This window comes from Mesocricetus auratus, unplaced genomic scaffold (genome assembly GCF_017639785.1).
Source record: "Mesocricetus auratus isolate SY011 unplaced genomic scaffold, BCM_Maur_2.0 Super-Scaffold_100691, whole genome shotgun sequence".
Lineage (NCBI taxonomy): Eukaryota > Metazoa > Chordata > Mammalia > Rodentia > Cricetidae > Mesocricetus > Mesocricetus auratus.
The window spans coordinates 2,261,412-2,333,500 of NW_024429267.1; the positions used below are offsets into that span (position 1 = coordinate 2,261,412).

General features: G+C 46.2%; 1 long non-coding RNA gene across 1 annotated transcript; it reads left to right on the top strand.

Moving 5' to 3' along the window:
* Window positions 1-37,684: 37,684 nt before the first annotated feature.
* LOC110341897 lies at window positions 37,685-39,553 on the top strand. Its single transcript, XR_005874956.1, has 2 exons — window positions 37,685-37,842; window positions 38,510-39,553. It is a non-coding gene; the product is annotated as an uncharacterized LOC110341897 (long non-coding RNA).
* The last annotated feature ends 32,536 nt before the right edge of the window (window positions 39,554-72,089 follow it).

Here is a 72,089-nt window from a genome sequence, read left to right on the forward strand (position 1 = left end):
TACTCCCAGCATTCACCTTTCAACCACCACTGCCTCCTGTGTAGACCCAGCTCCTCTGGGTACCACACACTCTCAAGCTCCTCACATCTCTTTTCTCATTGGCAATAGACCATTTCCTCTGTAACCCACTGCAGTATGGCGCCCTGAAGATTGGACCTGTTTAGCATTCATTCCCCTTCCAGAATCCCTCTATCAGCTGGGGGACCATCTTCTGCTCCAGAGAACATAGGTTTGGTAGGACACTCCTGTCCAACAGGTGATATTGGGTCCCACCTCTTTAAGTCTGAAGTCTGGCAGACAGAAAAAAACTCCAGGTGGGAGTTTGGTCATCCCAGTGAAAGAACTCAGTTCCTGTCAATCAAAGCTTTCTTCTTTGAGTCCTTTCCCATCATGTGTCTTCAGCTTTTCTTTCCTTCCGGGTGTGCACTGCACTTCCCCATCAATACTTTACGATTTCTGATATATCGAGAGCTGGGTTTTTCTTGCTTGAAACCAGGGTTCTTTGGTGGGCTCTGACTGTCCCAACCATCCGTACAAACTGGTTGGGAACATCTCTGTTTTCTTATATGTATGGTGGGTGAACTTGAGATGCTTCCGGTCCTCTGTTTCTTGCCATATGAAGACAACATTGGCTCATTCCCAGTTACTGAGAACCACCCCTTCTCCCACTCCTCAGATGAGGCCAAGAGATGTGGTGATGCAGGCACAGCAGGTCCCACGGAGGTTGCTATAGGAACCCCAGCCACATGTGCAGCATCCCTGGGGATGCTCGGGAGGGGCTAGACAGCTGCTGGGGGCCTGGCTACAATGACTGCCTTTTGAAGCAGAAAGCCTCAGCTGTTCCGGTTCCCCAGATCACCACTCAGCTCAGCTCCAAGAACTCCAGACAGAGCAGCTGTTCAGCCGAGGAGACCTGGGGAGGGGCTACCCTGATCAGTTCCTGGCTGCCAGTCTCTGGGGGAAGCTGACAGAGAGGAAGAGCATTATTCAGCTCAGAAGCCTAAGAAGCCATTTAGTCGATCAATCCAGCTCTGGGAGCCAGTTCTGGAAGCCAAGCACAGAACTGAGGAGGCTGGGTCAGAGATGGAGAATTGGGAAACAGTAGAAGGTCTCCACTGAAAACAAAAATGGAAATGGAAACCACTAACCATGGGTACTGTTTGCACAGTGCCCACCATGTGTTTGCCACTCTGCTGAGTTCTTCACAGACATCTGCTGTGGGTCTTTTCCTGTGGAGACAAGAACAAACATCTCTTCACCCCACAGAGAGTATCAAAACAGACAAACAATTCCACCCAAGTCTAGGTTAGTGACCCAGTGAGTTAACTAGATACTTTAGGCAATGTGGATGAGGGGGACACATGAGTGACTGATGGCAAGTGACAGACAACACAACTTGGGAAAACTGTGTGCCTGGAGCTCCCTGGACTGCTTGCACACTTGAGTTCAGCTGGTCTGAGAGTCTTCTCTGTCTGACAGTTATAGCCTTGGGCATGTCCTGGTACCTGTAAAAGCCTAACAAAGGCAGTAAAGACAATGGGCAGTCAGTGGCAAGCCTTCAATGTCGGGGTGAAGTGGAGAGATACTGACTCCAGTGAGCCTTATAGGATAGATGAACAGTTACCCAGCAAAAGGAAAGGTGGAAAGGATGGAAGGACTTCTTGGTGTGGATACAGCAAGAACAGATGCATTAGGCTTCGTATGGCACCCTCATCCTGGGGACTCTTGGCTGTACAGGGACTGAGCCTGGTCAGGATCAGGAGCTTAACCTTATTTGGAAGGCCAAGTGCTTTCAACTTGGTCTATAGAAAAGGGGAGATGAAGAGTTTAGAGCAGGGGAGTGACGTCAGATTTGCCTGATACTCATGTGACACCACTGTGGCATGTAGGAGGAACTAAAGGGTGATCAGAACAGGGAAGGAATTCACCCTGAAACTATTGCCTGGTGGTCCAGGTAAGGGGTTAGAAAGATGGGGACTGTAGCCAGGGTGGAGACAAGGGACCATCAGGAGGGACATTTCAGAGATGGGTTCAGTAGACTGTGACTGGAAGGACACTGAGGACAAAACCCCGCTCCTTTCAGAGAAGCCACTGCCTCTTCAGGATGCGTGAACACGGGAGTGTCCCTCTACATGCATGTCACATTGGTGGTCATGTATGTGTCTGTGCATGTGGAGCTCTGTATACTCTTGGAGTCTTGTTCACTCACATAACTGCATTTCCATATCTGCCCACAGCCTGGGTGTGTCTCTACTCCCCCTGCAGCTGCACACACAGCTCCACCCTGCTGTGCTCTCCGCTTTGTGCAGAAGAAGTCTGTGTGCCAGGCACCCTCAGGGGCTTAAGCTGTTTTAGAAACTCCTGCTACTAGAGTGAGATGCCTCTTCCGTGCATTTGATGCTGCGACATGAACCCCGAGGCAATTCTTCAAAGGGAGCCACGGTGGGGGAGAGGGTGTGGAAGAAAGAGAGTAAACATTGGATTAAGCTGAGAACTAACCCTGCCGCTGGTGCCGACTTCATGTACAGCTCCTCCAGGCAGACTTTGAATTGACAACTGTGTTTCCTTCCAGCCAGGACCCCAGCTGGGAAAGGACACCCACTCCTTGCTTCCCAAGGCTAGGTGAGCCCTCTGTCCTGTGTGGAGCAGGTTGCCGGTGGGCCTCTTCTCAGACACGGAGCAGGGGGCCATCTCTGGTTTCCTTCCTCCCTTCTCCCCTTCCTTCCATCCCTTTCTCTGTCCTTGCACTTCCCTTTCTTCCTTCCCTTATAAATCCCCAGTCTCGGCTTCAAGAGGGCACTGGGGCTGGCTTCACGCTGACTCTGTCCTCCACCGACTCTGTGGTTCTGTGTTGTCTCCTCACAGGGCTGATTTATATTAAGAAAATCCAGGGCCAAGGATATGACTCAGTGGGTAGCACTGCCTATCGGGCACCCTGTGTTTGATCCCCTGCACCACATAAACAGGCTGTGGGTACAGCCCTGTCATCTCAGCCAGGAGGATCAGAAGTTTAAGAACAGCCTCAGCTACGTGGTGAGTTTGAAGTCAGTCTGGGTAATATGAGATCATGTCTCAAAGAAAAAATATCCAGGCAGGCAAGTGTTTAGCACCACACTAGGCCCACTAAAGGAACTGAATAAATTTAGTCAGCTGGGTCAGCTTTTTCTCACTGTGGTAAAATACACAAGATAATCAGTTTACAAACAGGACTGGTTTATTTTGGCTCATGGTTTTTGGACTTTCCAGTCCTACACCCTGCTTTTAAAATATTGGCCCTGTTGTTATAATAGAAAGAGAGAAACCTCAGACAAACTCATAGAATGCAAATCTCATCAGAGTAAACAAATCTGGGGTGAGGGGGGCCCAGATTAGCAGACAGAATGTTCCAGCACCCCAGAGTTCTTCCTGAAGATGGAGGTTCCTTTCCAGCCTGGTCCCTTAGCTGATTTGCCCCAAATAAGCACATGGACGCTATATTAATTATAAAACTGTTTGTCGATAGCTAGGGCTTCTTATTAGCTAGTCCTGTCTTAATTATTAACCCATTTCTATTAATGTAGGTATTTCCACATGGTCTTATCTTACTGGAGAAGGGTCTGGACCTGTTACTCTTTCCTCTGATACATGGCGTCCTCCTCTGCCTTCCTCTCCCCAGCCTTCTCCTGGTCTGGTAGCCCCGCCTATGCTTTCTGCCTGACTATTGGTCAAACAGTGTTTTATTCATCAACCAATAAGAGAAACATATATACAGAAGGATATGCCCCATCATCCTCCTTCCCCAGGGTTACAACCAGCTGACTTCTAATATCAAAGGCTCAAGGCCTGCCCACCTGTACAGTAGTAGAATTATTAAGCTGGCACCCAGAGCCTGGCCACTTAGACTCAATATCGTGTTTGTGAGATGCCCTCGTGTTGCTATATTCCTGATCCTTGCTGTACACAGTTGTGCTGCCTAAATTACACATTTCACTTGCCATCCATCACTGCTGAGTATTTGGATTGTTACCAGTTTCTGACTTCTACAAGGAGCCTGGTTATGAACATCCTTGCATGTGATTTTTGGCAGATAAACTAACAAGCTTGTTAGTGTACACCCAGTTCAGTTTATGAATATGACTGTATTTAGGTTTCAAGACACTTATGTTTTACAGAGGGACTGTATCCACTTACCATTTTACTGGCAGTATAGGAGAGTTTCAGTTGCTCCACAGCCTTTGATGGTGTCAGGCTATGATTTCAGCCATCCTATTTAGTACTAATCTGTTGGCGATAGGGTCAAGCATTCTTTCATGTGTTCATTTGCCAGTTGGACCCCATCGTTGGTAGAGTGGCTGTTCTGAATGTTTTTGCTTGTGTGTTTATTGGGTTTGTCTTGTTGATTTATATAAGCATATAAAAATCTTCCATCAGTTCCTTTTATGGCTTAGATATGAAATATTTCCTAGAAGTTCATGAGCTGACAGAAAATGCAAACTCCCAGTGAAGCCATTGAACTGAGAAAGTCAATCATTCCATAACGGAATCAACAAATGATGTTTTCAAAAAGTAAACAGATCTTGCTTTGCATTCAAGAAATCACTGAAATGGACAACAAATAATTGCCACTCATTAAAAGTCATTTTATTTGGAATACAAGCACGGTTAATTTGATAAAGAACAGTACACCCCTCAGCAATGTGAGATCTGCTTCAGATTAAAGTTCTTTTGGGGGAAAGGGGTTTCTCTGTGTAACACAGCTCTGATTATCCTGGAACTTGCTTTTTAGACCATGCTGGCCTCCAATTCACAGAGATTTGCTTGCCTGTGCCTCCCAAGCACTGGGATTAAAGGTGTGCACCACCCACACCTAGTTCAGAAAAATGTTCTTTTTTCCCTTTTTAAAACACTCTTTATTTTACATACCAATCCCAGTTCCCTCTCCCTCCCATCCTCTTACTACTCCCCCACCATCTTCCCATCCACACCCCATCCACTCCTCAGAGAGAGCAAGGCCTCCCATAGGGAATCATCAAAGTCTATCACACCATTTGGGACAGGACCAAGGTCCTAACCCCTGTATTTAGCTGAGCAGGGTACCCCTCCCTAGGGAATGGGCTCTACCTCAAGACCCAGCAATACCACTCTTAGGCATATATCCAAAGAATGCACACTCATACCATGAGGACATTTGTTCAACTATGTTCCTGGCAGTATTATTTGTAATAGCCAGAACCTGGAAGCAACATAGATGCCCCTCTACCGAAGAATGGATAAAGAAAATGTGACACATATACACAATGGAGTACTACTCAGCAGTAAAAAAAAAAAACCATAATATCTTGAAATTTTCAGGCAAATGGATGGAACTAGAAGAAAATATCCTGAGTGAGGTAACGCAGACACAGTAAGACAAACATGGTATGTACTCACTCATAAGTGGACATTAAACATAAAGCAAAGGGCAACCAGCCTATAATCCACAAGGGAACAAGGAGGACCCTAAGAGACTTCCCTCCTGAGAAGGGGAAATAGACAAGATCTCCTGAGCAAACCAGAAAAATGTTCTTAATGTTACCCTATTTTCCAAATATTGTATTGTGAAATTAATACCCTTTACAAAATGTCTTCTGAAAGCACTGTTATAGTTATAAGAAGATAATGTACAAATATTGGAGGTTGTCTACAGTTTATTTTTATTAGGATAGTTAAATTTTTAAAAAATTAAACATTTACATTTTGCTTAAAATTTTTATACATATGTACATACATACATACATATACATATTTATACATACACACACACACACACAAAGTTCATGTGCTGAAAACTTGGTTTTCAAAGCAGTGTTCAGAGATGGAGTTTGGGAAGAAGCAGTGAGCTCGCTGAGTTTGATCTAATCCATGGACCAGTCCCTTCATGAAGTCATGGGATGAGAGACAACTGGGAAGTAAAGGAAAGGAGGAAGCTGGGTCTAATGGAGGAAGTGGTATGCACTCTCCTACTTAGGGTTTCTATTGCAGCAACGAAGCACCATGACCAAAGCAACTTTGGGGAGAAAAGGGTTTATCTGGCTTACACTTCCACATCACTGTCCATCACTGAAGGAAGTTAGGACAGCACATCAAACTGGGCCGGATCCTGGAGGCAGGAGCTGATACAGAGGCCATTGAAAACGATGCTTACTGGCTGGCTCAATCAGCCTGCTTTCTTATAGCATTCTGGCTACCAGCCCAGGATGGTGACCCCACTCACAGTGAGCTAGGCCCTCCCCCATTATCACTAATTTAAAAAATGCCCTACAGGCTTGCCTACATTTTCTCAATTAAGGCTCCCTCTCCAGTGTCTCTAGCTTATGACAAGTTAACATAAAACTAGCCAGCACATGTATCTTGTCTTCAACTCCTCCTGTCTCTTTGCTTCTTGTCACCATGGGTGAGCAGCTTTGTTCTATCATTGTTATACCCTAAATTTATCTGTAAACCCACCTGCCCAAGGAGCAGGTAACTTCCTGGGATGCTGGGAGTTGTAGTTCTCGAAAAACAACAAAGCCTCCTGGGAAAGTATGGTGGCCTATGAGTTTTGTTCATAAAAGCCCTGATGATTCCTGTCTCGAGGCCATTCAGCTGGAAAGTTCCAGGAAGTGGTCCTGATCAAATTCCATCTTGGTCAGTATTTAACATTTTAATAAAGTTTGCTTTAATTTGGTCCAAAATGGTGCAACTGGGTTTTCTCCTGCAAATCTCAGAATTAACACCATGCCTGGTAATTGTAACATTCTGCCTTACTACAGCCCCAAAGCTGTGCGGCCTGAGTCCAAGCCCTGAAACCCTAGAGCTGTGAGCTAAAATGAGTTCTTGCTCCTCCTGTTTGTTTTCCTCCAGTGTGTTAGTCACAGCTCCCCCAGGAACGGTGAGGCTTGTCATCAGAGATGCTCAGTGGTACTGGGGACTTCCTCCTCCCTCTGGCCTGGGAAGCCTTCTGCATTTCCTTTCATCATCTTTCTACAAGCTCAAGTGGGAAGAAGCTGCAAGGTGAAATGGGAAACAGGAAAACAAGCCTTCACTGCCTCTCCCCCCCACCCTTTTCCTTCCTCTTTAAACACTGGCTGGGTACCTACTGTGTGTGCCAGGCTGCAGCCTGAAGTCAAAGTAAACAGAGTGAATACACGGCTCTGCCTCCCCAGAGTTGGAGCTCCATTGTTGTTCCTGCAGAAGGCTGTTGTTGATGACCGAAAGTGAGGTGGCAGAGCAGAGGGGCTGGCCTGGTGAGGCTTCTATGCCTGCACCCTGCTGTGGCAGACACTCCCTCCTCAGGTGGGCAGCTAGCTGTGGAGCTCTGTTCTCCAGGAGACACTGGGCCTGAAGGCTGCTGTTGCCAAGCACCCGCAAGTTGCCTCCTCCCCTCCTGGCTTTGGTTTTTGTGCAAACTCATTATGCTTGATTATCTGAGAGGGAGGCAGGGATGGAGGGGTAATAGAAATCTCTGGAGACAAGATGAAGAGATGAAGCTTCTCTCCACCAGAGAAGCCCACTGGAGGTAAGGACTGTGCCCCCAGGGGACCTAGGAGAGAAGTGGCCATCATTCTTAATGTGACAAGGCTCCAATGATTTACAAATTGCAAACACTACACACACACACACACACACACACACACAGAGAGAGAGAGAGAGAGAGAGAGACAGAGACAGAGACAGAGACAGAGACAGAGACAGAGACAGAGAGACAGAGAGTTGGTGGGGTTAAGTGTGGCCTGTGTCACGGAAGAAGGAGGACCTAGCCTGGATGACACAGCTCCTGGAAACCCTGAAACACTGGCTGGGGTTGGGAGAAGCCTGGACTCAGCTCAGATGTCACAGACCCCTTCCTAACCTGATCCTTCTATCTCTGAACCTCCCCTATTTGATCCTCTGTGCTCTGACCCCAGTGGCAGACCTCAACTCAAATGTGCCCTTACAAAATGTTTCCCCCAGCTTGAGCGTCTTAGACCAGAGGTGTATGTGGCTAACAACAGTACCGCCTAGAAGCTGAAAGGGAGAAGTGTGCAACATGGGAAAAAGCCAACAGACATTGGCTGAAGGCCTTGCCACACACAGGACCGGCTCGTGGGAAGGTAGCCGAAGCAGGAAGGTGACTCAGAATCTGGAACACCAGCACTGACAGTGATGTCCTCCTACCAGACGCTGGAAGAGTCACTGTTTTTTTGTTGTTTGTTGTTTGGGTTTTTTTGTTTTTTGTTTTCCTTGATGCAGGGTTTCCCTGTGTAGCTTTGTAGACCAGGCTGGCCTCGTACTCACATGGATAATCCTGCCTTTGCCTCGGGAGTGCTGGGATTAAAGACATGTGCCACCACTGCCCAGCCATTGCCCAGCATCTTAACAGCATTATTTTATGTACGTCTCTCAGAAACTCTGAAAACAAATATTGTCACCATCTCCATGTTTACGGAAGAGACAGAGGCTCAAGGAAGACCCCCCAACTTGGTCAAGGTCAAATGGATAACGACTGGCAGAAGTCAGAGCTGAATTCAAATCTGTTCTCCCCGCTGACATAGAGGTATGAGGCTGATGCCTCAGGCTTAGATCCTCAAGCCTTCATGACTCTAGGGAAAAGATGCCAGAGCACAGGAGCCTCGATTTATCTCACTCCTCTAAGCTCTGGCCCCATAAGGAGAAGACGGACAAAACATCCCTGTCTTCCCTTTTGTGAGAATTTAAATTTGTAGGTCCTAGAGAGATCTTGCCAGTTGTGCCCATGTGGCCTTTGATTGTGTTCCATTGCAGAGTGTGTGTGCAGGTTCATATGTGTGATATCACATGCACTTCTGCTGCCCGGTTCCACCACGGAGGACATGCTGTCAGATTTGGCAGCAAGTGCATTTAACCACTGAGCCATCTTGCTGCTCCCCTACAGCCCCCCACCTCTTAATCTGTCAATTGGAACCTTTACACACACACACACACACACACATAATTAAAATAAGTATTTTTAAAAATCTAAATGTAGCCATTTGGTGGGGGGCCTGCACAGCATATACAAGGCCCTGAGTCCCATCCCTAGCACCACATAAATCACGGTAATGCACATCTGTAATCCCAGCACTCAGCTGGAATCAGGAAGATGGGGAATTCCAAGTTGCCTTTGGCAACATTGTGAATGCAAGGCCAACCTATCTCAGTGAATAAATAAATATCTAAAAATAAGTTTAGAAAAAAATTTTTTTGGTTTTTACGTGACAGGGTTTCTCTGTATTGTTTTGGAGGCTGTCGGTCCAGCCTGGCCTCGAAATCACAGAGATCCACCTGCCTCTGCCTCCCGAGTGCTGGGATTAAAGGTGTGTGCCACCACTGCCGGGCAAGTTTAGAAAATTTAATCCCCAAGGAAACAGTCTTTACTAACGTGTGTGTGTGTGTGTGTGTGTGTGTGTGTGTGTGTGTGTGTGTGACACCTTCCTTATCAATGGGTGATGGCACCTAAAGGGATGTTACCCACCCACAAGCTGGTGTATTCTAGCAAAGTCTTGAAGGGACCATCTGTTTCATTTTCCATAAAGTCATGAATGTCCTACTTTCTGGAGTCTGGAAAGTAGGAAAGTCAAACTGCTTTTGAAATTCCATTCTGAGGGGCAGCTCTGACACAGTGGGATCAGATTCTGTGTCTTGTTCAGGTATGCCTCTCAGATATGCAGAGGGATGTACCAGATGACCTCTTAAAGCTTCATGAAGTCTGTGTTCATTACTATTGTGTTCCCAGCCCTGTCAATTGGCCTCCAGCAGTTTTTTCTGAAACCTCTAGCCTTACAGTCCCCTAAGTAGCTGACTATGGGGTGTTTTCCTCTTTGAGTGTAAAAAAGACTTTTAGCTTATTCCTATGCATTCAGAAAGCATCAATCAGTACTAAATTATGATGCTCACAAGGAACATGTAAAGACTACAGTTAACATGGTAGCTATTTCACTATTTCTGTCTGCTTTCTTTTTTGTTTGTTTGTTTTTGTTTTTGTTTTTTGAGACAGGGTTTCACTTCTATGTGATATGGCTATCTTAGAACTCACTCTGTAGATGAAGCTGGCCTTGAACTCACAGAGATCCACCTGCCTTTGAGTCTTTGAGTCCCGTCATTAAAGGCATGCTCCACCACCGCCCAGCTTCTCATCTTCTTTTCTAAGCATGTAAATTTGAAACTGGTGGGACAGGTTTTTCCTGGGAGCCCTCTGGGGAAGGTGAGCCAGATCTCCTTACTTCCTTCAGATTTTCACCTTAGGGGTGGTAGCCTCTTAGGCCTAGTGGCTTTCCATGAGGGTGCTCTATTCAGCCACAGAGACATCTGGAAAGCCTACAGTGACCTGTGACCTAAAGGGAGAGATGTTCTGTTGCTGTAACAAATATTCTGACCAAAAGAAACTTGGGAGAAAGAAGAGTTTATTTGCATGACAATTCCATGAGACCATCCATTCTCTCGGGAAAGTCAAGGCAGGAACTCAAGCAGGTAGTCCCATCTTATGCAAAGTCAAGAGCAGAGAGAAATGAATGCACCTCTTATGCCTGCTAGCTTTTTTCACTGGGCCCAACCTAGGGAATGGCACTGCCCACAGTGGACTGAGGTCAGTTAAGGAACCAGTCCCCTATAGACATGCCCAGAGGCCAACCTCATCTCAATAATTCCTCAATCATGTCTCTTCACAGGTGATTCCAGGTAGTAGCAAGTTGACATTTAAAGCTAGTCAGTACAGTTTTAGCCCTGCACCGAAGGAGATCTGAAGACTGATTTCACATGGAACTAAGCCAGGGTCCTATTTCACTCTTCCCCTCCCCCCTTCCTGGCTGTTCTCTGGCTCTTCACCTCTTTCTCCACCGCTTACCATCTTCTAGGAAACCACATAGCTTCCTAAAACTAGTGAGGGACTCCTGAAGCCATGTTCTTTCTTTCCTAGCTATGGGGTGGTCATGTTTCTCCTCCACCACTGCACTGCCCCGTACAGCAGCAGTCTTATCCAGGAAGGGACACGGGGACTGGGGAGTCGTTAGGGTGTAGAGTGGAGAGGTTTCTCTCTCTAAAATACAGCTTATTTTTTTGTCCAACAGTGTATCTGGAATAAAATATATGCCACCATCCAAAGACTAATTTGTTCCAGGAAAAATATAATTTCACAAATAACACTTGACCAAATAATAAATTAATAATCTCCTTTTAACCACACCCATAGCTCAGTTTCCTGTGAATGGGCACTCTGACCTTATGACCTCAAGAGAACATTTACCTCCTCAGTCAAGGGTTAGACGCCAAGATAGCCTTCATTTGCTTGATTACAAAAACATGTGGCTCTGGAGTTATTTGGAAGGGAAATAGGAGTGGATATGAGAGGGTTTGGGGGACAGGGCTGCCTCTTGCCCTCAGAATTTTGTCTTTTAGCATGAAATTATATAATTTTGTATCCTCTATTTTTTTTCTACAAGAGCATAAGCATCCTCCCAAGACTTTGCTGTTACTGACAATATTATTGTTATTTAAGACAGGGGCATATGTAGCCCTGGCTGGCCTCACACTCACTATGTAACTGAGGATGACCTTGAACTCCTGATCCTCCTACTTCTACCTCCCAGGTGCTGGGATTCCATGTGTATAATACCAAGGTAGGATTGTGGGATTGAACCCAGGGCTTTGTGCATGTTAGGCAAACACTCTACCCACTGAACTACACCCTCAGCTCCCTCCCAAGTGTTTAAAGTTCTCTAAATGTCTTGACTTACAAGAACATCATTTTAGGTTTTAATAGTTTTTTGAGGTGCTAGGATTCAAACCCAGGCCCTTTTTCATGCCTGGTAAGTATTCTAACATTGAGCCACACCCCAACCTTAGAAGCACCATTTTCAATGAAAACAGAACTTTTCATCGCAGAGTAGAATCACAGTTCTGGTATTTATTTTTAAACTTAAAATTACATTTATGTACTTTCTGTATTTTGTATAAGTGGGTGTGCACACACCATGGCAAGTGTGTGTGTGTGTGTGTGTGTGTGTGTGTGTGTGTGTGTGTGTGTAGGTCAGAGGACAACTTTTGAGAGTCAGTTCTTTCCACCACGTGGGCTCACGGGATCAAATCCAAGTTGTCACTCTCGGAAGCAATCACTTTTCCTTGCTAAGCTATCTTGCTGGCCCAGTGACTCTAGGAGGTTTTTTGTTTGTTTGTTTTTTGTTTGTTTGTTTATTTTATTTTTAAGCAGAAAGTCCTAAGGACTGGAGGATTTTAACGATATTCTTGTTGAAGTAAAATCCTAAGAGCTCGGCACTTTACAGTGTTGTTGGTAAGGAGCAGCTTACACTAGATGACTGTAAATGTTGCTGCCTTGGGTCCTCAGAGCTGTGTGTGGGAGGCACAGGGGAGGTGAGGCTGGAGCTGTTAAGTGAGTCAAGAAATAGGGCGTGGGAGGAAGCAAGGTGAAAAGAGAAAGTCTGGTTGGCGAGACCAGCATGTGACTGCTGTTCCCCTCAGTCAGGGCTGGGGACGAGAACCAAAGACACCACATCTAGCATACACATGGCTGCTGCGTCTGAGGGCATGAGTGGAAAGGCCTCAGTAGCCGATTCCTAACTTTGAAAGGTGGGAACAGCGTTATTCCACTGACCTTCCTAGCCGGGCTCCCTTGACCAAATGGGCGTGGCTTTGAAAATGACAGGAAGCTACAGACTGGAATAGGAAGCCCAGCTCCACGTGAAATCACAAGCCCCATCAGCAGCTAGCCCTGGAATATTCTATCCTCCCATCCCAGCCAATCTCATCCAACAGCATATTAAACCAGCCATATGCCTAAGGTACTTCAGTGTCATCCTTATACATGTTCAGGAGCCACCTCGTCCCTTTCTGCTCCAACGCCAACCTCCTAGTGCAGAAGCAACCTCTCCACAGGCCTATCTGCCTCTGGTCTTCCTGCCTATTTACTGCTCCATCCCCTCCCAAAGCCAATAACCGTATTTTTAATATGACAGCTAATTCGTAAATGGTACAAGATTATCAATCTCCTCTACCTCTTAATTTTTTTTTCTGGAAACAACCCCAAAGCAAGAAGAAACTGAAGAATTAAAACATATATTCCATTTCTCATGAAAAATACAACAGAGGTACAAACAGCAGAGCCACCAACACGAATAGGAACCCCTGGAGACAATAGTGAAAAGGGGAGCAAGAACACCGTGAAGGCCAGTGTCAGGGGCAGCCTGTAAAATACTCACCCGCAAGGGGTGGGCACATCTGAATGAGCAATGTTTGCAGCATCAGGTCATGTACTGGTGGTGAGAGCACACTGAGGACTAAATAAGATCTGTTTCTATGACAACAGGGGTTCCTAGGGACCAGAGAGAATCCAAGCCCATCAGCTCTGACTCACAAGAGAAATTCTGCCAATGTGGAAGACAATCTCTGTGTCTCTCATGTCAGAGGTTCACACCCAAGATCCATGAGAAAGGAAAAGAAAAACTTGCTTCAGGCCAGTGAGATGGCTCAGTGGATAAAGGCACTGCCAATGTGAGTTCGATTCCCAGGACCCACATGACAGAGGGAAAGAACCAGTCCTGCAGGTTTCTTCAACATCAGTCAAATGCCATGTTACCTACATGTGCCTGCACACTCTCTCACACACACAAATAAATAAATGCATATTCCTAAAGGAAATACTTGCCCATGTCACTTATTTTTAATAAACGTATTTATTATGTATACAGTGTGTTCTGGATGCCATGTATGCCTGCACCACAGAAGAGGATACCAGATCTCATTACAGATGGTTGTGAGTCACCATGTGGTTGCTGGGAATTGAACTCAGGACCTCCAGAAAGAGCAGCCACTGCTCTTAACCCCTGAGCCATCTCTCTAGCCTCTTGCTTTCTTTTAAAAAATGCTTTCTTAGGATAAAGTCCTGCTTAGACGGCTTCTGGTGATCTGCCTAGCTTCCCACTCCAGCCTCATCTCTCAAGTTGTAGTCCATAGCCCTCCCCCAGGGACCCTCAGTTCTAAACAGGAGCTTTTCTGTAGAATCTTAGCGCCTGCTGTTCCCTCCTACATTCTCCCCTCTGACTTATGCTGTGTCCCTCTTTCCTTTCCCATTTCTGTCATAGAATACCCTAACTAAAAGCAACCTAGGTGACTTGGGGTTTATTTTAGCTCACAATTCCAGGTTACAACCCATCAGCATATGACAGTCACGGCAGCAGCTGGAGACCGCTGGTCACATCACACTCACAGTTAAGAGCAGAGAGAAAATGAATACATGCATATTGTGGAATAGAATATTTGTTTAACTATGTAAAGATGTGTTGCATTTGTTTGTGCTGCAGAATAATTAACTATGCAAAGATTTGTTGATGCTGCATTTGTTCAACTATGCAAAAATGTGTTGCTGTTTCACCGTGCCTGATTGGCCTAATAAAAAGCTGCATAGCCAATAGCTAGGCAGAGGAGGGATAGGTGGGGCTGTTGGGCAGAGAGAAAAGAGGAGCCAGTCAGCCAGACACAGAGGAAGCAGCAAAGCAAGATGGACAATACATAGAAGAGGTAAACAAGCCTCTGGGCAACACATAGATTGATGGAAATGGGTTAATATAAGAAAAAAAGAGCTAGCTATAAACAAGCCTAAGCTAAGGCCAAGTTTTCATAATTAATAATAAGTCTTCGTGTCATGATTTGGGGGATGTCGGTCTAAGAAAGCTGGCTATACATGCATGCTGCTAGTACTCACTTCCTCCACTCTTCCACAGTGCACAATCCAGACCCAGGGAATGGTGCCCCTCATGGTAGACTGGGTCTTTCCATATCGATTAATGTCATCAAGACACTTTACAACAAATAGGCCCACAGGCCAATCTGGTCTTCCCAGATGATTCTAGATTGTTTCAAGTTGACAATTAAAACCAATAGTCACAATCTACATGTGCTTCCAGCCTGGAGTTCCATCTGCCTTGCATGTTTCATCCATTCTCAAATGTCTACACCTCAGGCAGGCAAGGGATCCCATTTGACTTTAGGTTATGCACACACCTCTTCTTGTAATGCACTTGGCAGTCAAGTTCCTTTTCTTACTCCTACTAGCACATCCACCTCTCTCCAAAGGACACACCCAGCAACATTTAGAACCCACTACCTGCATCAGGTTACACATACTTCTATCACTGAACAGTATGTGTTCCTATCTCTAGTAGCAATCAAATTTAGACACTTCCTTTTCAAGGTATCCTGGTATGAAAAATAGAAGAGCTGACCTGGCCGGAGTTGGGGTGCATGTACAGTAAGACTCAGCTGTGTCCTCTAAGTAGCCTTTTTAGGGAGAATCCTCAATTTACCATCTTATGCCTATGCCTAGTTGGATGTGCATATGTTTATAATCAGATGCAGCATGGGAAGGGACATGTGCAGTAGAGGAATAGTTATGATTCAAAATAAAGAACCATCCAAACTACGCCCCTTAACAACCAACGTTTTCTTCCTCTGAACACTATAAAAGGAAGCCCCAAACAATAATCAGGCCCTCGAGTACCTTCACTTGTGGCCCACTGTCACTTTGACAGTGTATCCTTCTTTATAGTGTCCCTGAGCTCCAAATGAAACATTCTTGTTTTTTTCAAATATGTGTGAGCCTGAGCCTTTGTTATCAATTCTTTGGCTATGAGGTCAAGAACCTGGAAATATTCAGCTAAACTCCTACCCACTGGTAACACCTCTCTCTCTCTCTCTCTCTCTCTCTCTCTCTCTCTCTCTCTCTCTCTCTCTCTCTCTCTCTCTCTCTCTCTGTGTGTGTGTGTGTGTGTGTGTGTGGGGTGGGCTGGGGGGTATGTGCCCATGCTTGAGTGTGTTTTAAGACAAAGCCTGGAATTTACTATGTATCTGAGAATAGAATTGAACTCCTAATCCCCCTACTTCTGTCACCCGAGTGCTAGGATTACAGGTGTATACCACCACATCTCATACATGCTAGGCCAGCACTCCACCAACTGAGCTACATCTCCACCCTGTACCCACCCCCCACGACAGTACATTTTTATAACACTGAAATTAGAAATTGTCTTATAACCCATCACGGTTCAGTTGGCAGCATTTTCCCCAGCAGAACATAAATTAATAGAACATCTTTCAGCAGCAGCATCTTAGAGCCAGTGTCCTTGTTATCACACTGTCCTGGACCTGCCCACTTCCACTGCCAGCCTTCACTAACTAGAATTACTTCCAAGGGAAGGACTGTTTTGCTATCTCTCGCTAAATTCCCCGGGGGTACTTGCTGGAAGCTGGTAGTCACACAGTAAATGTTTACTGACTGTGCACAAATAAAAGCAGCCAGCATCACCAACTTCTGTGTAAACACCTTGTGCAGGATTCTACCCAGGCCCAAGGCTGTTAGCTGTACAAGACTTGCAATAAAGCAGACATTGTCCAGGGCAGGGGAGTTTCTCCAGGATGTTTGTGGACACTCTCCCCATGAACAGTACTTATTATCTGTGTCGTTGAGTCTCCACAAATAAACTTGATGAGTGAATAAAGAAAGTCAAATTCCATACTCAATAAATATTTGTTTCCAACAATAGCATTGATCTGCAAGGAAAACAAAATAGAAGATGCAAGAACCTGTGTGTGTGCAAGAGCGCATGTGTGCATGTGAATTCATATACATATATATTTTCTTTTATTTTTTTACTGTGTTATGGGGGATGCATGCTATGACACTCATTGGAGGTCAGAGAATTTGTGGAGTTGGTCCTCTCCATCCATCATGTGGCACCTACCTACCAAGGGATCAAACTTGAGTCATCAGGCTTGGCAGCAAGCATCTTTACTTACTCTACAAACTGTCTTGCCAGCCCCCAAAGTTTTATCTCATCCTTAACTGGCTTTACAGGGTAGACGTGGGAAAATCAAAGAAACATGTTTATTTGTTCACTCAGCACTGCCCATGTATCAAATATTCGGTGTTTGCTCACATCTTTTCAATGCTGGAGACACCACAGAATACAGATCAAGGCCCCTTTCCTCTTTAAATTTACAACCTAATGATGGTCCCAATAGCAAAAACATAAACAAGGTCAGAGTAGGTCAGAGGACCATTGTCATCATGACGGCTTGAAAACAGAATATTTTTCTGTTCAAGCATACCTGGCCAGAACAACACCGAGGATGGCTTTAAAAACAGATTTTCAGAGCACTGGGGAGAGGGTTAGAGATAAATGCCTTGTGGAATAAGTACAATGACTAGAATTCAGATCCCCAGAAAACACATTAATGTGTTGGTCTGCCTGTAATTCCAGCCTTGAACGGTAGACAGGGATCCCAGAGCGAGCTGGCTGAAACTATCCCTAGACTAGCTTTGTTGGTGAGCTCTGGATTTGATTGAGAGACCTAATAGGTTTTCTGTATTGCAGTTATAGGTCTCTCCACCAATCAAGCCAAATTGAAAAAGTAGAAGAACAGGTTTATTTGCGGAAAAACAGCTCCTAGGTGAGTCTTCCAGCCCCAGAGATCAGGGTGGAAAAGCCATGTGCCTGAACTAAAGCAGGGACCTTATATACCTTGTAGGTGATGGGTGATGATGCATCCTCCACAAGTATGGTCAAAAGCTGACCACCTTAGGTGGAGACTTGGGCTACTGGCAACTTCAGATGTTAAGAGCACTTACTGCTTACTTCCCAGCAACTCAGTTCCCAGTATCAAGCAACTAACAACCACCTATTGTAGTGACCAGTCCCCCATTTTAGCAGCCATTACAGGCTAACAATGTGCTTGCATGACCTTGTCCTGGTCACTAAGATCAGATGCCTTCCTCGTGGCAAGGAACCAATCAGAAGTTAGCTGGCAGGGCTGTGCTTTATGACTCTGGGTGTGCTTTATGGACAGTGCACAGCAGTGATGTACAGAGCATAGCAACTGTCCTGGGAGGGCCTATGGGCCATAACAACCAGTTGACCAATCAACACAGGGCAGGTCACCCAAACCTGGAAGCACACCAATCCTGAGACTGTTCATACCCCTTAACACTCCCCTTACACTGTCCTTTTAGATCCCTGCTTCGAGGTTGCTTGGGGTCTTTTCTCCAGCCATTTGCCATGGTGACGGGATTAAGGGCCAGAGCTAATGGCGTTAGCTCGTTAAACCTCTACAATAAAAGACTCTTTGCTTTTGCATCGAAATGGGCCTCTTGGTGATTTTGGGGTTCAGAATTTTGGCACAACACTATAACTCCAGTTCCTCCAGGGCACCTTCATCAAGTGGTGTACTTAACCTCATGCATACATGTATACATATGAATGAATGAATAAATAAATAAATAAACCTCAAAGAAAGAAGTTCAAAATTGTTCTTGACTACATAGGGATGTCAAGACTAGACATAAGACCTCATCTAGAGAGAGAGAGAGAGACAGAGAGAGAGAGACAGAGAGAGACAGAGAGAGAGACAGAGAGAGAGACAGAGAGAGAGACAGAGAGAGAGAGAGATGCAAAAAGTACATAAATAAAATTCACCAGATGATGGTGATGTGCCATTAATCTTGGAACCCAGGGCTATACCATCTCAGGGATGGTTGGAGGTCATTATCTGAAACTCTGCAGCTGGCTGCTGCCAGGAACCAGGCAGTAAGCTCCTATAGACAGCAGCTTGCTCAGATCTAAGGTTAGATGTCTTAGGAGTGCCATGGTAGCTCAGTGGCCTGGTACTGTCTTAACATGGGAAAGGTCTGGAAGTTGATCCTCCATACTGACAAAACCGGTGTTCAGATCTTTAGATCTATGCCCCTGAGAGACTGGTGGCTGTCCTAGAGACTGTGTCCTTAGCATGCCATTTTATGCCTTCGCCCTGACTCCTAAGATCTGCAGACCCAAGGCTGAGAGCCGACCCCCGTCTAACATTTCACCTAGACTGGCCTCACTGCTTGTCTGCTCACAGCTGTGACACAGCTGTGACAACCTGCTGCAACACTCAGAAGCACCACGCACCAGCCATTCTCTTTCAGCAGTTTCTTTGGAAAGTCCCCAGTATGTCATTTCCATTAGTAACTTCAGTTGGAAATCCCATTAGGTCTGCCAGATGCTATGCAAGGAACTCGACAGAAGATACCCCAACAGCTCATCCATAAAAATAAAAGGCAGTACTTTCTTCCTTCAACTGAGAAATTTCCAGGATTGTGTATTGTGTCATTCCAGCTGGACATCAAGAGGAAGAGAAGAGCAGAGCTTCCGGGACTTTGTGTGTGTGTGTGTGACTTTTTTCTTGTGACTGACCCCCTCATAAGCTAAGATATTCAACCCCAGTGGGGCACAAGGCTGGTTTCCCAACAAGAAAATAGGGTATCATGGTGGTTCCTCTTTCTTATCAATGTGAAGGAATTTAGAATCACCATGGTCATGTCTGTGAGGTTAGGTTAACTGAGGTAGACAGACCTGTTGTAAATCTCTCTCTTTCTCTTTCCCTCTCTCCCTCCCTCCCTCCCTCCCTCCTCCCATCCCCCCTCTCTCTTTCTCCCTCGCCCTCCCTCTCTCTCCTCCCCCTGACTGTGGATACTATGTGATTAGTTGCCTCATTCTCCTGTTGCCACACCTTCCTTATCAAGATGGACTATGCTCTTGAACTGTAAACCAAAGTAAAATTTCCTCTCTCTCCCCTCCCCTCCCTTCCTTAATCCCCTCCTCTCCTTCCTTAAATTGCTGTCAGGTCACAGCATCAAGAAAAGTAGCTAACAGAGGTGCTGTAGAAGGTGTCTCCAGGCCAAGCCTCCAATGGAGCCCAGTGACTCCCAAGAGCCTTTGTCTCTCTGGTCTCTCCCATCTGGGTGTGTAGCCTGGAGGCAGTGTGAGCTGGAGGCAGTGTGAGCAGCTGGAGGCAGTGTGAGCCTGGAGGCAGTGTGAGCCTGGAGGCAGTGTGAGCCTGGAGGCAGTGTGAGTAGCTGGAGACTGTGAGCTGGAGGCAGTGTGAGCCTGGAGGCAGTGTGAGCCTGGAGGCAGTGTGTGCCTGGAGGCAGTGTGAGCTGGAGACAGTGTGTGCCTGGAGGCAGTGTGAACTGGAGGCAGTGTGAGCCTGGAGGCAGTGTGAGCAGCTAGAGGCAGTGTGAGCCTGGAGGCAGTGTGTGCCTGGAGGCAGTGTGAGCTGGAGGCAGTGTGAGCCTGGAGGCAGTGTGAGCCTGGAGGCAGTGTGAGCAGCTAGAGGCAGTGTGAGCTGGAGGCAGTGTGTGCCTGGAGGCAGTGTGAGCTGGAGGCAGTGTGAGCCTGGAGACAGTGTGAGCAGCTAGAGGCAGTGTGAGCCTGGAGGCAGTGTGAGCTGGAGGCAGTGTGAGTAGCTGGAGACTGTGAGCTGGAGGCAGTGTGAGCCTGGAGGCAGTGTGAGCCTGGAGGCAGTGTGAGCAGCTAGAGGCAGTGTGAGCTGGAGGCAGTGTGTGCCTGGAGGCAGTGTGAACCTGGAGGCAGTGTGAGCAGCTAGAGGCAGTGTGAGCCTGGAGGCAGTGTGTGCCTGGAGGCAGTGTGAGCTGGAGGCAGTGTGTGCCTGGAGGCAATGTGAGCCTGGAGGCAGTGTGTGCCTGGAGGCAGTGTGAGTAGCTGGAGGCAGTGTGAGCAGCTGGAGGCAGTGTGAGCCTGGAGGCAGTGTAAGCTGGAGGCAGTGTGAGCCTGGAGGCAGTGTGAGCTGGAGGCAGTGTGAGCCTGGAGGCAGGAAGCACCGAAGACTGTGTGCAGTTGGACTCTGTGATTGCTATTGTCTCTCCTCTGCCTTTTGGTATTTTTCTTCCAGAGAAGCAATTATGTGGGGACTTTTTAAAATGTCACTGCTCCATGAGCTGGAAAAGGCAGTCCTGCTGATTGGAACACTGGTTTGCAGGAGATGGAGTGGTGCTGTTGACATTTTCAGAGGCTTTCTAGCTAAACTTTAAAACACTTTGCAGAGATAATCCTGCTGGCACTGGCCACTGGTGATATTTCTATAGCGATCACAGACACCCAGGGAAAGGCCTCGATAATTGGTTTCCTTTATGGAGCCAGCAAAGTTGGGGGGGCAGGTTCATTTTAACACAGAACTTGGCTTTACCTATGTGGAGCACAGGAGGCACACTGCAAGCTTGCCCAGCTAGACTCCGTGGCACTGCAACGAATGAATCCTCTGCCTTTTACTTTGGTGCTCTCTGGTTTGCTGAGGATAATGGGTAATTTCAAACACTGATGCATTGACTTTGAGCGCAGTGACATGTTGGTCCCAGGGCCAGATTCTGAGGACAAACTTGTGAAGCAAAACAGACAAGGAACCTCTCTGCCCTTTGAGATCTTAGCACAGAGAAAAGAACAGAGCTGGTATGGGAACTCCATTCTACAGAGGAACAGGAATCAGCTCTGGGCTCTCATTCTTGGATCTGCACAGGTCACAGCCTGTGTATACAGAAAGCTGGGGAGGGTCTGTGGGAGTGAAAACCAATGGCTGGGGAACCAGCACCCTCAAGCCTCCAGGTAATGGAGAGGGAGGGCTGGGACTCAGAGGACCTAGAAAGAAGTGAGTAGAGTTTGTGCCTAGAGACAAGGGACAAGGCTGGATATGGGATAGCTAACAAGGAGGTACCTGCAGACTTTGCAGACCTTACTACATCATAGGTGGGTTAGAATGCTGAAAGAAAAGGCCAAATATGCTACTGAAGCACTTCCATAAACTCAGGAGGCAGAAGCAAGTGGATCTCTGTGTGTTTAAGCTCAGTCTGGTCTACATAGCAAGTTCCAGGTCTGCCAGAGCCACATAGTGAGACAAAGAAAGAAAGAAAGAAAGAAAGAAAGAAAGAAAGAAAGAAAGAAAGGAAGGAAGGAAGGAAGGAAGGAAGGAAGGAAGGAAGGAAGGAAGGAAGGAAGGAAGAAGGAAGAAAAAATGAACTCTTTGGTAAAGAGTACTCATTTCATTTAAACATCACACACATGAAAAAGCGGGAGCCTTTAAAGGTCTCCATGTGTCAGACTGTGAGCTCCTCATTGGTCCCAAAGAGCCACTCAGGGATTTGAGTCAGGTTTGGCAGAGTGCTTAAACCAGCTTAGCTCAGTTGTTAAGAATGCTAGCCTAGTATCAGGAAGCCCTAGACAGGAGGATCAGAAGTCGAAGTCAATCTGGGATACACAGTGAGTCCATGTGACCCTGTCTCAAAAAAAGAAAAACAAAAAACCAAAACAAACAAACACTTGGTTCAGTTCTTCCTCATGGGTATCGATTTCCCATGAGAAACTGGGTGTTAGGTCTCAAACTCAGGACAAATGGCTAACTGAGGTGCCTATTTAACATATCAGATCAGAAGCTGGCTGCCAGTTACCCGTCTCTCTCAGCATCACTAATATCTGTTACAGAGTCCTCTTAGAGATTCTTACCCTGTCCCTACCCTGAACCTCTCCAGTCTCCCCATTCTGAGCCTCACTTCCCTTTCCCCAGCTTCTCTCTGATTCCTATATAACCAAGCCAATTTTGGCTATACAATCTCTCTCTCTCTCTCTCTCTCTCTCTCTCTCTCTCTCTCTCTCTCTCTCTCTCTCTCTCTCTCTCTCTCTCTCTCTTCGTGAGTTTCACATCATGTACTGCAATCCCACTCCCCCTCCCTCCATATCTGTCCTCTGCCCTTGCAACCTCCCTACCAAAAGAAAACAAAAAAAATCGAAAAAATTAAAAGAATTGGGGAAAAAAAGTCTCACCATGGTAGCTTCGGTGTGTCACTGTGTGTCTCATGGTGTACCCTTTAGCTCAAAGAGCTTTACTTGCAAACGTTCATTGCAATGAGCTATTTGGTCTGGTTTGAGGTTTCAGGTTTCTGCTATATCACCAACACTGGATCCTCACTGGGGACTCATCTCAGACATCCTGTTGTTGCCCTGTGTCAGGGAGGTCCTGCAGCTTTGGTTCTGCAGAACCAGTTCCTTCGTGAGCTCCAGCAGTTCTAAGATGGGGTAGATCAGGGCCTGGGTGGCAACTGAATTAGTCAACCCACTCTCCTACAGTGAGCCACCAGGGCCAGCTCTCCTGAGGCAGCTGGCAGGGGGTGGCACCAGTTCTCCCCCTCATGGCTCATGCCAACAAGGCCAGCTTGGTGAGAGGCGGTGCCAGCTCTCCCACACTCAGACTCTTGGGCCTGCCTTACCCACACTCATGGCACCAGGCCAGCTCTACACTACAGCCAGGTGAGGTGCAGGGCGTGGCTATGCAGTCTCATTGTCTCTTAGTCTCCTGGTTTGCTCCTGGCCCACATATCTACAATAAACCCTTTTCTCAACCGAACCTAGGAGCAGCATAGCATTTTTTCCCCATTCAATTGGTTCCATGAATGCAAAGTTAGGTCAGTGGCTGCAGAGATGGAGGGTGCTGAGAAGAATGGGAACCAGGTTCTCTTGGTGTGGTCTGCCTTAGAGCCAGAGATCTACCCACCTGAGTCTGGGCCAGGGAAGACTCCCAGATCCCCAAGCCTAGGCAGGGTGGAGACAAGTGCCATGACCTGAGGTACCATTCCAGGGAAGAGGGCTTCTTCCCTCTCCACGCAGACATGCCTGGTAGGTACCAACGGACAGGATCCTCTCAGTGCCACCCTCTCTGGTCTCTCCTTTGTGCCCTGACATTGTCGAAACCAGGCCTTTAAGGTCTGCTGTTTCCAGACTGCTGTCTCTGCTGGCATGGCCTCCCTGCTTTAAGCTCATCTTTAGGCTTTCCCTTTCTCCCTGGAGTTCCCTGATCACTATATGAGGGTCTCATCCTTTGGATTGTAGGCACTGCTGTCTCCGCTCCATGTGCTTCGAAACCTAGCACAGCCTATGAGGAAAGGTAGGAACCAGGCAGGCAGTTTTCATCCTGAAGACCCAGAGCACAGATCATGCCCCACCAGAGAGGGCAGAGACAGGTGGCATAGCCACTGTGTTTTAAAGAGGGTACCTGTAGTCATTGGTTCACTAACTTTCAAACAGCCTCTCCCACTCACCGATTCCTTCCATCTATCTGCCTGTCTCTTTTAAGTCACATTGTCACTAAAAGGGAAATAATTTGTGAAATTACAAAACAGGGTGTGAACATCATATTGCCATGCTTCATTCTGACTCCACTTCCCTTCTTGTAGTTGTTGGGCTGTTGCTGTTTTTGTTTTGTTTTGTTTTTTACTCTTTGGTCTTTTGGGGGCCCACTACCCAGGTCCCAGATAATTACACAAAGGCTGATTCTTTCTTATGAATGCCCGGCCTTACCTTGGTTTGTTTATAGCCAACTCTTCTTAACTTAAATTATCCCATCTACCTTCTGCCTCTGGGCTCTTAATCTTTCTCTATCTTTCTTTACTTCTTATTGTGTCGGCTTGTTGTGCAGCTGGGTGGCTGGCCCCTGGAGTCCTCCTCTCCTCCTTCCACTGCTCCCTAATGTCCATTTCCCAAATTTCTCCTCCTATTTATTCTCTCTGCCTGCCAGTCCCGCCTATCCTTTCTCCTGCCTAGGTATTGGCCATTCAGCTCTTTATTAAACAAATCAGGTGTTTTAGGCAGGCAAAGTAACACAGCTTCACAGTGTTAAACAAATGCAACATAAAAGAATGCAACACATCTTTGCATCATTAAACAAATGTTCCACAGCATAAATGAATGTAACACAGCTTAAAATAATATTCCACATCCCTTCTCTAAGTGCAAACTCCACTAGTAGTTTAGCAAGCACACATTTGCATATTTGTCAATAGATAAATTTGGATAGATGCAAATGTGGATATATTACATATATTAATGTATATATACGTGTACACATTCACATAACTTCTTGTGTTTTATATAATTGGGATCATATTATAAGTATCGCTGCTTTATATATTACTATTTTGGGAAGCTGTCAGTGGCAGAACATACATGTCTTTTGCTCTGCAGTATTTTGTGAATTTACTATAGTTCATTCATCTTCCATGAGTGACATTTCTTGGCAGGGGTGCTATTAGAAACAATGACTACTACTGTATTTTTTGGTTAGGTTTGGTTTTGGTTTTTTGAGGCAGTGTTTCTCTGTGTAGCTCTGGCTGTTCTGGAACTCACTCTGCAGATCAGGCTGAACTTGAACTCCGAGATCTGCCTGCCTCTGCCTAATCCTCAGAGAATGCTTTCAATGAGTACAGATAGCATATTGCAATTTACCAAGATAATTTATACTACAATTGCTTGTAAATTTTGGCAGCTGGGAATCTGGGAACTGCTTGCCAGGGCAACTTCCCACACAGCATTTTTCACAAGGATGCAATTACATTTCTCTGTGGAGCTCTACCCATACTGAGATTTGACCAGGACTGGGCACCCAGTTCCTCACAAATCTGGCCAGTGGGTGCTGGCTGTTGGGGTGGGGATGGGTTGCTTCTTACTATGATCCAATGGAATGTCACCCATACTGCTGTAGGCAATTCTTTTAAGGGCTTCTAACAGGGCTTCACCACCATGCTTGAATATCCATTTCTCCTCCTCACCCACACTGGATCTTATAGTCTGGTGGGCTTCTCCTTCACTTAGGATTTTATAATTTCTTTTGTAATACTACTGAAGCAGACTGAGAAGATTGAAATGAAATTGTTAAAAGAAAAAAAATATTACAATCTGAATTACTAGAAAACAGCCAGCATAGGGTGTTGCTATGGAGAAAGATATGCTTCCAGCTGTGAACTCAACCAGAAGGCCCTGGTGTGTGTGTGGGTGTCACACCTGCCTCTGAAAGCATCCCAGCTTCCCCAGGGAGAGGACACATTGGAAGGAAAAACAGTGTACAGAGTGAATCAATTTGGTTGCCAGCTCGTGGGTCTCCTAGCTCGTGGTGATGCTAGCTCATGGTGATGCTAGCTCCTCATGGTGATGCTAGCTCATGGTGATGCTGGCTCATAGAGATGCTGGCTCATAGTGTTGCTATCTTGTGGTGATGCTGGTTCATGGTGATGCTGGTTCATGCTGATGCTAGCTATGGTTCTAACTCAGGAAGCAGAAGAGAAAGCTGGGCTGGAGGATACTTAGCTTCCCAAAGCCAGAGGTTTAGAAGTTTCCTGGGCTGCTCTGGAGAGCAGTGGGGAGAAGGGAGTGGGATATTTAGGAGCAGGTGCGAGTGAGACCACCTATACTCATGACCTCTCCTGGCCATTTCACTCTGTCAACTAGCATTCACTGTGTGCCAGGCATTGTTCTTAGGGCAGTGGATCTGTGAGAGACCTGATGGTCATATGGCTGAGAGCACACAAGTCTGGGCATCCATCCCCTCTCTGTAGAATGAAGACTCCTCAATGTGACTCCAGGCCTCTGTGTCAATGGTGTTGCCCCTATAGCCTCTGCCACACACCTAGATGCTGGTGGTACTCAGTAAAGGCAGTTGTCATAATAGGAAAATTGTGAAGAGGAATGGTGAAAAAAAATCTACACTTCTCTCTGCCCTCTTGCAACCTTTGTGTGTGTGTGTGTGTGTGTGTGTGTGTGTGTGTGTGTCTTGTTCATGTGTAAGATATTATCCTCAAGAGCCATCCACTTGTTTTCTGTTTTGGTTTGGGTTTTGTTTGTTTATTTGCTTGTTTCAAGCAGATTCTCTCCAAGTAGGCTAGGCTGGCTGGCTAGCAAGCCCCAGAGAGCTGCTTGTCTCCACCTTCCCTACTGGCATCACAAGCATGCACTCCATGGCTGGCCTTTTCATCCAGTTGTTGGGTACTAAACTAAATGAAACCCAAACTAAACTAAACTAAGTCAGGTTCTCATGCTTGCAAAGCAAGCCCTTTAGCAAATAAGCTATCTCCACAGGCCCTCTATGCCCTTTCCCCTTTGTTTAAATGCTTCCATGTCCTGAAAAAAATGAAAGGAGGGAAGGGAAGGGAGGGGGAAGGGAAGGGAGGGAGGGAGGGAGAAAACAATTTCATAAAGTATTTCCCAGGTCCTTTCTTGCTGAGATGACAATGATCGAGGAAGTCTAGTGATCTGCATCCCTCTGCTTTGGCACTCTGGGGATGGCACATGCTGCCTATGGTGAAGTCACAGGAGTGAGATCTAAGTATGAGATTTTAAGTACCAGCAAGGCTACGTGAAGGGCACATGGACCACTTGCCCATGTGCTTGATAGATACTACCAAAACCCTCACTGTCAGGAGCTGGCCTAAGCTATGCCTCCTGTCTCCTCTCCCCTCCCTTCTCCTCCTCTCCTCTCTCCTCCCTCCTCTGTGTTCTCTTCCTTCTTTTTCTGCTCTCCCCAACCCTCTCCCCTCTTCAGCTCTATTCTTTTCTGTTGCCCCTGTCTTTTCTTTGCCTGAATGGCCATCTGAGTCCCTGATGTATCAATATGACTGTTTCCATAGGCAGGTGTGTGTCTTGTTTAGTCACATTAAAAATAAATCGCTTGGCCACACACAGGCGATGCGTCAATCTGTTCCTTCCCTCTGCTTTCCAGGAACAGATTGCTCAAAACCAGACGACTGTTGTGTGAGACACCAGCAAGGAGAGGCATGCAGTGGAGGGAACAAACCCTACCGAGCAGCTCTTCAGGCCTCACATCCGCTTGGAAAGTGAGTCAGTCATGCCCGTCATGACTGTGTTCTTTAAGCCAAGATTAACAAGCTGTGGGAAGTTTGGAGGTTCACACTCAACGCACTCCTATTGTGTGTCATGTCCTGCACTTTCTTTTTGCATTTTTCTTCTATGGTGGAATTGGGGTCATGGCTGAGACAGATATCTTGTCAGGAACTTCGTCTTTGAGTATCAGTCTTTTGTTGTTGTTCATTTTTGAAGCAGGCTCTCTGGTAGCCCAGGCTGGCCTCGGAACTGGCTATGTAGTTGGGGATGGTCTTGAAATTCTGATCCTCCTGCCTCCAAGTCTTGAGGTGTTAGGGCTGCAGACCCATGCCACCACACTAGGTCAGTTTATGCAGTATTGTGCTGAACCCCAGGACTCTGTGTCTGCTAAGCAAGCCTTCCATCAGCTTAGCCACGTCCTCAGCCTAGGATCTTGGTTTCTGTAGAAAACACCTTCAGCCATTTTCTTATCATTCTTCTGGGTTAGATGAACTTCACCGCATTGGGCCAATTACTTAACTATTACAGTTTGGAGTCTCTTCACCTTCAAATGGAGTAGACAGAACTTGAGATCACCAGAGAGGATACCTGAGGTGGTTAGAAAGAAAATGGCCCCCAAAGGGAGTGGTACTATTAGGAGATGTGGCCTTGTTGAAGGAAGTGTGTCACTGTGGGGGCCGGCTTTGAGGTCTCTTTTTCTCATGCTTCCCTCAGTGTGACAGCCAGTCAACTTCCTGTTGCCTGCAAGATGTAGGACACTCAGCTATTACTCCAGCACCAGCTCTGCCTGCATGCCGCCATGCTGTCTGTCATGATAATAATGGACTGAACCTCTGAAACTGTAAGGGAGTCACTTCAATTAAATGTTACCTTTATTGAGAGTGACTGTGGTCATGGAGTCTTTCCACAGCAGTAGTAAACCCTAACTATGACAATATGTTTAAGCTAGACACCTTTTTAGGGGGCAACTGAAAACAGTTGTATGTGCTCTGCATCACACCACATAAACCACCTTCCTTCTCTTGAAAAGTGTGTGTGTGTGTCTGTGTGTATGTGTATCTGTGTGTGTGTGTGTATGTGTGTGATATATACATGTGTACATTCTCCCATGGAGTTGTTTCTCTACATTATTATTAATAACATACCTTTAATTATTTTTGTGTGAATGCACACATGCTGTGTTTTGTGTGTGTGTGTGTGTGTGTGTGTGTGTGTGTGTGTGTGTGTGTGTAAGTCAGAGGACAACTTGTGGGAGTTGGTTCTCTTCTTTCATTGTATGGATTCCAGGAACTGAACTAAGGTTGTCAGGCTCGGCTACCAGTACCCTTAGCTGCTAAGTCATCTTACTGGTCTCTCCTCCTTATTTTTTGAGACTGTTTCTCACTGAACCTGAAGTTCATAATTCAGCAGGACTGGCTGGCCACAGAGGCTCTAGACTCTTTCTGTCACTGTCTCCAACACTGGAGTTACAAGTACACACTTCTGCCCCCCGTTTTCTGTGGGTGCTAAGGATCTGAACTCAGGCTCTCCTGCTTACACAGCAAGCACATCCTTCCCTATGAGCCAGTTCCTCAGTCCTCAGTCTTAAATTTGAAAAGTCTTACAGGCAGGGGTGGCAGCATTCCAATGGTGTGTGTGTGTGTGTGTGTGTGTGTGTGTGTGTGTGTGCGTGTTCTTACTCTTGATAAAAATAGTCTAGGAGACAGCTTGGCTTTTGTAGAAATCTTGGCATTCTAGAAGCAAGACTGTAGCCTCCACAGAATGTGACTAAGCAATTGTGAGGAAAAGTAAGGGCTCTGTACTCTCTCTTGGTCAAGCCCCATCCCCACCCAGTCAAAGCCTTATCTACTCTCCCCAGCATCAAATCTGAGCAGTCTTGTGGCTTGATATTGCTGGAAAGAACTGATAGACGTGACTGTGGACCAGTTGTGAGCCTGCGCCATGATGCTCTGAAAGTTTCTGTGTGCACACTGGAGAGCCAAAAGCCAGTCTAGAAGAGGTTAGGTCTCTGGCCTGGACACCACACAGAAAGAAGCTCATGAAAATCAGAGATTGGAGAATGTATGAAGAGGAGAGAGTGGACCAGCCATCCTAGAGTCCCAGCTAAGTCAGTCGCCAAGCCCTCTCCAAAAACAAACCTATCATGCCAATAGTCCATCCTGGACACTCAGTGCCTCACATGACCTAGGTCCCAATTGAACCCTTACGAAAAGAACTACCCCTCAGATCTAAGCAAACTATATGCAGGGCATGGTGAGCCTGTGTTCGGTCACTCCCCTCTCTCAGGTCATGCTTGACTACATTCAGAGTTCAAAGCCAGCCTGATCTTGAGAAATTACTCAATGGTTAAGTGCACTTATTGCTCTTCCCAAGGACCTGAGTTCCGTTTTCAGCCTTCATAAAAGGCACCTTAAACATTCTATAACTCCAGATCCAGGGGGTCTGACATCTTCTCAGACACACACATATACATAATTAAAAATAATAAAAATAAAGTCATGTAAAAACATACAATGTACTTACTGAGATTTTTGGGGCAAATTGGGTTCCAGACCTGTAGTGTAACCTCAGAAAAGCTGGTTATTTCATGATCTTTTCCTTCATCACCCCATCTGGTAAAAATATAATTTGCTAGATGCTACATAATCCCTTTGTGACCGAGTGCTAAGTGACTATGAAAACAGAGTCTATTGGGAGTGAGTATCCTCTTAGCATCCACTGGTGGCAGGGCTTGGGTTCCAGCTGGGAAAGATGCAGGACCTGGTTGCAAAGAGCCCTTTTATACCTTTCCTTGAGCAACTTGGGATCCAGGAGCCCCATCTGGGTCCCTCCAGGACTGATGAAAGGCAGATGCAGAATCAACAGCCAAAATCAGAGCCAACTGGCAGGTGGTTAGATGGTTAATGGCTCAGTCCTGGACAACTGTAAGGCTGCGGCTATGGCAGGGAATGGCTTTCAAGTTTCCTCCTCTCTCCTCCTGGTGCTTGGTGGAGGTTTGAAACTCTCTGGCCTGGGGAGGATCTGGGTAACCGTGGATGCCTCAACCCAGGACTACAGAGCAAAGCCAAGCCAACAGCTGGATCTAAGAACTATGACTGCAGAAGGGGCCTATTCAGACATTCCTGAGTGGTAGCAGGGCCAGCGGAAACACAGGGCAAGAGCCAGGTACCTCAGCTCTGGGCAGAGGAAGGCTGGTGACAGCACCTCTCTTGAATCTCACTTAAGTGCCTCAGTCTGTTTCTACCCAGTTTTCCCATGTATAATCTCAGCAAACACTGGCCTCCTTGTCTCCCATACTGGTGATGGAGCCCAGGGTATTGTGCATACTGAGCAGGTGATCCCGTTACTGAGCAGTATCCTCAGCCCTCTTTTCTCTTTTTATTTGGAGACAGGGTCTCACTAAGTTTCCCAGACTGGCCTTGAACTCACTCTGTAGCCCAGGCTTGTCTTGAACTTAATGTTCTCCTACCTTGGCCTCCTGAATGCCAGGACTGTAGGTGTATACCACCACTACATCTGGTTCCTCTATATCCTTTCCCACTTTCTCATGGACACAGGTTGTTTCCAGTGTGTGTTGCCTCTGGCCAGTCTGACAGTCCCCTGAGACCAGGTCATTACTTCTGCCTTCGCATAGCCTACTTACCCAGTGCCTTGAAAATACCTCGGTGAACAGGCAACACTGACTTCATGGTTCTGCCTGAATTTCATCTACTGCCATCTTGAAACATGTTGCTATTCATTGGACAGTCCTACTAGGATTCATCCATGACTGGTATCTGTCTTACCCCATAACAACGGAGGCAGACGCCCACCTCCAACCTGCATGGGTTCTGTCTCTGTTACTGCTCTATTGCTGTGAGGAGACACCATGGCCAAGGTAACTTTTAAAGGAAGCATTTAATTGGGGACTTGCTTACAGTTTTAGAGGGTCAGTCCATGACTACCACAGTGGGAAACATGGTGGCAGGCAGACAGGCATGGCACTAGAGCAGCAGCCTAGAGCACACATCTTATTTCTAAGTTGCAGGCAGAGAGAGAGAGAGAGAGAGAGAGAGAGAGAGAGAGAGAGAGAGAGACTTTTGAAACCTCAAAGCCCACCCCCACTGACATACCTTCTCCAACAAGGCTTTACCTACCCCAATAAGGCCACACCTCCTAATCCTTCCCAAACTGTTCTACTAACTAGTGACTAAGCATTCAAACATGTAAACTGTTAAGGGAAGCTTTATCTTGCTAGCCGCTTTGGTTTATCCCCCACCAGCCGCCTGGGCTCTGCCGCGTATCAGCCCCAAATAAACACACAGGAGGCTATATTAATTATGAAGCTGTTGGCCTTGCTTGTCTCTTACTGGCTAGCTCTGCTTTAAGTAATTACCCCATAATTGTTAATCTAAGTATGTCTCTTACCAGAGAATAGTTCCGGGCTCCTACCCCAATGGCGTTACATGTTGACTCTCTTGTGTTTCTCCTTCCCAGAGTCCTCCTGGACTCCTAGTCCCTCCTATCTAGATTCCCTATTGGCCAGACAGTGCTTTATTCTTTATTGACAAATGCACAGGACTTCCCCAACATCTCCTCTTTTCTGTTTAAACAAAAAGAAAGGTCTTAACTTTATCATAGTCAAATTATATATAACAGCTATCATGCAAGAACACAGTTACAACATTTTGTCTATCAACATTTAACAAGATTTAAAGAAAATATCATCTATCTCATTCTTGTGAGTCCAAAGTCCAATATGTAGTTTATCTCTTATCATAACTAAGGAAAACTATAATTATAGCTATCTGTCTTCAACTCCATCAAAGACCACGGAAGGATAATATATAAACACTAGGATTGACAGAGGTATCTTACTGCCTGGACAGTCACCCGAAGTTCCTCTGTAACATTGGGGCATCCATCTTCAGCCCATAGGCCACAATGTGTCTGGAACACTTCTCAGCAAAGCAGGGAATTTCAAACTGTCCATCTGCGCTGGCAGTCTGTCAGTCATTTTTCTTTGTCCTGTAGAAAGTCTCTTAGACTCTTTCATGAAGCAGGAACCCTGTAAGACTGATTTCAGCAGTCACTTTCCTGTGGGTCCTGCATGTCCAGTTTATACAGCAACAGTCAAGTAGTACAGGCAAGAGCAGTTTCTTGCCCAAATGGCTAATCTTGCCATGTTGAAAGCAAACTCCATAACAAGTTTCTTCAATGCCCATCTTCCTCTCATACGTAATTGGTGCTGCCAGGAGCAGACATTTCTCATTGTCAAGAAAAACCCTAAACCATTTTAAATGCCATTTTCTGAAGGTCTTTGAAAGGTTTGAAGACTATCTCAAATATATTTTTGTATATCTAGAAAACCTAACTTACCTAACTATAAATTCCATTATAAGTAACTATCTATAGTCTGTATTCAATTATGTATTATGTTTTAAAAGAACAGTATAAGCATAATACTTAATCAAGAGGAGAAATATATGCATCACAAAATTGACCTTGATTTTGTCTCAATAAATGAAAAACAATACCCATACCATAATTCCCTTTTTTACCATTAAAAAGGATTGGCTGTGATCACTAGCCAATTATAAACAATCCCATTTAAATGAAAACAAAGATTTATAAACAAGATGGGAATTAGAACGTCGCTCATTCCAAACTGCTTCCTGCTGGAAGGGGGCGCTGTTCATACCATGGGGATCATGACAAAACTCAGAAACCTGTATAAGTCCGTATTTTCGGGGTCTGTAAAGCTGCATCATCTTAGCTGTCTCAATAGTTGGAACACCTAGTCCATTGCTTCCGGGGGTCTTGGTTCGTCAAACCACAAAAGCCTGGAAGGAATCCTCAGCTTTTCATTTTCTGTAGAAACATAAATAAAATCTCCTTTTCCGAGTAACATATCTTTATACTTAAATTTTGAAGTCAAGGCATTTTCAAAAGATATAAGTTGAATTAATTCAGCAGCATTTATAATTAAGAGTACTTTAGCATTTGTTCCTTCCTTAGCAATGAAAAAACTGAAAAACATAATAGCGTACAGTATCCAGACTCTCTGTGTATTTTCCATCTTTACGTGGCTTATTTATTTATCTATTATTACTTTATTTTTTCACTTTTATTTATTTTTCTCTGAGACAGGGTTTCTCTTTGGAAACCTGCCTGCCTCTGCCTCTGGAGCAATTCCTACCGGCGTGCACCACCAACGCCCGGCTTCTTTATTTTCTCTCTCAATCTTACGTATATTTTTAAACACACTGTAAACCTTTAGAGGTTTTTCTTTATCCAAGTCTGACTTTACTGTAAATCTTTACGTTTTTCTGGCCACGTGTCTTATCTGTAAAACCGCGGCTGTTTTAAACTGCCGGTTTTTCCGTCAAGATGGCGGGCATAAGCGTGATTCCAGCTTACCGCCTCAGTCCATGCTGACATCCAGCAAAAGCTGCCACTTCCAGCTGTACGTACACACCTTTCAATCGTTAGCAGAGTCTCTTAAAATAACCTTGCTGGCTGATTTTTTTTTTTTATGCCTAGTCAGGAAGACTCCAGTAAGCGAGCCGCGTGAATCTCGGCTTGTGGCTAGCAAAACAGAGCACACCTGAGAAAAATGCTGCTACCAAAAATCTGTGCTTCTCTCCGTTCTTCTGTTTCTAAAATTCCTTTAAAGCTTTTATTTTGCGTGGAAATTCATGATCCCACTTCTGACACCAAATTGTAGGCTTCAATGGACGCTGTAAAGATACTCTACACACAATTACTGAAAGTAAAGCTAAGTATTTAGTGTAGAAATTACTCACAAGATACCAAACCCAGAGGAGCCAAGCAGTTTTCAGCTGTCAAACCGGAAGCCGAACTCCAGGAAAAGAGACCGAGACTTCCTGTGTGCTGTCTTTTATGCCTTATCTTTATTTCTTCATATACCTCAGTCCCCATTCATTTAACTGAAGCTGGCTTTGGAGTTGGATTGGCTCTCCTACTCTAAACCCAAGCATATTATTTAAATACAATTCAGAATTTCTGTATTATATCAAAGAGCCATTGATATAAGACAGAAGAAATAAAATGAGGGACTGTTATCTATGGATTTCTTTTTCTGAACAGTCTAATTTCCTCCAGGTTTTCCATCTTCCCTATTGTCACCTCTTTTGTATGCATACATATGAAAGTTAAAATATTTCTTTGTTAACATTAATGTTTGAGTTTTCCAGAGAACAAGGGATTTCCTGACAGCAATCTTCAACTGCTTCTGAAAGAGAATGAGGATCCACTTCCTTGACTTCACCTGATTCAACTGGAGGCATCTGAACTGCCCCACATCACTGACAAGCACTATCCTGAAACTGGCTTGAAACTACATCACTCTACACAACTCTGGACCAAGAAACTGAAACAGCACATCTTCTACAATCTGACCAGAGCTTCAAGATAAGAGCTTCAATCAACACTAGAACCCCAGTCAGGAACTTCAATCAAGCATCTCCTGCCATACTGAGACTGTCTGATCTACTGAGATTTTGTTATACTAACATTTTCTTTTCACAGGTCCCCATGAGATTATCATCGTCCCATCTCAGCAGGAAGTAGTTTTGAGAATTCCACGCCCCCTCTCCCTACTATTGATATTATAAGATAGTTTACACCTGTTAGTGTTAGTTTTCAATTATTTTAGAGTTGGGATTGGAAGGAGGTGTTCATATTTGGGTGTTTCTTTCAGATAAGTTTAGGTAGATAGAATAGATGTTTGATACATTTTTGTTCATGGACACAAGTTAGTTGTCCTTTTTAGACTAAAAGGGGAATTGTAGGAGGAAGTCTGCATGCCGCCATTAAACATGTGACTTACTAGAGGCGCATACAGATGAGGTAATAAAAGGGCGGTTTACCACACCGCTAACCACACCCACTTTAGGCAGGACTAAAGACGTATACGACTGGGCGTAAAGATGTATACGTACGTAGGCGGAACTACGTCACAGGCCACTTTTGGGCATGGCTAGGGGGCGTTACGGGGGAAGGCATAAAAGACAGCACACAGGAAATCTCGGTCTCTTTTCCTGGAGTTCGGCTTCCGGTTTGACAGCTGAAAACTGCTTGGCTCCTCTGGGTTTGGTATCTTGTGAGTAATTTCTACATTAAGTACTTAGCTTTACTTTCAGTAATTGTGTGTCGCGTATCTTTACAGCGTCTATTGAAGCCTACAGTAAACCTGTGGGGAAGCATTCTCATTTAAACCACCATGGGTCCATCTCCCTTCTCCCTTGCAAACCTAACCCTGATACAATCTGGGTGACCCCAGGTGATGAACAGTGATCTGTTTAAGTAACCATGGAAACTCTATTGCAGGTCTATTCTCCAGAGATAGAATGTCATGGAGGACATGAAGGGTACAGGAAGAAACAGATAAGGCTTTGCCACCTCTTTCTCCTGCTTCCTGTCTCAGCCAAGATCCCCAGTAACTGTAGCCATCCTATGACCAGGAAGTAACTTCCTAGGGCACTGCACATAAGACAAGGCTTCTCCTGGCCTAAGTCACCTTCCTGTCCTCTGAGAGCAGGGAGGGACACTTTCTTCACTGTAGTACCCACGGAGCTTCTAGAACAGTCCCAGGAATGTTGCCACCACTCAGCAGTCCTCACAGTAAGTAATTATTTGCATTGCTTAGGTCACAGTTAGTTGGAAATCTAACTTGGAAGTAAACTTGCTCTCCACATTGTTTGTGGGGCCCTGGCTGCATAGCAAGACCTTGTCTCTCAAAAACAAAGAGGAAACCAAGACTAAGCCCATTGGTAGCAACTACCAGCAAATGAAGGTACAAGTTCAAGGCATTGCAATGGGAATGCTCCCACCTGCCCAGCCCATATCCCCTTCTGGAGAACAAACAAAGCCAGGTAGTATCCAGAGCCATCCGAGTCCCAGCCATGGCTGATGGGATCAAATACACTCAGCAATGCAAAGCTCAGCTCTTGCTCCCAAAGGAATAAGATAGAGTCTATTCTGAGCCAAATATGAGTGCCCACAGGCAGAGAACGCGGTTCAGATTGTCCAGAGTAACATGCTCCAGTGTGTAAAGGTTACATGTTTTTATAGTCACAGAACAGCAAAATCATAACCTGGAGCATCTACCAAATATATTGATGGGGACATCAAGTAGCTGGGTTACTGCAAAGAGAAGTCTCTGCCATTGGCTCTAGATGTTGTTTTATGACATTCTTAGTTTCTGGAAAACAGCAGTCTGTTAAGTGAATATAGTTCAAAAGGTTTTAATGATCATAAAGACAATAGTCAGAAATACAGATCAGCGGGGAAGGACTCGTGAGGAGACTAGTGATGGCCTAAGATAATTTTGCCTCTCAATCTGCAGCATTCTAACTCTCCACAATCAGGAAGCTCTAATCTGTCGATCAGTTTGTGGAATCTTCGGTACACATATGGGACACCCAAGCCCAGGGACTTTTAGTGCACATGCTCTTGCTTTCAAAGCTGGTTTCTTACAGATCTGGGTAAAAAGTCAGAACAACTCAGCTTCACCTTTGCCTCATCACCACACTTACATCCCTTTTCTTAGGGTCTCCTGACTTGGCCTTAGCCACCCCAAGGAGATATACACTGCGCATACAGACTTATGGGCCGTTGTCCGTGCCAGGACCCATATTCTTACATAGAGCTCACCAGGCTCCTTGCCATTCTGAAGCTGGTGACAATCAGAGGACAGCTGGCCCTGCCCTGCCCTGCTCTGGACCTTGATGACTGTTCCATTGTATGTATGAAGCACAGTTCTGGTGCCGGCATCAGTTCCATGGGCTGGCACTGGTGCTGTGTAATGATCCTGACACAGGAGCCCGAACACTTCTCCCACTGTGGGCCTGGGGTTGTGATTTCCTGTGGTCCTCGTTGCCTGGACCAGTGCTCATGGCCGCATGAATGACTCTCTGATGGTGAATGTGTGGGCTTCAGATGATGTCCTAGGGGGACAGGTGCTGTCTGCAGCCTTTCCTCCTGGTGCCCCTGAAGTCATAGCATCTCCCCCTTTGAGTCACAGCCTGCTCCACGTCCTCAGGGCTGAGATCTCCCCTGAGGCATTTTCTTGTTTTCCTCTTCTGGAGGAGAGGAGCAGAGCCAGAGAAGCACAGGCTGCAAAGTGAAGTGTGGCTCAGATTTGATAAACAGGCAGGAGATTTCACAGCAATCAGGAGAGAAAAGAACAGGCATTGGCCCTGAAATTCGCAATGCAGGCTGCAGGCTGCAGGCTGGAGGGGCTCTGCCTCCCACAACTGGATTAGGAAAGCCATCAGGGAAGATCACTGCCTGGTCCTGGTGCATTCCACCCCTGGAGGCTGCCTTGGCTGACTCCCTCCAACCCCCACAGGTAGGGGTACTCCCTGGGAAAGGGAGGTATGGATGAGGCCTCCAAATGTAGTTGGGTTACGGTGGGACTGCAGAAGGGCCATGTAGTACTTGATATTCATTTGGACCTCCCTGATGAAGAGCCCTGGCACCTGAAAATTCCTGAATCACAATTGTCACAGAAGTAACACCAGTCAAGTTCAGAGCAGACAGGATCTGGGAAGATGATTGACAGCTACTGAGCACACAGGGCTCATACATGCTCACTCACAATCATTGCACTCCCACATTTAGACCTTTATCCACCCGAAAATCAAGGTAAAACTTCAGAGCTGGGGATGTAACTCAGTTAGTAAAGTGCTTGTCTAGCACGCATTAGGTCTTGGGTTTGATCCCCAGCACCATAGAAAACCAGATGTCATGGGGCTTGCCTGTAATCCCAGCGCTCAGGATATGGACAGGAGGATCAGGCATTTAAAGTCATCCTCAATTCCATATTGAGTTTGAGGCCAGCCTGAACTATATGAGACCCTATCTCACAAAAACCAAAATGAATGACTACATTAATGTATATATAGATAAACTACAGCAAATAATCTCCACCCGTCCTTGATTTTCCAGGCAAAGTGTTGCTATATAGCTCAGGCTGGCCTGAAACTCAGGATCCTCCTCCTTCTCCTTCCTCCTAGGTTCTGCTGTTTGGCGGATGCAAGTCACTGTGGCCTACACACCCTGACATTCTTCCGGCTTTCCAAGAGTACTCACTCTTAGGAGATAAACTCTGGCTGGTTTGATCCCTGCTCTGAGGCCTCCCAGGGATCCCATATCCCTCGGTTTTCTTTTACCAGAGCATCTGCTTTCTGGAACAGCACTGCATATTTGTGTTGACTTGGCTTTTGTCTGCTAACTCTGTAGGCTCTGGAACATTGAAGACAACTATGACAACAGCAATGATAATAAAAATGATCATAATGATTATGATGATGATGAAGAGAAGGGGACAATCAGTGTGTACCAAAACTCATTCTGTACTGCCTAGTTTCATGTTAACTTGACGTAAGCTAGAGTCATTTAGGAAGAGGTACTCTCAATTAAGAAAATGCTCCCATCAGAGTAGCCTGTGGATAAGCCTGTAGGGTATTTTTTTGATTGATGATGGATGTGGGATGTACCAGCCCATTGTGGGTGGTGCTACCTCTGGGCTGGTGGTCCTGGGTTCTATAAGAAAAGAGACTGAATAAGCCACGAGGAACACGCCAGTAAGCATCGCCCCTCTATGACCACTGCATCAATCCTTTTCTGCCTTGAGTCTCTGCCCTGACTTCCCTGCATGATAGACTGCAAGCTACAAGATAAAATAACCCTTTCTTCCCCTAGTCGCTTCTGAATGCTGTGCTTTAAGCACATCTGTATGCAAATGCATTTAGCATTTATTTCCCTCCCAAATGGAACCACTGTTACCTCCTCCATTTTGCAGATGAACAACCTGAAAGCAGGGATGTTGATTTCTCCGTCCACTGCTGAACTCCAGTAGACAGACTTGGCTACATAACAACAGCATAAGTGCTATCAGAAAAGGGAGGAAAGGGACAGGGACTCTGGTTCACTCAGTTGGCTCTGCCCCTCTGCCCATCTCTCCCTCTGTACTTATATTGCAAAAGCCTGTGAAGAGTTTGTGTGTACATCAAGAGAAACTTGTTTTTGTCCCCAAGGAGAATAAAATTACAACCTAATATGCAAGGATAACCTATACATCAAAATTATGATAAAGTAAGGTTTAAAGTCTGTAATGAAAATATAAGGTAAAAAACCCTCACATGCTCTACTAATCTTAAATTCACCATTTAGGATGCATTCATGGTGCTGGAACTGGGATGCAGGGTGAGTGCTCTGTCTGGGTCAGATGAGGTCATGCCTGCCTCTCACCCTCAGTGTTGCAAAGGGGAGAAGGTTCCAGACTGACCTCCCACTGACTTCTGTAGGACTTACAGGGATTCGAACCTGTGCAAGAGAGGAGGTCTGTGAATGTCTTCTCTGACCTCTGGGCTAACTGTCCCATTTTTGTGTCCATGTGGTCTCCTCCCTCTGTGGTGCCTAGCAGGTAGCCCCAGGCTCCTGGCCTACTTGCTCATGCAATGGCTGTCTGCTGACACCATAGATCGCCTGCCCAAGAGCTCTGCTGTGTGATTGATGGGGTCGCTCTTGTTCTCAGTCCCAGAGAACACCTCTGAATAATAACTTGGCAAAATCATTCTCTTTTTCCGCTTCCCTATTTCTGACTCATTTGCTCTTTGTAAGTCATCCATCTCTTTTGAGTTAGAAGGAAGAGGAGGAGGTTGTAACAGAGGAACAGGGACCGTGAGTGCCACCTTCTCATTTTTCAGAGGTGAAATTAGAGTAGCTGTCATCAGCATTTCCAGTCTGGGGACATTAAAGTGGAGTGGACCTCTGCAAGCAGGTCAGATTTGCAAATGGAACCAGGTCTCTTGTTCTGGAACGAAAGTGGCTGTGGGAGGCGGGAGGCACGGGATGCGCGGGAGGCCCGGGAAGTGGAGGTCCATTCTTTCTGGAGCCCCTGAAGGAGCATCTGAAAGGGCTGCTGCCTACTCTGCATGTCACACTCTCCTGTCTGCTCCAAGTATGGTGGCATTTGTTACTCCGAATGGAGCACCAGAGAAGGTGGGAGATGCGGTTCCAGCCAGTCATAGCAGTTCCCTACGACTTCAAGTTCACAAAATTCCACAAGTGTTAGAGTTCTTTAGAAGGAGAGGGTTCTGGACAGAATGTGTGTTATAAAAGGCATTTGTTAATTGACTTCCATGATATGGGCAGAGCAGCTCAGTGCTAACTGTCCCCACACGGCAGAGGTTAAGAATCCAGTAGTTCCTCTATGCCTCAGCAGACCCAGTCTGGTCCTGAAGGCCTGGAGCATTCCTGGAGAGCCTCGGGGCTTCATCCCATATTGGCTGAAGAAGCTGGGTTTGATGGCAGCAAAGGGTGGTCGTGGCAACAGTGGGTTACACATACTCACCAACAAGGAGTGAACATAGGCAGGCAGTGATCTGTTAGCCTTGAACTTCTACCTGCTTGGGATCTCCACCCATCCTTGTTGTAGAATATTATTTTGAAGTAAGGATTTTTTTCAAAGATTTATTTATTATGTGTGCAGTGTTCTGTCTGCATGTGTCCCTGAAGGCCAGAAGAGGGCACCAGATCTCATTACAGATGGTTTGTGAGCCACCATGAGGTTGCTGGGAATTGAACTCAGGACCTCTGGAAGAGCAGTTAGTGCTCTTAACCTCTGAGCCATCTCTCCAACCCATAGAATATAATTTTAAGATGTATTATGTTCCATGCTGTGGAAAAGATGTGTTGCTCTGCAAAGCTGTGTTTGCCTGTCTAAAACACTTGATTGGTCTAATAAAGAGCTGAACAGTCAATAGCAAGGCAGAAGAAAGGATAGGCAGGACTAGCAGGGACAGAGAATGAATGGGAAGAGAAATCTGGGAGAGGATTGAGGAATGAGAAAAGAGGAAGAAGAGAGAACTTCAGGGGCCAACCACCCAGTTACACAGTAAGCCACAGATTAACAAGTGTAAGACAGGTATACAGAAACAGAGAAAGATAAAAGCCCAGAGGCAAAGATAAATGGGATAATTTAAGTTAAGCAAAACTTAAATTAGAAATAAGCCAAACTAAGGCCAAGTGTTTGTAAGAAAGAATAAGACTCCATGTGTGATTATTTTGGAGCTGAGTGGTGGGCCCCCAAAGATTAAAAAACAAAACACATCAGCTACACATCCTGGAAATACCCTACCACCACCACAGACCCACGAAGAGGCTTGCCCTCTTTAATTCCAGATCCAATCAGCTTGTCAATAGGAATTGGCTATCATGCTGTGCTGAGCCTCCTGCAAGTTCAGAAGGGAACTCCAGGCATACAGCTTTCAGGAGTCCTCACCCCTGCTGGGGTGGGCTTCTCTGTGATGCAGCTGCATTTGAGTCACCCACGGTCCCAGGAGTAACCCTGGTTCACTAAGGCAGGCTTGGGTGGGATGGTGTCTTTGGTTTGTTACCGGTGCCCTGTCTAGACTGAGTAGACATTTATTCACCTCTCTCCGGAAGGAATCTCCCAGAAGCAGTGGTATACTGCCTGTCACTGGAGATGGAAATGAACCATTTGTTTCCCTTGAACAGCCTTCAAGTTTAGACTAACTTATCTGTGTGTTTAAACAAAGCAAATTTGGATGATTCGGGAACTTTTTCTTTTACCAAGTCATTTAGGCCTGGTTAAGGCCTCTACTGGGTGGTGAATTTTGGAAGTCTGGAAGCTTCCCTGAGAGTCAAATCTCCTTCCCATCACCTCCTGCCATTCAGCTATAAAGGCAAGTCATAAAAAGTTACATCAACCTGTCCAGAGACTGGTGATGTATTTGTTTGGTACAGACTGTGGGTTTGTGCTGGGCTTGGTTTGCATCTACAACTTTCCCCCTACAACCACCCATGACTGCTGCAGGCTTTCCAGGTCAACTCAGGCTTTCATGGACCTCTCATTTTAATACTGAGGTCATTTAGGCCTGTCAGCCTTACATAATGAATAATGCCCCCATGTTTAGGCATTGAAGTTCCCCTTATACACTGGGTGACCCATCTCTTTGCCATTATCTGAAATAAGTTCACGTGAGCACTCAGGGATCTCCTGTCTCTGTGTGAAGTGTATTCACGTGTGTAGTTATGAGTGCCCATGTATATGTGTGTGGAGGCCAGCTGTCAAAGTCTAGCGTCTTCCTCTATGGCTCTCCACCTTATTATTGGTGATGGGGTCTCTCGATAAGTCTGGTTGGTCAATAAACTCCAGGGATTCTCTCTTCACAATCTCTGCTCCCCAGTGCACGGGGGACAAGTATACCCCATCATAGCAGCTTCTTACTCAGACACTCATGCTTACACACTGATAGCATTACCCACTGAACCATCTTCCTGGTACTAGTATTAAAGATCTTAGGTACAGGCATTACAGGCAATCTCTACATTTGTTTATTTTTTAATTACATAAACCATCAATGAGTACATGGATTTAAAATATCACGAGTAACACAACACACCTGGTTAATGTCTTTTGAAGATTTACTTTTACTTGTTTGTACATATGTTATTTTATATGTGTGTAACAAGAGTGTATGTGATGGTGCCCACAGAGGCCAGGAGAGGGCATAGTATCCCCTGCAGCTGGAGTTACAGGCTTCGTGAACCACTTGATGTGGGTGCTGAGAACCAAACTCTGGTCCTTTGGGAAAATGTCAAGTGCTCATAACTGCTGGGCATCTCTTCAGCCTCTCCCCCAGGATTTAGGGAGTGAAATCAGGGTGTGGGGAGATGGGGTACCCCTGGCAGCTGGCTGGAGCAGTCGTAATGTGTGAACTTGACCCAGGCTGCCAGATGCTCCACTGCACTGAGGGCTGGTGAGGAATGCCGGGAAAGGCCTGATCACTGGACCGGGCCCCTGTGGGTGAGAGAATCTCAACAGAGTGGGAAAGACAAGGAATGAGACGAGGATGAGAAAGGGGAGGGGAGGAGGGAGGGGAGGGGAGGAGGGAGGGGAGGGGAGGAGGGAGGGGAGGGAGGAGAAGGGAGGGGAGGAGAGGGGAGGAGGGAGGGGAGGGAAGGGGAGGAGGGAGGGGAGGGGAGGAGGGAGGGAGGAGAGGAGAGGGGAGGAGGGAGGGGAGGGAAGGAGGAAGGGGAGGGGAGGGGAAGGGAGGGCACGTGGAAGTCGGAGAACAGCTTGGAGGAGTCAGTTCTCTCCTTCCACCATCTGGGTCCCGGGGATGGCACTCAGATCATCAGAGTTGGTGACAAGTGCCATCTTGCCAACCTCTCATTTATCTTTCTGACTTGTGAATAGGTATGTCAGATAGTCTTTTTTAAACATAATGTTCTATTTGAGTTTCCTTTAAAAAATATGCCTTTATCACAAAAATCTCAAACTTTTTTGTAAGACAGAGTCTTGCATAGCCCAGTCTCCTGGCCTTGAACTCACTATGTAGCCAAGGCTGACCTTAAATTCATGGTCTTTCTGCCTCCATATCCAAGTGCTGGATTAAAGGTATGCCACTACATCTGACAAAAAGAAAGAAAGGAAGCCCTCAAACAAATGTACCCTCAAAGGATAGAAAGTTAAACAAATAACAAGCCCAAGCCCTCCCCTGCCTCCCTTGTTCCCACACAGCCTCCCAGAAAAGAGGGCAGATAGAGTCGCTATATAGTTCCTTTTCAAAACGGCACCCACATTTCCACACACACATTAATTCATTTACTCTGTAGATCATAAAACAAGGGATCAGAGAGGCCAAGCCACAGATCCAAGGTCCCACAGCAGACCAGAGGTGATGTCAGACCAGACTGCCAGAGACAGAGGCTGTCCTGCTGATGGGTGTCAGTGCCAGCCAGTTTCTGCTGCAGCTCCAGCCCCTCCCCCACCCTCAGTCTCGTCTACCAGGCCAGTGACACTTCTCAGTAAAGCTTGTGTCACCTCTCCTCCCACGAGTGTCCCCTGCCTCCCAGTGCATTAGCAGACGGTGCTTGTGTGGCTTTCTGGGGCTGACTCTACCTAATCATTTGTTTTTGCTAATGCCTGTTGTCTGTCAGAGCAGAATGGCTCTGGCACAGTCACTCAGGCCCCTGTGTTTGCACTCCTGTTCTCCAAATTCCTACTGACAATTTGATGCTCTTCATCCTTTCCCAGAGCGCTTACATTTCAGTACTCGCCTGCCCCAGAGGAAGCGGGTACTCAGCGTAGGCCTGTTCCACCTCACTTGTGCTAGGTCTCGGGACCATAGGACAGACCCTGGGTAGCTCACAGCCTGATGGGGACACACACACACACACACACACACACACACACACACACACACACACACACACACACACGTACACACCTGCTATGTGCACTTGGCTGGGGTTCCCTCTGTCTTAGTGTGTGGCAACCTCATCTATCTGTCTTGGGCCCAGATGTATCTACAGCCTTGCCAACATCTGGATGGAAAAAAAAATAAACAGAACAAACAAAACACAGGCAACTATCCCCCAAGGATGTATTTGTCTTTTGTTCACAAGAGAATGGCATTTGTCTGGACACCTGGGAGGGTTCCAATTGGACACACCCAGCATGCTGGACCTGAGCTATATCCTGCTACCTGGGAGTCTATGTCCATTGAGGGGAGAGCCTGACCTATGAACTCTCTTGAGCTGGGCTTGTCTGAGTCAGCTCCAGTTTGCAGGTAGGTATTCTCTTGGAAGGAAAAGAGGGAAGCTTGGATCAAGAAGTGGGTACAAGAAGTAGCAGCAGAGAGGGTTGGCAGCTTGAGAAACTCTGCTCTTGACAAGGAACCCTCCTTCTGGCTACACAGTGCTATGGAGACTGAGCCTGAAGGTGCTGCCCGGGGCAGGGAATCTGCAACAAGGGGCAATCCTCTCCTCCCTGCTTTCTTTCCCTCTGAATCCCTTAGGAACGGTCTCATTTCCATCTCCAAGCACAGCTTCCCCAGATCCCTGGTTCTGCAGCCCCCTCTTGTGGGCGGCTGGAGTCTGCCTGCAGACGAAACAGAACACTGGACTAGACAGGACAGGGCAGAAGGCAGGACACAGACAGCACTGTGGGTTAGGCAGAAGCATGCTCAAATCTTCCGGTCAAGTTCTTTCCCCTAACGTGAAATTTCCCACGACCAGTGTCTTAGGTTCCTCTCCTGGTTAGTTTTAGGTCAACTTCACACAAACTACAGTCATCTGGGAAGAGGGACTCACAATCACAAAATGCCTCCCTAATATTAGCCTATGTGCAAATCTTTGGGGGCATTTTCTTAATGGTTGATGTGGAAGGACCTAGCCCATTGTGGGTTATGCCCTGACTTCCTTTGGAGACACACTGTGATGTAGAGCTGTAAGATGAAATAAACCCTTTCCTTCCCAAATTGCTTTTGGTCATGGTGTTTCATCATAGCAATGGAAACATACTGAGATGGTTGTTTTTCCTGTTGCAGTGATAAAAATACCCTGACAAAAATCACTCGAAGAAGGAAAGGCTTATCCTGGCTCACCGTTTGAGGTCCAGTCCATCACAGCAGGGAGAACTTGGAGCAGCTGGTCAAACTGCATATTCAGTCAAGAAGCAGAGAGTGCATGCTGTTGGTGTTCTCCTGACTATCTCTCATCTTGTCCTAGGATCACTGGGGTTACAGACGTGTGCTATCATGTCTGGTTCAGTTGGAACTCCTGGGATCCAGATTTAAGTCCTCACATTTTCGTGGCAAGGCCCTACCCTAGGTCTGTTGCCACCCGCTCCCAGCCCCAGCAGATGGGACTTCGTGGGGGTGAGCCCTCCTCTCTGCCCACCTTCATTGTCACAGCACCTGTGACCAGGGGTGTGATTAGCCCAGTTCCCAGTGGAAAAGACTGATGAGGGGAGCTGGCCAGGAGTCGGTGGGTAAGCTGAAATCTGTTCCAGTTGGCTGACTGCTTGGGCATGTGAAGCTAATGGCATAGACACAGAAAGGCACGGTCTTCACCTCTCTTCTCAAAGATCAATGATGGGATGAAGGGAAGCAGGAGTGCAGGAGTGAGAGAGGGAAAGGAACCACACACACACACACACACACACACACACACACACACGGGGAGGAGGAGGAGAATATCACAGATGAATATCATAGATCTGTCTGGACTTGGGCTATAAAATTAATATCAACCCTCGCTGCTTGGCCCGTATTTCTTGTTGCAAACTTGGACTCTCAGCCTCAGTGACCCCTGCAGGTTTCAGGGCTCCAGTAAGACTTCCCCTGCTTGGTGTACTCCAAAGTGCTGGGATCAAAAAGCACTCTACCATCTGAGCCACATCCCCAGCTCCAACATCTCACTTAATCCTCATGAGCATCCTACAGGTAATCAATAGAAACACCCTTATTTTCCAAGGGAGGAAACATGCCCTACACCTATAGCCTTTAAGGACAGAATACAGATTCAGACTCAGGGTAAATGAAGCTCCAAATGAATCAATTGAAAGTTAAAAACCACCAGTTCTTTTGTACAAACCTTGGTGTATAATTAAAGTTAAGATCAAAGGGCCATGCCTTTCAGCTGTGATTAACAAAATACCTCCGAAGAAATTCAACCTAATGAAGCTGTTGGCTCAATTGGCCTGGGGAGCCTGAGGTGAGGTTCTGGGTCTGTTCTTACTCTTTGTTTATTTAGATCAGGGAGAAGTATTCATATGCCGGCAGCTAGGCATTTTAAATTACATAAGCCTTTGCTTCTTTCTGACTTGCTGTTACAAAATGGGGTTTCTAATGGATTCATATACATAGAAGCACACAGAGCAAAGCTAGCGCCTGGCAAATATTTGCCATGGTTGTTATTTACCAGAAAGGGCAGAGCTTCCCTACAATATCCTAAGGTTTATCTCCCAGAGACTGCTGGCTAGAGCTTTAAGCCTTTGGATGTTTGTTATTGAAAATGACATCTGTTTGACTGTTTCTTGTAGGAAACTGTGTCTGTTTACTTGAACTTATAAGCTATGTTTATCAAAGGAATTTGAATCCACTCATGACAATCTTGTGATTAATTAGAAAGCCACAGAGAGTCTGTTTCCAATGAGCTTCACTAGTCTAGACTCCCACACAAACTCTTCGAAATGCTCTTAAGAGTATCAAAGCAGGGACCAATGAGATGGCTCAGCAGGTACAGGCTCTTGCCACCAAGCCTGGTGACCTGAGTTCAATTCCTGGGACCCACATGGTGGAAGGAGTAAGTCAGCTCCTGCAAGTTGTCCTCTGCCCTACACCCTGGCTCATGTACACAGAGAATTAATAAACAAGATTCAACGAGGCAATTTTTACAAGGAGCTCTACAGCAAACTTGGACACATTCACATGAAGACATGGTCTCCTAAGGTTACTATTTGTGCTGGCCAGTTTTATGTCAACTTGACACTAGCTAGAGTTCTCTGAAAGAAAGGAACCTCAATTGAGAAAAATGCTTCCATAGATCCAGGCATAGACATGTTCTTAATTAGTGATCGATTGATGGGGGAGGGCCCTGCCCATGGTGGGTGGTGCCATCCCTGGGATAGTGGTCCTGGGTTCAATAAGAAAGCAGACTGAACAAGACATGAGGATCAAGCCAGTGTGCGGAACTCCTCCAAGGCTCAGCTCCCGCCTCCAGGTTCACACCCTACTTGAGTTCCTGTCCTGACTTCCTTTGGTGATGAGCTGTGATGTGGAAGGACATGTGAAATAAACCCTTTTCTTCCCAACTTGCCTTGGTCATGGTGCTTCATCACGCACTAGTGTACACTTCCACATCACTGTCCATCACTGAAGGAGGCAGGACAGGAACTCAAGCAGGGCAGGAACCTGGAGGCAGGAGCTGATGCAGAGACCATGGAGGGTGCTGCTTACTGGCTTGTTCACATGGCTTGCTCAACCCGCTCTCTCTCTCTCTCTTTTGTGTGTGTGTGTGTGTTCTGAAATTTTTTATTTAAATTAGAAACAAGCTTGTGTCACATGTCAATCCCAGCTCCCTCTCCCTCCCCTCCTCCCTAGGCCCCCTCCCCACTGGGCTCCTCAGTCCCCTACCCAACCCCCATTCTGATCCCCAGGGAGGGTAAGGCCCTCCATGGGGGATCTCCAGAGTCTGTAATTTAATTCAGGGCTGGGACTAGGCCCTCCCCCCAAGAGTCCAGGCTGAGAGAGCATCCCTTATTGTGGGATGGGCACCCAAAGTCCATTTGTATGCCAGGGATAAATACTGATCTACTACCCAAAGCCCCATAGATTTCCTAGGCCTTCTCACTGACACCCACATTCAGGGGGTCTGGATCAGTCCCATGCTGGCCTCCCAGCCATCAGTCTAGGGTTCAAGCGCTCCCCCCTTTTCAAGTTAGCTGTTTCTATGGGTTAAACCAGCCCAGTCTTGACCCCTTAGCTCATCAGTCCTCCCTCTCTGTCACTGGATTCCAGGAGTTCAGCTCAGTGTTTAGCTGTGGGTGTCTGCCTCTGCTTCCATCAGTCACTGGATGAAGGTTCTGTTTCCCAGACTCTCTGGTAGTGGGATTGTAGGCTGGCACTTCCCCTGATCCATGTCTAAAATCCATATATGAGTGAGTACATACTATGTTTGTCTTTTTGTGACTGGGTTACCTCACTCAGGATGTGTGCCTTCCATTTGCCTGAAAATTTCAAGATTCCATTGTTTTTTCCCTACTGAATAGTACTCCATTGCATAAATGTACCACATTTTCTCTATACACTCTTCAGTTGAGGGGCATATAGGTTGCTTCCAGATTCTGGCTATTACAAATAGTGCTGCTATGAATATAGTGGAACAGACGTCCTTGTTGTATGAATGTGCATCTTTTGGGTATATACCTAAGAGTGGAATTGCTAGGTCTTGTGGTAGACTGATTCCCACTTTCCTGAGGAATCTCCATACTGATTTCTGAAGTGGCTGTACAAGTTTGCACTCCCACCAGCAGTGGAGGAGGGTTCCCTTTTCTCCAGCATAAACTGTCATTGGTGTTTTTGATTTTAGCCATTCTGACAGGAGTGAGATGGTATCTCAGAGTTGTTTTGATTTGCATTTCCCTGATGGCTAGGGATGTTGAGTACTTTCTTAAGTATTTCTTGGCCATTTTAGCCTCCTCTATTGAGAATTCTCTATTCAGTTCAGTACCCCACATTTTAATTAGATTCTTTGGTGTTTTGGAGACTTGTTCCTTAAATTCTTTATAAATTTTGGAGATCAGCCCTCTGTCAGATGTGGGATTAGTGAATATCTTTTCCCATCCTGTGGGTTTCCTTTTTGTCTTGTTGACTGTGTCCTTTGCCTTACAGAAGCTTCCCAGTTTCAGGAGGTCCCATTTATTAACTGTCTATCTCAGTGTCTGTGCTACTAGAGTTATGTTCAGGAAGCAGTCTCCTGTACCAATTCATTCAAGGGTACCGCCCACTTTCTCTTATAAGAGGACCAGTGTGACTGGATTTATGTTGATGTCTTTGATCCATTTGGACTTAAGTTTTGTGCATGGTGATTGACATGGATCTATCTGTGTCTTCTACATGTCATCATCCAGTTATGCCAGCACCATTTGTTGAAGATGCTTTCATTTTTCCATTGTATAATTTTGGCTTCTTTGTCAAAGATCATCAACCTGCTCTCTTATAGAACTCAGGAACCCCCCAGTCCACAATGGGCTGGGCCTTCTCACATCAATCACTAATTAAGAAAATTCTCTCAGGCTGGGCAATGGTGGCGCACGCCTTCAGTTCCAGCACCGGGAGGCAGAGGCAGGCAGAGCTCTGAGTTTGAGACCAACCTGGTCTACACAGAATAGCCAGGGCTACACATAGAAACCCTGTCTTGAAAAAAAAACACACAAAACAAGGAAAAAAGAAGAAAGAAAGAAAGACAGAAAGAAAGAAAGAACAGAACAGAACAGAAAATGCTCTTTAGGTTGGCCTACAGATTAGGCTGATCTTATGGAGGCCTTTTCTTAAAGTTCCTTCCCTCTCAAAGACTAAAGCTTGTGTCAAGTTGATGTAAAACCAGCCAGCACACATGGCAGCCGGAACAGCCCAGAATGAAGGAGAGAGACGATTGAGAGTGCGAGAGTGCGTGCAGGCATGAGAGAGGTGGGGTGTCTGTGAGGCAACACCAAGCCAGCTAGTGTATGAGTACTTAACATGACAGAAAAGGGAAGAAGAGACAGAGACAGAAGACAATGACGGACAATTTCAGATTTATGTCACACATTCCAAAAATTCAAAGAATGCAGAGAACCAGAGATTTTTTTTAAGTCAAGCAAGAAGCTAGGAAGATGCTCAGTTGGTAAAGGACTTGCCACACAAGCATGAGGACCTGGGTTTGAATCTCAGAATTTACGGGGGAAATCTAGGCATGGCGGAGTGTGCCTGTAATTCCAGCACCGGGAGGTAGGAGACACTGAATCAGAGATTCCAGGGTCAGTGAGAGATGCCTCAAAAAAAAAAATGAGGTGGGCAGTGATGGAGGAAGACACTCAGGATTTGTCTCCCACCTCCATGCACATGCATGTGCACACGCATGTGCACACACACATGCACACACATGTTCACACAGTGGGACATGTGCATACACGAAGCCAAACCAAAGCTCACTGTAACAAAACTAGTGATGATGGTAAAAAGACATCTTCAGTGGTAAGGCAAGAAATCCATTTTATATGGAGCAAAGATAATAAGAACATTTATCTTGTTAGAAACTATGTAAACAAGCTGGGTGGTGGTGGTGCATGCCTTTAATCCCAGCACTCAGGAAGCAGAACCCAGCAGATCTCTGTTCAAGGCTAGCCTGGTCTACAGAGTGAGTTCCTGGACAGTCAGGGCTGTTACACAGAGAATCCCTATCTCGAAAAACAAAAGAAAAAAAAAAGGAAAAAAGAAAAAGAAAAGTAACTGTGCCAGCAGAAGAACATAGAGAGACATCTTTGAGATAAGGAAAGGAAAAGCATTAACAATGGTGTCGGTAGGTTTTAGAAATCCAGGTGAGCTGAAGACCCACACCAACGAACAGACTTTCAGCTGCAACTCATTAGGCTTGAAATGAGAAATGAAGGAAGCTGTGAGCACGCCGGAGCCGGATGTAGACAAGCACGCAACAGCGGAGCGCTCCGGAGGTGGTGAGTGTGTAGGAGAAGAGAAGCTTTTTTTCCCGATTTTAAATCTTTTGGAAAGATAATGAGGGGTTGGGGAGATGGCTCAGCGGGTAAGAGTGGGTACTGCACTTCAGGTCCCAGGACCCACAATAGAGAGATCAAAACCACCTGTTCCGGGGAATCTGCTGCCCTCTTCTGGCCTCTGTCAGCGTCTGCACCCAAGTACACAGCCCTCCCCCCCCATCCTCCATACGCGTAATTAAAAGTAAAATCTTTCTTCAAAGATAATTGTTTGATAACAATGTATTATGGGGTTTGTAACACCCGTGAAAGTGGAATACATGAAAACCAAACCCAGAGGCCAAGAGGAGAAAAAGGAGAGCAGAGACTATTGAAGGCTCTTCTCAGGAAGCAGGCTCCTAGGGCTTGAAGACAGGCCACAGGCAGTTCAAAGTCTGTGCTTAACACAAGAGTAATCACTTAAATCATTAAATGGAGTTTATAACGCTGTGATGGAGACATGTGGTGTCATAAAAACATACAACTAACCCTGAGTAAACAGGAAAGGAGAGAGAATGCAAGAAAGACCAGACAGATAGAAAGCAAAACGGGGGGGGGGGGGATGGGGTGGGGTGGAGGGGGGCGGGGCCCAGCGGCGGACTGGCAAGATGGCTCAGTGGTCAAGAGAACTCACTGCTCTTGCAGAGGACCTGGATATGGTTCCCAGCACCCACATGATGGTTTATGCCTGTCCCTAACTACAGTTCCAGAGAATTTGATGCCCTCTTCTGGTCTCCTCTGGCTCCTGTACACATTTGGTGCACATAAACTCATGCAGGTGCACACACACATACGTATAATTTTTTAAATAATAAGAAAATAGGCATCTGGAGAGCTGGCTTAGTGGATGAGAGTGCCTGTTGTGTACGCACTAGGGCCTGAGTTAGGACCCCCAGATCCCTTGTAAAACTCTGTATACGGCTGCACATAAGCCTGTGACGCCAGCACTGTGGGGGATGGGTGCAGGAGGATTGCTGGGGTTGCTGGCTCGGTGAGATGGCCTTTCTCAAGGGAATTGGGTGGAGGGAAACAGAGTAGGAACCTGACATCCTGCTCTGATTTTCATGTGTGTGTATGCATGCCCAAACACTCATACATATATGTATATACATATGTACACATAAACCATGATGATAGATTTCAATGCAATCATGTCAATAATTATCTTGAACATACATGGACTCAACACAAATTAAAAGGCAAAGATTATATCTTCTTTATCTATAATTTAAATTGGGAACCAGTAACAGAAAGGCATCCAGAAAATCCCAAGCATTGGTGAGTTGCACACACTTCTAACCAGCCTGTGATTAAAAGACATAACACAAGAAATTAGAGACAGGTGGGATAACTCTCCCCTTGTACTCAGAGTTTGAGGCCAGCCTGGGCTACACAGTGAATTCCCCATTAGACTAAAAAAGCTAAAAATATAACAAAGAAAAATGTAACACGCCTGAAATTCCAGCACTCAGGAGGCAGAGGCAGGTGGATCTCTGTGAGTTGAGGCTAGCCTGATCTACAAAGGCAGTTCCAGGACAGCCAGGGTTATTACACATAAAAACCCAGTCTCAAAAAGCAACAACAACAACAACAAAGGAAAATAGAAAATAATTTGAGCTAAATGAGAATGGAAGTCTCATAATGAAAGTTTGTATTAGATTACTACAGTATTGATTAGAAAAATGTATTAAATGTCTATATTATAAAAGAAAGGTTTTACTTTATTTTAAGATTATTTTTAGTTTTAATTAGGGGGCACTGTAAGGGGTTATGTGCATGTAAGTGTTGGTGCCTCAAGGAGGCCAGAAAAGCATGTTGATCCCCCTGTGTGAAGCCCCGGGTGTCTCTGTCTCTGTCTCTGTCTCTCTCTGTCTCTGTCTCTCTCTTTCTTTTTCTCTCTTTCCTCTCTCAGAACCCTGAAGACTTCCAGCCTCAAACACTTGTCAATGAGCAGCAGCATCCCCCTGACCTCAGCTCCCCTCTGCTGAGATCCTGCTATAATGCAGAGAGAACCAGGATACAGAGAGCTTTCCTTTGATGTCCATGGCAACTTCAAGAGTCCTTTGGACATCTCTCCACTTTGCAGACTAGCTAAGCTCAAAAATGTTAAATCACTTAGTAAGGCCAGCAGGTGGCGTAAGAATTCGGCTAGGATGAGTTCTCTCTGGATGTCTACATGATAAATCTTTAGTATGCAAAGTACTGTATATGTGAATGCATGCACACAGTTCATATATGTCTTAATGTGTGTGTATATATATACATATATATGGGTGTATATGTATGTTTTGGTGCCTTTGTGTGTCTATATGTGCTTTAGAGCATGTGTATATATATATATGTAACACATGCTTTTAGAGTGTGTATGTATACATGTATAGCATAGACACTAGAGTGTGTCTCACTGTTTCCTCTTTCTCCGCTATTGAAAGAGGTGCTGGTGTGTCTTGCAGAGCCAACCTAGAGGCCCTCTAGCTCACAGCAGGGAGGTGGGTGGGTGCATCTATTTCAAAGACCAAGACTGTGGCCTCACCTTGCCCTACCCAGTCAGCAAGTCTGTGGTGAGGTCCAATTAGAGAACTGTGCTGGGGCCAGAGGTGGGCCTAACTCCCGGACTCTGGACTCCTCACGCTAACTAGATGTTTTCTCCTTGTCTGTTGACACACACCTGATAAACTGCGGGAGGGCACTCCTGGCAACCCTCTCCTCCACCAAAAGCAGCTTCGAGCCTGCCCAGCTCTGAAAGAGAGAGGGAAAAAAGAGGGAGGAGGGAGAAGGGAGGCAAGGTGGGGTGTGCAAAAAGCCTGTCCTTGCCTGGAGCCTGATCTCTCTCTCTCTCTCTCTCTCTCTCTCTCTCTCTCTCTCTCTCTCTCTCTCTCTCTCTCTCTCTCTCTCTCTCTCTCTCTCTCCTTTAATTCTAATGAGATGAGCATGGCCTGTCCCAACCATACCACACTGCAGTTGAAATGAACTTATCTGTCCAACTCAGCATTTAATTGTCAATTCCACACAGCCTAAAAACCCCTTTTAAAAAGTCCCAGTTGAGTAATTGTCTTTATCAGGTTGTTTTGTGGGCATGTCTGTTAGAGATTGTCTTATTTGTTGTTGTTGGAGGGTGAAGACCACAGTGGGCAGCATCATTGCCTGGGCAGGCGGTCCTGGGCTTTATAAGGAGGCTAGCTAAGCATGAGGCTGGGCAAGCTAGAGAGTCAGCCAGCAAGCAACATTCTTCTGTGGCTTCTGTTGCAAGTTCCTATTTGAGTTCCTGCCTGACTTCCCTCAGTGATAGACCATGACCTGAAGATGAAATAATCCCTCTCCTTCCCTGTGTTGCCTTTGACAGAGTGTTTGCAATCATAGCAAAGGAAAGGAAATTAGAACATTGTGGAAACCAGAATAGGTAAGGCCCTCCAACATCTTTCCAGGTGTCCTAGTCAGTGCTCTGTTGCTGTTTAGAGACACCATGACCTCGGCAACTCTTATAAAGGAAAACATTTAACTTACAGTTTCAGAGTTTTAGTCCATTGCCATCATGGTGGGGAGCACGGCGACATTCAAGTAGGCATGGTGCTAAAGAGGTAACTTAGTGTCTACATCCAGATCCACAGGCAACAGGAAGCGACACCAGGCCCGGTTTGGGCTTTTGAAACCCCAAAATCCACCCCCAGTGACATACTGCCTCCAACAAGGCCATACCTGATCCTTTTAAATAGTGCAACTCCCTGTTGATTAAGCATTCAAATATAGGAGCTGCTCTTATTTAAACCACCACACCAGATAAGCCCTATTACATCAGACTCATCCCTGTTTGCTAAGCCCCAATGCTGCCTTATTACATCAGACTCATCCCTGTTTCCTACCTATCTTCTATCCTGGCCCTGAGTGGGGGGGGTCGTCTTCCTCCTGTTGTGCCCCAATGTGGCCCAGAGTTGCTGCTTTGCTTCTAACATGTGGCTTAATCTGGAGAGATGTGAACAGGTATCTCTTCACCCCAGATAGGACACCAACAACAGACCAAAGAACTGATTCCACACAAGTCAGTCCTGGTGAACCAGTGAGCTTATTGGAGTTACTTTTGGGAGTGTGGGTGACTCAAAGGTAGCTTCATCAATGAAAAGCCAATCCTTCCCCACCCCCACTCCTGAAGCTGCACCTGCAGAGCTCTCTGGCTTCCAGGCAGCTGGGCTGGTCAGTATATCTTCTCAGCGATTGCTACTGTCTGTAAGATCTCAGGAGCTTCCTGAGTTCTGTTTACTTTCTGCATCTTAATGAGCTTACTGTCAGGAACGTTTTAATTTAGAGGAAAGAGCTACCAAATAGCTTCTTATCGGTTTCTCAGGAGCTGTGACGCAGTCCCTCAGCTTAGGACAAGCATCTTGCCTATCTCAGGAAATCACTTTCATTTCTAGGTAGAGAAACTGAGGCCCGCAGAGTGGATGTTGCTTCCTTAGGTAACCCCTGGGAGTGATAAGACTGGGAAGCAACACAGAGCTTTTCCACTACCATCCCCCTCTGCTGAGGTGGGGGTAGAAACCATGAGACTTGGCTTGCTTAGGGGTGGGAGCAGGTAGGACCTGAGGCCTCTGTGGGGAGGCAACATGGACTGACCCTAGGGACTCTGAACCCCTGTCTGATCCAAGCTTCTTAAGAGTTGGTTCTTGGAGAAAGACTGGAGCTAGAAATCTAAGCCTTTTGTTGGAAGAAATAAAAGAATAAGGAAAGAGGTATCAAGAACCATCATGCCTTGAGAACTCCAGAGGCAGGGGACTTAGCCCTTGAAGAACATGGCCCTAGATTTCCACTGGTTACTGTCTCCTCTCTCTCCCCCCTTCTCTCCTTTCCTCCTCTGTTCTTTCCCCTATCCCCTCCTTTTCCCTTGCCTTCCCTCCTTCCTCCTCCCTTTTCTCCCCTCCCCTCCTCTCTGCCTTTCTTCTTTTGTACAACTGCATGAAGCTCCAAGGGATCCAATGTCCCCTCTAACCTCTACACACACACACACACACACACACACACAGACACACACACACACACAGACACACACACAGACACACACAGACACACGCACACACAGACACACACACACACAGACACACACACAGACACACGCACACACAGACACACACACACGCACAGACACACACACACAGACACACACACACACACACACACACACACAGACACGCATATATGCACGCACACAGTCAGGTGCTTATTTAGCACCAAGCTTTTGGTAGCTCTCCTCATCTGTTCACCTGGTGAGCTTCTACTGGAACTTCAGGGGCCGCACTACTCCCCAAGAGTGCATTTTATTTTCTCCATTAGCTCAGCAGGACTTTATTTCTACTGTCAGAACAAACCCTGCTTGGAAGAGCTCACTAGTTAATTCATCTGATGATTCATTTGCATCCTTTATTGCTGCTATTGACTCGCCTGAAAAGAATGAGTTGTTGGAGCTCCAGACCATGGACAGCAGCCTGGTTTTCTTCCTATAGTCATGAAGGGTTCTCCAGCCCAGAAAGGAGCAGTGTATGGTTTCCTGTTTCTGAGTCCAGGAGAATAAGCTGAGGGAGCAGGGAAGAGGTGGTTTCCAAACAGAGATTTGTGTTTAGAGACAGACAGGATATGGTGGAGGCGGAGGAACAATGGGGATCTGGAGCAGGTGCCCAGAGGTGAGAGGATGAAGATGGTTTAAAGTGCACTCATGCTTCATGAGGTTGGAGCATCACCCTGAGTCACCCTCAGCAGCACTGCTCAGCATCTTCCTACCCAGGATAGGGTGGGGATGCTACCTATGGGGCTAGGGAGGCCAGGCCTGCATTTTGTGCTCACCAGGAGCAACAGTTGCCATAGAAACTTGAAGATACCTTTTCTAATTGCCAAGCCCCTGGTGGGGAGGAGAGCTTTGTCAAACCCAGCCTGCTGAAGGAGGCCTGAGGGAGCATTTGACCGTGAGAACAAGTCATGCGGGCAGTGAGACCAAAGCCCCACAGGAGAGTGGGAAAGACAATTTCTCTTCTCCTCAGCCCTACTCTCGTGTGCCAGCATTCACCCATCCATAGGGTTCTGTTCCTGCACAGATGTGTGATGATTGCAGAGCTGCCTCCCCACATTGTACATGCACTAAAGACACACATACAGACACAGACGGACACACACAGATAGACATACACACACAATTCATACACATACACAGACATACACAGAGACACACACACAAACACAGACACTGGTGACGTGTGAACGCTATCTGTAGGGTCAGACAATGTAATTTCCTAGAATTCATAATATGAGTACAGTTTATTTGGATGTTACTGGGGGAACAGATATGGAAACCTTCTCTACATTGTTAGCAGCTTCCTACACAAGGCTTGAATGTAGCTGAATTGGTAGAATGCTTACCCAAATCTCTGGGTTCAAATCCCCAGTACTAAATAAATTGACAATGTGGCACAGGCCTATAATCTTGGAACTTAAGAGGTACATGCAGGTCATCTTCTGCTACATGGTGGGTTTGAGGCCAGCCTGGGCTACATGAGACTCTGTCACAAAATAAAACAAAAACAAAACACAAGAATGGAAGGGAGGGTGGATGGAGGACAGAAAGGAAGATAAGATTGACACAACAAGGCTGGTGTTTCCTCTGACCTCATACTCTAGTCCCAGCCTCTGGTGTGATCCCTAGCTCAGAGAGGTGTGAGGTAAGAGAACAGAGCATCTCCTCCGGGGACTCCAGTTGCCCCACGTGTACAGTGAAGCCACTGAGCTAAGTGACATCATTTATCAGCCCTTCCAGGGTGAGGTTGTTCTGCGCAACTGCACCTGCACCACCTCTGAAGCCACCCAGAAACTCCTCCTATCCTGGATCTACTTGCAAACCTCCCTGCACCCCTTCCACCACACAGCCCCCCTGGCTGGCACCCTAGTTCCCAACAGATTGTCATTGTACCACACCCAAATCAGAGGCCTCATTAAAACGCAAGGTGTGGCCCTCTGAGAACAGGATCTTGTCAAGCGCCTCTATAGCGGCGTGGGTGCCAGCTTGGTTTGTTCTTCAGAGTGAGTTATCACAGAGCTAAGTGGCAGGAGCATACAGATGTCAAGTCAGCTCTCTGGGGACACCTCATCCTTGCTCCTGCACTGACTGTTGCTCTTCTCAGGCTTTCAGACTGGCATAGACTTACAGAAGGCAACACTGGCTCTGTCTTGATCTCCTGCCCTCACCTCTCCACTTCCTGCAGCCATCACCCTTGGCTTTTCTAGGGACAGGTGCCCAGAGTGCCAGGGTGTCTTCACCCTTATAGAATGCTGCAGGTGCCCGGTAGTTTGTGATGGGTTCTAGAAAAACAAGGTGCCAGCTTGGTCCTCAGTTGGGTCAGCTGATGCATAGCTCATGCTTCCCATCTAGGGTGGGATGAAGCTACCCTTGGAGTCTCAGACCCTCTTTGTAGATATGAAAGCTGGACAAGGGATATGGTCTGGGACAGAGTACAAGGGTGCACCAGACGAGAGGTGTGTGTGTGTGTGTGTGTGTGTGTGTGTGTGTGTGTGTGTGTGTGTGAGAACAGTGGCCGGTCAGGGCCCATGCAGTAGCCACACTGTAGTGTCTAGGGTACATTTCTAAGTCACCTAAAGGAAAGGTTGGTCCTATACCTTCTATAGGTCCCATACATGGGTGTCCTTGGCCATTAGCAAGCCAATCTAACAGAAGGCCTGTGCTGGTTTACTTAAACCGACAACTTGACATAACCTCGAAGCACATGGGAAGAGAGCCTTAATGAGGAATTGTCTTGACCAGGTTGGGCTATGGGCACATATGTGGGAGTTTGTCAAGGTTGTTAATTGGTGCAGGAAGATCCAGCCCACTGTGGGCAGCACCATTCCCTAGGTGGAGAGTCTGGAACTAAATAAGACAGGTGAATGTAACTAGCTGCTTGATTTCTTGTCTTGCCTTCCTGGAAATGATGGACTGTAACTTGGAAATGTAAGCCAAATAAACCCTTTCCTCCCTGTGTTGCTTTTTGTCTATTTTATCACAGCAATAGAACAAGGCCATGTCATCACCTCCTACAACTCCTCTGTCTTGTTCTTGTGCTAAAACAGAAATGTCTATTGCTATAGAATCCTTGTGTATGAGTGTGCTTCATCAATAGGCAGCCCTCACTCACCAGGACAGAAAATGAGCACTTGGGCTAAAGGAAACTCCTGCTCTTGCCTCAACTATGGAGAAAAGACCATGTGCAGGTCCTTGAAGACAAATGGTGAGAGCAAGGGCTCCCTTGTGATCTCTCAAGCTAATCTGTCTTTGGCATGGGATGACCAACTCATCATTTTTCAGTTCAGTGCTGTGAGTCCCCAGTCCTGAGAAACCTGGTCCCAGGCGCATTCCTGAGGTGGCTTTCAGGGATGCTGAGGAAGAAGTGGCAGGAACCAGAGCATCTTCTGCAATCTGCCAGGGACCATACCCAGTGTTCCACAGGAAGAAGTTCCACAGATGTTGGTTCCCCAGGACCCTCTCTTAGAAATTTGGATTAAGATCTCCATCAGCTGGAGACACACAGAAAATCACCAGAGGACCTGAAAAGCATTCCAATGGAATGGTGTGAGGTCGGAGATGGAATCTTGAAGGGTGGGAGCTGCCCTGAGGAAAGAGACAGGACAGAATTCTGTGGGAGAGACATGCATAGTTTTAAGTGTGTGTGTGTGTGTGTGTGTGTGTGTGTGTGTGCACGTGTTCATGTAAGTGCGTGCACATGTGTGAGTATGTGCTCATGTATAGACATTAATGTGGAGGCCAGAGGTTGATGTCAAGTATCTTTTTGATGGCTCTCCACCATTAAAAATGAAAAAGATTTATCTTTATTTTTTAATTATTCATTTGTGTGTACCTGTGTGTGAGTATGTACACATGAGTGCAATGTTCAGCGAGTTTAAAAGAGGGTGTCAAATCATCTGGATTTGGAATTAAAGGTAGTTGTGAGCTGCCCAATGTGGCTTCAGGGAATCTAGCCGGTGATGGGAGTTGACAGCTGTCTTCATTCATTAAAAACATGAGCACCAGGCTGGAGGGATGGCTCAGCTGGTAGAGAGCCTGTTCTGCAAGCCGGAGGACCTGAGTTTGGATCCCCAGCATCTGTGTAAAAGCCAGGTACAGTTCACACTTGTAAGCACAGCACTGAAGGTCAGGGTGGGGGCAGGCGAATCCCTGAAGCTCATTGGCCAGCCAGCTTGATCAAGTGAGCTCAAGTTCAGGGAGAGACCCTATCTCAAAAAATGTGGTGGTGGACCTGGAGAGAGGACTCAGAAGTTTAGAGTACTCCCTGCTCTTGCAGAGGACAGGAGCTAGATTCCCAAAACGGCAAGCTCCAGGTTTAGTAAGAGACCTGTCTCAAAAATTAATGTGAAGGCATATGTCTTAGTGAGGGTTACTGTTGCTCTAGTGAAACACCAAATGACCACAAAGCAAGTTGGGGAGAAAAGGGTTTATTGTGCTTCTACTTCCGCAATGTAGTCCGTCATTGAAGGAAGTCAGTACAAGAACTCCACCGGGGCAGGACCTGGAGGCGGGAACTGCTGCAGAGGCCATGGAGGGGCACTGCTTACTGCCTTGCTCCACACGGCTTGCTCAGCCTGATTTCTTATAGAACCCAGGACCACCAGCCCAGGGATGACACCACCCACCATAAACTGGGCCCTTCCCCATCAATCACTAATTAAGAAAATTCCCTACAGGCTTGCCCACAGACCTATCTTATAGAGGCATTTCTCAACCGAGGCTCCCTCCTCTGGTGACTCCACCATGTGTCAAGTTGACATAAAAGTAGGCAGCACAGCCTCCTAGCGTCAACTTCCACTTTTTCCAGAACGGGAGTCCACCCCCCCACACACATTCTCGCATGCATTTCCCCCACACACACATGCATTCTCACATGTCCACACACACACATTCTCTCATGCATTTTCACCACACACACATGCATTCTCACATGTCCACACACACACATTCTCTCATGCCCTCTCCCCACACACATGCAATCTCACACGCCCCTCTCCCCCCACACAAATACTAATCCCTTCAGGATCTGGCAGTTCCATGGGAGAAAAAGCAAACCCACACATTAGCTAACAATGTCAGGAAGGAGGGTGTGCTGGAGCCACTCAGCGTGGGTGGGAACAACCTTTCGCTCCTTTCTTCTGCAGAGTCAGTCGGCTCTGTGAGGCCCTGAAGACTTCTGTTCCAAATGACCGAGATCTGAGGCAAGGGTCCCATCTTCCTCTTCAGAGCAGGTTGGCCAAAACACAAGGATTCAACATACAGAAGGGGAAAAGAAGCTTACCTAGGTCATAAACTTCAGTTTTCTGGAAGATAATTGTTTGTTGAAAAGTCCTCAAAGCCCTTAAAATGAGGTAGCACATCAGTTTTTACAGTTTTGCTTCATGATTTCAAATAAGTTCACCCATGCAAATTGTAAGCTACAGGGAGAGTGAAGGATCCACATTTTCTATGTCTGTGTTGCTTTGAATTCTTACTATTCCAATTTTGAAATTGCTATCTTTTTTGGAGAGGGGGCTGGCTTTGGTTTTTCAAGATAGGGTTTCTCTGTGTAGTCTTGACTGTCCTGGAACTTGCTCTGTAGACCAGGCTTGGCTTCGAACTCACAGAGATCTGCCTGCCCCTGCCTCCTGAATGCTGGGTTTAAAGACATGTGCCACCAACGCCGGGCCTGAAATTGCCATCTTAACTGGGAATTTTTACAATGAAGTGTGTAAGACTGCTAGATGTGGTAGCACATGCCTTTAATGCCAGCATCCAGGTGGCAGGTGTGAGGGCAGCCTGGGCTAGAGAGAGACTAAAGGGTTAGAGAAGGAATGGAAGATAGGTAAGGCAAGAAAGGAAGAGAGAGAGAGAGAGAGAGAGAGAGAGAGAGAGAGAGAGAGCAAGAATGCTGTCTTAGTTATTTTTCTATTGCTCTGATAAAACACCATGGCCAAGGCAATTATAAAGAAAGTGTTTAATTTGGGGCTTATAATTTCAGAGGGTTAGATAGAGTTCATGACTGGATGCAGAAAAAAAGAAACAAAAAGAAAGGAACATGGCTGATCCTGGTTTTCAGCACCAGATGAATGAAACAAAAAAGAAATGACATGACTGCTCCTAGGTGTGGTGGAGGAGAAAGTTTATTGTAGAAATGTGGGAGAACATAGCCAGAGGCAGGCACATCTGGGAGAGTCCAGAGTGGACATGACCAGACTGCACTGTGCCATGTGAGGAAAGGGGGCAGGGGAGAGAGAGGAACCAGGTCAGGAGCCAGGAGGCCCAAAAGAGAACAGGGCGACCTGAATGGTTGGATTATATAGGGAAGGAGGGGCAGGGTATGCCAGCCAGAAGGCCCCTGTAACAGTAGGGACTGGGGGATAGAGAGAGACCCTGTGTTAAGTGGGCTCCTCAGCTGTTTGTCCTGGATTTAAACCTAACAATGACCATCATGGCAAAGAGCATGGCAATAGGCAGGCAGGCATGGTGCTGGAACGGCTGAGTGCTCGCATCTTGAGATACAACCATAAGGCAGAGAGAGCCTACTTACTAGGAATGAGTCCTCAAAGCCCAGCCACTGTGACACACCTCCTCCAACAAGACCACACCTCCTAATCCTTCCCAAATAGTTCCACCCACTGGGAAGCAAGCACTCAAACATGAGCCTACAGTAGCCATGTTGATTGAAAACACCACATATACTACTAGAGGGGCTGTCAAGATAGCTAAAGAGGTAAAGTGCTTGACACATAAGCCTGGTCACATGATCCGTGGAGCCTACATAGAAGATAGAGGAGAGAACTGACTCCACAGAGCTGTCCTCCGACAGCTACATGTGCATTATGACATGTGCCACACGCACACACATTACACTCTAATATACACACACCAATAATGGGCATTTTTAAAGAATACCACTATTAGTGATTTAACAAATTTTAAAAACTCTTTTCTGGATAAGTTTTGATGTTACACCCACAAATAATTGCAGTCATTCCATCTAAAATTTTTTCTCATGTCTAAGGAAGCATGCCTTGTCTCACACTTGTCAGCATCCGTGCTCATCCGTGAATTCTACTCTCTAAGCAAGTTCACTGTCAGTAACACATAGTGATGTCTGTGTGCCTTGGTTGCTGCTTCTGCATGACATGGATTTTGTTTTCCCCACAGAAAAGCCACAGCACCACATCTGTAGCTGGTATGTTTTTCTGTTAAGGTTTATTTTTATTTATTTTATATATGTGTATGTGTGTAAGCCTGCTTGAGTTTACGTGTACCGCATGCATGCATGAAGGAGATGAGGTGGCCTGAAGAGTGAACCCAAGCCCCTGGAGCTGGAGTTACAGGAAGTCGGGAGCTGCCATATAGGTCTTGGGAACTGAACCCATGTCCTTTGCAAGAGCAGCAAGTGCTCTTAACTGCTGAGACTTCTCCCCAGCTTCCCATAGGTGATTTTTTAATAATTGATCTATGTACGGTCACAGTCATCTTTTCAATCATCTCTCCTCTTTCTTCACTTTTTCGTATGACATATGTACATGTTTCTAGGGAAGGAAGTGTAAGATTACTTTGTCCTGTGTTATCTGTGCTTGAGAGTCAGGGAAAAAAAGAAAAGAAGATACAATGTAGGAATTAACATGATTCACTATAACAAATTAACTAACCACAAAAGGAGGGACTGGGATGAGGGACATATGAAGGTATGACATCAGAAACGTGGGCAATCCCCTCTCACCCCCCACCTCCCCATCCCCTACCCCCAGTTTTTAAATTTTTGAAATAAGTTCTCAACCTGTGGCCCTACTGATCTGGAACCCACTGTGTTGGGAGTAAAGGCTTGCATCACCAACTCAAACTAAGCAAGCCCTTTTAAAATCACCCCTTATTTTAGACATAAAACAATTCGTTGGATTAAACTTCTCAGCCAAAAGGAACAGTTTGCAGAACAAATAGTTACAAACGTGATCCAATCATATGCCCTGCAAAAGAGAGTCACTTTGAATCCAAGACACAAAAAGACTGAGAGTAGAAAAACATAGAAAGATAGTCCATGAAAAAAAATCCAGAGAGCTGGCAAGTACACAAATATTAAGCAAAATAGACTCTGAGTCTAAAATGCTAATGATGGGGGACTGGAGAGATAGTATGACAGTTAAGAATGCTCCCTTCTCTACCAGAGGACCAGAGCCGGGCTCCCAACATCCATGTTGGAACAGTCACAACCACCTATACCTCTAGCTCCAGGCTATCCAACACCCTCTTCTGGCTTCATCAGGACACTGCACTCATGGGCACACACGTATAAGTAAAAATAAAACTAAAAAATATTTTTCAAATATTATGAGAATCAGCAAGGTGGCTCAGGGTAAAAGTGCTTGCTGCCAAGCCTAGTGACTCAACTCGGATGCCTGAACCGCACAGTAGAAGAAGTTGCCCTCTGACCTCCACACATGTGCATGTATATAGTAAATAAATGTAATCTTAAAATTGTGAAATATGTTATGAGAGACAAAGAGGAATACTGCATTTTCACAGATGTCCACCTCATCAAGAGGATCTAACACTCCTAAACGCATGCACTTCAAATACCAGAGCCCCGCGTGTAGGGAGCATGGAGTAAGGGGAAAGGGAACCTGGTGGCCCCACGGCAGTACTGGGCTTTGCCATCCCACTGCTTTTCTTTTATAAGGAATGTGCTTATCTGTGTATGTGCTTTCGTGAGAGGATGGATGTACACATGTGTGGGGGTTGTGTGCCTGTGCGCATGTGCAGGGGCCACAGGAGGACGTGGGTACCTTCCTCTGTCCCTTCTGTTTGTTCCTTTGGGGCAGGGTCTTCCTTTGAACCACAAATTCCCATCTTCCCTTCTATGCCGGAAGCCAGCAATCCCCAGCTTTCCTCCTGTCTCCACCTGTCCTCGGAGCTGGGGTGGCAGGTGTGCATGGGATTCTCCTGGGGTTGTAATGTGGATGCTGAGCTCTGAACTCCAGTCTGCCTGAGGGTCTGACAAGTGCCCTTAACCAGGGAGCCATCTATTCCCACTCCCTCATTTCCAATAGCTGGTTGAGAATCTAAGTAGAAGATCTATAAGGAAATAGAACAATAAAGAGACTGAACACTATAAACAACCTGGAGAACAGATTGTGGGCTTTCTGCTACTACATGTGGTCTTCAAGTACATTTGGAATAGGCTCTGGGAGTGATCATATTTATTTATTTATTTTGCTATACAGCTCAGCAAATTTAAAAATACTGAAATTGGGGCTGGCAAAGGGCCTGCATCAACAGAAGTGTGAGAACCTGAGTTTGGGTCCTTTAGCACCCATGGAAAAGCTGGGCTTAGTGGCACATGTCTACAACTCCAGCGCTGTGGATGGAGACCAGCAGATCCTGGAGCTCATTGGCTAGCTCAGTAAGCTCCGGGTTCCCTGAGACCCTATCTCAAAAAACAAGGTGAAGAGCCAGCAAGATGGCTCAGCAGAGCTCTTACCTGAATTCCAGATGCAGCTGTAATCCCAGCATTCTGTGTGAGACAGGAGGCAGAGAAGGAGAAACATCCAGAAGCTCCAGGTAACCTGGAGTACGCAGTGCAGCAACAGAAACAAGAGCAACAGACACTGCCTCCACAGGGTGGAGGGAGAGAACTGACGTCCAAAGGGTGTCCTCTGGCTGTTGTATGTGCCATGGCCCCCTGCCCCCTCCCACCCCCACTCCCGGGGCACTGCCCCCCCCCCGTCTCTGTCTCTGTCTGTCTCTCTTTCTCATACACACACACACACACACACTTTTTTTAAAGGTGAAGAACGATTGAGGAAGAAACCTGATGCAAGTCTCTGTTTCCTTATTTGCACACATGCTTACACACACATACACACACCCCATATATCGGATGAACACATATATACACCACACACACACACACACACACACACACACACACACACACACACAAATAACACTGAAGTCAGCCAAGCATGATGGATTGAAGTTAGAAATCAATAGAAAGAGACCTGGAAAATCCACAAATAGGTGGAATTTAACACATTTTTAAAGAAACACTGAACCAAGGAAGCAATCACAGTAGAACTTTAAAACGCTTAGCTTAAAGATGAATGGAAATGGGGCTAGAGAGATGACTCAGAGTTAAAGAGCACTGACTGCTCTTCCAGCAGCCTTGAGTTCTATTCCCAGCAACCCCACAGGGGCTCACAGCCATCTATGGTGGGATCTGATGTCCTCTTCTTAAAGAAGTAAAAGAAATGGTTGGAAACAAAACACAATATCCCAAATGTATGAGAGACATCAAGGTGCTTCTCAGAAAGAGTTCCAGCCCCAACCAGGTTTTACTCCCTTATGGGACCAGAAATGGAAAAACAAACAGATCACAAAACTGAGAGAATAAGACAACCAAGATTAGAGTGGAGATAAACGACGATGGTTTAATTCTTCAAATTCCTTAAAGACTAAAGTTGCAAGTTAACACGTACAAATGCTTTGAACACAATAGGCAATGTGCTTACTAAAAACTTACCATCTAAGCTGGGTCTGGTGACACGCCTTTTATTCTCTGGAGGCAGAGGCAGGCAGATCTCTGTGACATATCTATGAGTTTGAGGCCAGCCTGGTTTGCATAGCTAGTTCCAGGCCAGCCAGGGATACACAGTAAGACCCTGTCTCAAGAAAAATAAGCAAACAAACACATAAGTAAATATGTATTGTTTAGCCTGGACATGGCGGCCAGTGCCTGTAGTTCCAGCTACTCAGGAGGCTGGCTGGGAAGCTCACTGCGGCGTGGGAGTTCTGGGGCAACATGGGCAACATACCAACGTTCCCAGTCAGCAAGCCAGGGCCTTTGAGGTGCTGGCAGCTTTCATATCCATTGGCGCTGACAGTGAGTGGCAGCAGACAGCTAGGAGCAGCAGCGGGTGGGGCCCTCTATTGCCATAGCCCTCCCGCAGCCCAGGACACTGGGTCTTACAGTGACAAGCACTAGAACCTGCATAGGCTTAGGAAGATAGAACCCCTCAGTCCTTGACAGTGACCACCTTTGCAACTCTGAGGCCTACAGTGTGAAGGAGTTCCCGGCCCTCCGTAGCAGCCATTGTAACAGCTCTTAGGCCTACGGTGCCAGGACCCTTAAGACTTGAAAACTCTTGGAATGGTCTTAGCCATCAGAGTCTGCAGTTTCTCTTCTCTGGTTCTTCAAAGACTTCTGTTCTCCTCTAGTGCCAGCTCTGTGCCCTCTCTTACCTTGTCATTTTAAGAAAATGCACATGTGTGTATACATGCGAGCGTGTAGAATGCTGTGTGCATATTTGTATGTATACAGGTGTACAGGTGTACAGGTGAAGGACCAAGGACAGCTTGGACTATCATCCTCAGAAATGCCACCAAATACCAGTATGACAGTGTCAGAGAATACATTTTTAAATATTTTAAAATCAAATCCTTGTGTTTATGAGGCACACACATTACCAGCCAAGCCATCTCCCCCATTCCCTACTTCCAACATTTCTTTCAAGGTTTAACAGCCCTGGCTGTCCTGGAACTCACTCTGTAGACCAGGCTGGTTTTGAACTCACAGAGATCTGCCTGCCTCTGCCTTCTGGATGCTGGGATTAAAGGCGTGTGCCATCACTGCTGGGCTCCAACATTCTTCTTGCTCCTACCCTGCTCTCTGTTCTGAACTGCTCAGCTGTGTCTTGTCGTTAGGGCCACCGTTGTGGCGGCCATCACTGGGTGACAGAGTCACTGCTACCCTGCCACTTTAGTCAGTCTCATTGCCGAGTACTGCTCTGCGGCTAGCTTCTGTCGCCTCTCCACCCTGCGGTTCTGCTGCTGCTTCACAGCTCCTCTCCTGCTGCAGCTGTGAATGCCAACAGCTTTGTCTGGCTCGTCACTTTCACAATGTAAAAGCCCTCCCACTGCTGTCACCTGCTTTCATTTACCAGGTTCATCCAGTTCTACTAATGATGGATGATGTTAAACGTGGGTGAGAAAAGACCATTCTACCAAAGCTTGCTATTGGGGCTCCTGTTGCAACACCAGGAGCTGGGGTAGCTCAGATGTGTGTTACATGGCCACAGAATGGGATCATGTGTCAGTAGAGCAGAGCTTCAGGAGAGTGATTTATATCACCCATGGCGTTGTTCCTCTTAAACCAGTCACAGCGTCCCTCTGCTAGTCCACCAAGAGAAGTGTTCCTCTTTGGCCTGGTACAAGCTGTTTGAACTGGTCTTGTCTGGGGATGTACCTTCCCAGAGGGTTGCTTCAGTAGCAAGCGGCTGTAGTTATCATGTAGCTTCTTCAAGGTATCTTTGACATGTTTAAAGCAGCTGGTGCTGGTGTTAGTGTGGTCCAGCTATCTGCTGGACTGACAGTCCTTTGCTTAAGGCAGCCAGAACACCAGGAAAGTACAACTGCTAATTAGGGAGTCAGATTACTCAGTGCCCAACAGAAAATCAAAAGCCAGGAGGGTGTGTTAACACTGTGACTTTAACATGCCCCATGCCTCATTTACCTCAACGAGAGACTGTCTCCTCAAACCAAAATCTCAGCCAGGGATTGTGGGCACATGGCTGCAGTCCCAGCATTCTAGAGGCAGAGGCAGGAGGATCACGAATTTGAGGCTAGCCTGGATACAAGTTCAAGGCTAGACTGAGTCTCATAGTGAGATCTTATTTCAAAAAGTAACAAAAAGGCTGGACACAGTAGCACACATCTTTAATCCCAGCATTTGGAAGGCAGAGTCAGGGAGATCTGTGTGAGTTTGTGGCCAGCCTGGTCTACATAGCAGGTTCAAGGCCAGCTAGGGCTACCTAGTAAGACCCTGTCTTAAGACAACCCCCCCCACACACTGTGATGTACATGATGCTGATTTGAGACTAGAAAGCTCAGTTGGGAAAGCGTTAGACTGAAGAATAGAAAGTTGTCAGGCAGTGACGGTACACACTTTTAATCCCAGCATTCCCAAGGCAAGAGCAGGTGGATCTCTGATTTTGAAGCTAGGCTTGTCTACAAAGCAAATTCCAGGACAGCCTTGAAAACAAACAACAAAGAATAGAAAGCTAAAACTCAAGTGTGTCCCGCCTCAGGGAGCAGCATGGTGTCTGTCTTGGTAGAAAAGTGTCCTGGATTTAAACCCTAACTGCCACCTTCTAGCTCTGGCTTTCCCCTGCATTATCAAGTTCCCTCATCCTTCGTTTATTTTGTATATAAAACCGAGGTCAAAAAAGCAAACAGGGGCTGATAGAGCACTTCCCTAGCATGCCCATCGCCCTGGGTTTGATCCCTAGCACGACTTAAGCACAATGACACCTGACTGTAGAGGCTGGAGGGTCAGAAGTTCAAGAGCATCCTCATCTATTTAAAGACTTCATGGCCAGCCTGAGCTACATGAGAGGCCCTGACTAGAAAAAATTTTAAAAACTCACAAACTGCCGCTGCTGCCGGGTGTTGGTGGCACATGCCCTTAATCCCCGCACTTGGAGGCAGAGGCAGGCAGATCTCTGTGAGTTTGAGGCCAGCCTGGTCTACATAGTCAGTGCCAGGATAGGCTCCAAAGCTACACAGAGAAACCCCAGTCTCGAACCCCTAAAAAAAAAAAAAAAAACCAAAAAAAAACCCCCACACAAACAAAAAAGCAACTTCACTTAGTGAATAGATCTAAGCACTATATAATTTGCTTTATAACAGTCACTAGGGATAATGATAACTTCTGATGCAGACATGCTGGTGTAGAAACAGTAGAATGTGTTCCGTAAAGGAAAAATACATTAATAAGTATACTTAGATTTCCTGAGAGAATCTGTTAGCATTTCCTTCATAAAACAAAAGGTTGTTTTCTAAATCCCATTCTACATCACCTGAAAGTAAATGTTCCAAGATACACATTGTTAAGACCAAAGAATTCAGATTTCATTAGTTATTTTAATGCCAGTGATAAAAAAAATGCTGTACAAAAATAACTTCCCCTAGGCTGAGGGATAGAGGCTTTTGTCAACATCTTTTTAATACAAATTTGGAAGTTTAAAGATATTAGGTTTTTATTATCTGAAACCAAATAAGTCAAAGTAAAAACATGAATCAGATGAAGCAGTATTTCACACAGCTTTAATCCAATGTGCGCATTATCTCCATGGAAATAAGTGCTCTGACCCACTGTAGGCGAGGTGACAGCTCCTCGACCACAGATGGGAATTCATCTCCTTGCTGCTTCCTGTTTGCTGCCTGTGGGCTTGCTGGGATTGAGACCACTCTGGTTTGGCACTCCCAAAACCCTCCCAGAGCTTGGAGCTGCAACACTGTTCAGAGCTGTGATGGCTCTCAGCAGACACCAAGTGTCCCATGTCTTGTTTTAGATCCCGTGTAGCACTCTGTTTTATTTTATCTCCTTTTAGATTGTTAATCCCAATCTGACAATAAAATACCTCCTGTTTGTGCTCTCAGCTGTCTGTCTGCTCCATTCTTGGAGGCGAGCAGGGCAAGAACCCTTTTGGAGACAGGAGGAGGTTTCCATGGACTGCCTCATAATTACACAGCTCTCTCTGAAGCTGCACATGACACAAGGCCACTACTTAGTGTCTGTGATGTACTAGAACCCTCGCCTTACTCAGTCTATCCTTCCGACAATCGTCAGCACAAACATACTTTAACCCACTCTCAGAGGTGGCCTCCCCATCTTCCTAAAGATGACCTTGAGTTTCTAACCCTCCTGTATCTTCTTGTCAAATGTTGAGGTCACAGGTGTGTGTATATCCTTGAATGGTCCCCCCTTTTTTTATTTTTCTTTCCTGGCAAACCTACCAGTCCACCTTAAGCAAATTCATTCTCCTTCCTTCCTGCTCCACCCTTCCTGGCCATCTCCATCCTCTTTCTCCTGGCTCCTTGCCTTCTGCTGACAGTGACTTGTCTATCTAATAAAAAGCTAACATGTTCTCCGAGTCTTGCTTTCAGCTATAGCTGTCACCTCTCTCTGTCTCAGATCTCAGGCAGTTGAGAATTTCAAATGCTGCCTTTACATGTTTGGTCTCTAGTTCCCTCAACTCATCTTTTTAATGAGGCTTCCTCTCCAACTCCATCTAAGACATGCTTGCACCCACACAATGGGTGACCTTATCTCTAATTTGTTTGACTCCAGTGTTTTCAGTGTCAATTTCTCCACCTTTCCTTGTAAATGATTTTTAATTTATGTATGTGTGTTTGCCCAAAGACGGCATCAAATTCCTTGGAGCAAGTTACAGTTGGTTTTGAGCCATCCAACATGGGTGTTGACCCATCTCTCTAGCTCCTTGTCAACCTTTGGCTTCCATACACACACACACACACACACACACACACACACACACACACACACACCACATCAACTTACATATACACAGAAATAAGTGAATTCAGAAAATGCAGAAGACACAAAAACAACCTAGCAACAATCCAAATGCATGAAGGATCCACACTGGGAAGCGAAGGTACCAGTGGCCATATTCCCAATAAATTT